The sequence below is a fragment of the Lactuca sativa genome, chromosome 7 (genome assembly GCF_002870075.4).
Source record: "Lactuca sativa cultivar Salinas chromosome 7, Lsat_Salinas_v11, whole genome shotgun sequence".
Lineage (NCBI taxonomy): Eukaryota > Viridiplantae > Streptophyta > Magnoliopsida > Asterales > Asteraceae > Lactuca > Lactuca sativa.
The window spans coordinates 2,422,457-2,494,545 of NC_056629.2; the positions used below are offsets into that span (position 1 = coordinate 2,422,457).

General features: G+C 37.4%; 3 protein-coding genes and 2 pseudogenes across 3 annotated transcripts; 3 read left to right on the forward strand and 2 right to left on the reverse strand.

The window, feature by feature from the left end:
* Nucleotides 1-5,730: 5,730 nt before the first annotated feature.
* On the forward strand, nucleotides 5,731-6,512 carry LOC111894608 (3-isopropylmalate dehydratase small subunit 1-like; annotated as a pseudogene).
* Nucleotides 6,513-8,287: 1,775 nt separating this feature from the next.
* On the reverse strand, nucleotides 8,288-37,937 carry LOC111894568 (histone-lysine N-methyltransferase ATX4-like; annotated as a pseudogene).
* A 3,058-nt stretch (nucleotides 37,938-40,995) lies between these two features.
* Nucleotides 40,996-43,589, forward strand: LOC111894640 (probable F-box protein At3g61730). The gene is made up of 8 exons (XM_023890732.3): nucleotides 40,996-41,217; nucleotides 41,711-41,910; nucleotides 42,022-42,066; nucleotides 42,511-42,675; nucleotides 42,769-42,816; nucleotides 42,918-43,088; nucleotides 43,185-43,292; nucleotides 43,420-43,589. Exons 1-8 carry the CDS (start codon nucleotides 41,132-41,134, stop codon nucleotides 43,500-43,502), a joined length of 906 nt encoding a protein of 301 aa, XP_023746500.1. The 5' UTR covers nucleotides 40,996-41,131; the 3' UTR covers nucleotides 43,503-43,589.
* Nucleotides 43,590-45,857: 2,268 nt separating this feature from the next.
* On the forward strand, nucleotides 45,858-47,728 carry LOC111894559 (putative RING-H2 finger protein ATL21A). Its single transcript, XM_023890630.3, has 2 exons — nucleotides 45,858-46,736; nucleotides 46,974-47,728. The coding sequence occupies exons 1-2, from the start codon at nucleotides 46,022-46,024 to the stop codon at nucleotides 47,441-47,443; spliced, it is 1,185 nt and encodes a 394-aa protein (XP_023746398.1). The 5' UTR covers nucleotides 45,858-46,021; the 3' UTR covers nucleotides 47,444-47,728.
* A 39-nt stretch (nucleotides 47,729-47,767) lies between these two features.
* LOC111894558 (uncharacterized) lies at nucleotides 47,768-49,612 on the reverse strand. The gene is made up of 3 exons (XM_023890629.3): nucleotides 48,857-49,612; nucleotides 48,177-48,699; nucleotides 47,768-48,096 (listed from the first exon to the last, which is right to left on the reverse strand). Exons 1-3 carry the CDS (start codon nucleotides 49,510-49,512, stop codon nucleotides 47,950-47,952), a joined length of 1,326 nt encoding a protein of 441 aa, XP_023746397.1. The 5' UTR covers nucleotides 49,513-49,612; the 3' UTR covers nucleotides 47,768-47,949.
* Nucleotides 49,613-72,089: the final 22,477 nt, after the last annotated feature.

Sequence of the window (72,089 nt, forward strand, 5' to 3'; positions counted from 1 at the left end):
ATTCAATTTTATAGTTTTTTTACTTGGTCTAACTATATGATGAATAGATACAACATAAATCAACTCATTTTTCATAAAAGGATTATAACCGTCACATAGAGTCCATTCAAAATTATCCCACACTTTTAACTTTGAAGTATCTGAGTGGGCCTCATAAAAATATTATTATTTTTTTGTTATTTGCAGACACTTTATAGTTTCTTTGGTTGGGAAAGATAAAACATGCAACAAATATAATTGGGTATATTAAAATGCACTTTATATTTTTTTTAATGGATCATGAATGGGAGAAGTAAACTAATAAATATAACACAGAGTGGGGCGGTATCCTATTATAGTTCCTGATGCAGTTTTAATGAATTAAAATTCATCAACGCATTTCGTCTAATTACAAGCTTGGACGCGTCAACCGTCGTTGCACTCGCATTGTTAGTGTGTCCACTAAGAGTCAGAGACAATGCTTTTTCGCGTTTCTTTTTTACATGGCCAAAATTTTACGCGTCAACCCAAAATTTTATACATTAAAACCATTGATGTATTTTAATTTTCACAAAACAAAACAAGTATACACCAAGTATCAAGTACAAAATACGTCCAGGATCCCAACTGGGTATTACAAAGTATTATACAAAACGAACGATATTTCTCCATGAAAGTCTTTACTTGGATGATTGTTATCATGCTTTTCACAAATACACTCATAACATAAGTATAAACTTAGTGATTAACTTAACTACAACAATAACATGCCACAAAATAATCTTAACCAAACTCAACAACATATAACTTGTAAGTCTTAATATACTCGTTCATTCTATTGAATATTGTCCACCTGTAACTCATTAGGAGGCTCACGATTTGATTAGGATATCACAATACTCCTATATGACCCTAATCATCTCATATATTAAATTCCTTAAATAATGAACTTATACTCTTTATAAGTCTTACCAAGCCATATCTCATTAAAGTACTCTTAACGGCAATTCATAACATAGATACAATTAAACAAATATAGTTTGTATTCCACAATATATCACACGGGTTAAAGTTAAATTACTCACCTTGAATTGTTTGAGAAGAACTTGTTCCGACTCCATAAGATCTCGTCCCGATCCTAGTCATGGCTTCACCGAAACCTAAGTAATAACACATCTCTTGAGTGTTATGACTTATTATGTAATTTCTCTTATATGTTCTATAACATCACATCATTAAAATCATAACACTCAATTATGTAATAACTTCAATAACTCCATATCTAGATAATTTAAGTGTCTTATTGCATTAAGACACAATTTCTCACTACAATACCACTCTCTTTCTCACCTCATGTTTTCATTTTCTTTACTTTGTCCTAATTCACATTCATAATACATCTCATACAACTTTAAATAATGGGATTGAAAATCCAATAACTCCCCTTTTTCTCCCTTGAAAATCCAATCAAACCCTCTTTTCTTTGTGTTTCTCTGCTATGGAACGAGGAAGGTAAAATAATGGGATTGAAAACGACTCCCTTCTGTTTTATCCAGTTTTTACCCCTTTAACGACTTTGCGTCACAGTATATGTTTGTTCGCGTCATATCCTCTTTATCAAGTCACTACTTTCTCACTACATACAACACTTTTGTTGTTTGTCATTAAAAACCGCCACAAAAATTATGTCATCCTACTTCCATTGCCTCGTGTCTTACCTCTTTCGCACTACGATTTTATGAAGGTACATTGCCGCCACTATTCATTTTACATCGACCGCTTTCTCGTTTTGAAATCGTGTCACGACCCTCTCTCTCATCGCATCCCTAATAATGATGCAAGATATAATTATTTTCCCAAACTTCTTACTTTATCCCTCCTTACAATTTCTACTTTTTAACACATTAAGCTCTTTACTCTCGACAATATTTCTTTAGCAATACATGTTAGAATCACACAATTCCAAAACATCATTTTAGTTTTTACACACAATTTTTTACATTTTAAGTTTATATTACACTCTAACTTATATTTTATCCAAAAACAAGCACATATACATGGGTCTGAGACATGTTCCTTCGATCCAAACGTTGTGTTGATTCCCATGCTTCCTTGGACTCACTTGAGTCCACCCTTGACTTCTTTCATCCATTGCAATTGACGAGCATGTAACCCTAAGTGATGCGCTTGAACTACATGCAATTGAGCCCATCAAGCCCTAGTTGCACCATCCTTCATCTCACAACTTGTCCATCATACCAAACCCTCCTCCTTACTCGGGTGATCGAAGTCGGACTCTTGCACCCCACTTGTAGTCAATGTCAAAGTTTATCACCAAGAGGGGCTTAAGCTAGAAATTTCGTGAAGAGGGAATCCAACTTGAAAACAAAATGTAAAAATCATCCTGAGTTAAAATTACTGGATCAAATTACATCATAAATCAATATAATACCCATTGATAAGAAACGCATTACTATAATTCTGTTTTTTAATACCAACAAGATTAATGGACTCACACCTAGTGTAACGCCCAGGTTTCGGGGCTAAACATTTTTAGACGATGTAATAGTCTAGGTCAACTATTGTAACTCTTTTGAAGTAATAAAGATTATATATTTGAATAGTATGTGAATTATGTGCTTATTACTTATTTATAAATGTATAATAAATAAAGGATAAAAATAAGCGTCAAAATTAAAGTGTGAGATAAACCCGATATCTTTACATAAAGTTGTAGTAGTAGAAACAAGGATTCCGGGGATATAAAGAACGCCGAAATCCGAGTTATAACGAAGAAGTTATGACCCGTTGAAGTTTCGCGATGGAGCACAATACCGCGAAGTGTGAATAGTGAATTTACGATAAAGCGAGTTTTAGCCTTAGCGACCTAAACTAAAGTCGTAGAATAAGTTAAACCGAGAGCGTCCATAAAAAGAACGCCCAAATCTGACTTCGTATGATAAAGTTATGATTTTTCGAAGTTTCGGCTTAGCGGTATACAACCTGAAGTTCGAATATCAGATCAAGCGGTTTGTAGCCGACACAACTTAAATGAGAATCGAAGATCTCGTTAATAGTAGTGTAACGATAAAAAGACAGACGAAAACGGACATCAGATGAAGAAGTTATGAATTTTTAACGGACCAATCATGTCCCGGCCTGTTAATAATATAACTTTTAAAATAAAGTCAAAATTTGCCGACTGAGTCTAAACAAAAGTTGTAGAGTACGTTCCCGCCTACGCGTGGCTATAAAGAACATCGAAAATGGAGTTTTGTATGTTAAAGTTACAATTTTTTAAAGTCGAGTGTACAATTTGCGAAATCTGATGCAAGATGCGATGACGTGGCACGATCCTAGCCTTCCCTTGCTCCCCACGGTCTCGTTTCGGATGAAGGACACATCGACCTTCGCTACGCCCCGCGTCCAAGGTTGGGTACGCCCAGCGTACCTCGGCCTTATCCCTTCCGAGCCTCATGCGAGACAGCTGGATGCGAGGTAGCGGTCTTATCGGAGTTAAGCCCAGCGTAACCGAAGGCTATGCCCAACGTAGTTCGAAGTTCCAGCGCTATAAGTAGGAGTGCGAGGCTGCCATCCTTCTTCACTCATTTCTTCATTCTTTCTCTCACTACTTTCTCTCTCTAAGGTTCCTAAACCTCCCTAAACCCTAGGGAACCTCCCTAGCACCCGAAAGAAGCCCCGAGGCTCCCAGAGTCCCGAGAAAAAGGGTCTTTCAGTTTAGAAATGCTGCTCCGAGCAAATCCCAGTTTTCTTTAAAACCCGCTGTAAGTGAGCTACACCTACGCTATTTTAGAATAACTTTTATTTAATTATAGTAACGTTATTAGGAACTTATAATAAGTACTTGGGCTATTATTATGGGTTATATAAGTATTGTTTAACGCTTATATAATAGTAACAATAACTAGACTATTAATTAGTCGCGGTTAACGTTAGACTAAACCCTAGTGATATTGATACTAGGTTTTATCGAGGGATAATTGTTTTGAGATAACGAAGCGTTGTTCGAAGGCAGAATCACCGCCTTTTCAGGTGAGTGCATAGTTACTTTCAGCTTACACATAGATATAAAGTATTTTATATAAAATACGTGTTGTGTGTGTGCATATTATCTGTATACTTGCTACCTATGTTGGATGAGCGAATTTATGCATGTTTTAAACTGTATATGTATTTTATATCTACCAAATGTGTTGGGTAAAACATGGGTAGATGTAATAGTTGCTATGTAACAAAATAAAATAATGATAGGCCTCGTTATAGACGTTATTGATGATCCAGTCATCTAGTGGAGTATAGATGACGATCATAGGCTATTTTAGACAGTCCAGTGGAACGCTAGCAGACTCGCAACTTATAGGTGTTTATTTGAACTGTGTGCTCACCCGGTGTACTCCATCCCCCACATGGTTGCCTTAAGGACATTTATTGATGAGGAATCCCCTTAGCAGTAGTTTCCATCCCGATGATGATCCTTAGGCTAGGTCCCTTATGATAGGTGTTTTAGGGACGTAAAGTGAGGATAACGGGAACGGGTAATCGGGTTATTGTTGGTTGATGAAATTAAATAACTTATTAATTGTGGGTTGAAAACCCTATGTGCTCACCAGGCTCCCAAGCCTGATCCACTCAGTTTCTTGTATTACAGGTAGTGGCGCATGAGCATAGATGTGATGTCTTGGGATGAGAGATTAAGGGATTTTAGGCCTGTAAATACGAAATAATGTAGTAAGGCCTATATTGTACTGTTTATGTTTTTGATCTGTATCGAACATGACATCCCGAGTCTTTTAATGAAATACATTTCTTTGAAAATGCTTTTGATAAATCTTTATCATATTTTGTTTTGGGACAAATTCCGCAACACTTTTATTTAAAATGTTACTTTGATTTTCAAACAAAACATAAACAAATCGGTCTTTTCTGGCCGTGAAAATGGGGATGTCACACCTAGACAAGTATACGAAAAAAGAATCAACTTTAAAATTCTTCCTAGTAAACTATAACAAGAAAGAGGGCAGTCATATATATATATATATATATATATATATATATATATATATATATATATATATCTATATATATATATATATATATATATATGTATATATAGAGAGAGAGAGTTAGGTTCAAATGTTTTTAGCAACTATTGTGTGCCTAAATGCACCAATGAGAATTCAAGAAATAATAAATAATTAACTAAATCATTAAAGAGTATTTTGGACCTTTTGTACTTTTATTTAAGGAAATTATTTAATTGAAATCATTCAATTAAGGAAATAAACTAATCATTCAATTAAGGAATTAAACTAAATATATTTGACCTAGTTATGTTTGTGGCTGAACACTTCATCATCGACATCAACATCATCACCATCAACCTAGTTATGTTGTTGTTGCCTTCCGTTCGTTCTTCCCCTGCTTCGATCGAGTTCCTTTCGTCCCCGATCAAATGAAGACGAGAATCGGAGATGCTTTCTCTCTCCTTGCAATAGATCGACAAAACATCGGATTTCTTAAAATGCATGCGAGCCTTCATGCTTCATTCTTTCCTGTCGACGTTACTTTCATTCGTTCCTTCATTACCCGATCAAACAAAAACACATGACATAAAAAGCCCTAATTTCTATTAGGTCACCAGGGTTTGAGAAATCATATTCGTTCCTTCTATGCTTGTAAATTCGGTCGTCTGATATACCGATGTCTTCTTCCACCACCACACAAGCAGCAATGGCGGCCACAACGTCTCTTGATAACCCCACCACGTTTGCCTCTTCCTTACCCCGTGGTCACCACCACCAAGCGTCTGTTTCTGTCTCCACCTTCAGTTTCTCGAATTCCATAAAACAACGCTCATTCAAATCCTTAATTTCCCAACCTATCCTGGCTTCTACCTCACCGGTAACACGCCATACATCCATCGTCTCTACGGCAACATCTGATTCATCTTCATCAGGTTCCGCCACCTCATTTCACGGTCTGTGCTATGTCGTTGGAGACAACATCGACACCAACAAAATCATCCCCTCTGAGTACCTAACCCTGGTCCCATCAAAACCTGATGAATACAAGAAGCTAGGATCCTACGCTCTCATTGAACTCCCGGCGTCGTACGAGACTCGATTCGTTGAGCCAGGGGAGTACCAGTCGAAATATTCGATCATCATCGGTGGAGATAACTTCGGTTGCAGCTCCTCATGAGAACACGCTCTGGTGGCTCTGGGGGCCGCTGGAGTAGCGGCGGTGGTGGCGGAATCATACGCGAGGATATTTTTAGGAATTCGGTTGCAACGGGAGAGGTTTACCCATTGGAATCAGAGGGTATGATTTGTGAAGAGTGCAAAACTGGAGATACGGTGACGATTGAGCTTGCACAAAGCCTTCTAATTAATCATACAACAGGGAAAGAGTATAAATTGAAGCCGATTGGTGATGTTGGACCTGTGATCGAAGCTAGTGGAATCTTTGCATTTGCTCGAAAAGCTGGGATGATTCCTGCTTAGAAACTTGAGGTATTGATCACATTCATCAGTAACTGAATCTCAATGTCTTAAACTGCAAATTGGTATGTGCTAACCCTCAATTTGGGCATGAATTTTGTTGTTTGGTGGTTTATAAACTAGAAAAAACAATAGCTTGATCAAATTAGTTAGGTATTTGAATGTTCAATGTCAAGTGGTTATTATGAAACTTAGAATCAAAAATCACACAACAAGATGATCAGTTCCTTTAAGCTATTGTTAGGCAATGTATTTTTATCTAGGGTTTTCTGGAACTACTTAGCTATGCAACTCGCATCACTCTTGATCATAATTATAATGCATAATCAGAACATAATCATAATGGGTTTATCTGCTCATCAAAACGTTAAAAAAGCTAATTAAACTGAATAAACATTGATCCTAAAATGTTAGTATCTGTATAACTTTCTCAATTGGTGAATTGTCTTCATGTTATTTGATGTTTGTTAAATATCTTCCTTAGGTGAATTGTCTTCATGTTATTTTAAAATTTCTATAGTGATTAAATCATTAAAAACTACTTTGTTATCTGATATAGTATTCTACTTTTGCATGTATGTTGGTTGTGGAAAAATTGTTAGGCAATGTACATCGATAATGTTTGTGGAAAAATTTTGAGACAACTCTCAACCATAGCCCAAGAAAATTATGTAATGAAACAGAAAGTAACTTTAACGCACATAGTAACTCATTTGTATTTGATATATAGAATATAATTTACAAATATTAATAGTAACTTTAATGCTTTATTGGGTCTGACATATATTTTTTTCTTTCGGTTATGGAATACAATTCTAGGTTGTTTGTGCCTTTTTATTTTTCATCAACACAAATTAATTTACTCTTTGAACCTTGTGGTATGCATTCTAAATCAAATATGTTGCTGGAAATTATGTATTCTACCAGAATAGAATTGATATATTCTGCCAGAATGTATTATATGTATTCTGTCATATTCTATTTATTCTACCAGAATATATTAAGTGATAGTTAATTGCAAGTAACATGTTTTTAACAATTATTAGTTTTTGTTGTATTTGTGATAGGAATGGTTGGAAGAAGGCGTTGAAGACCTTCATATTCTTTTAGAATATGTATAATTATATTAAAATGTATAAGGATTTTAGTCTGTAAGAATATGTATGAATTTGTATTTAAGTTCGGATGTATAAGAATATATTAGGATGTTTGTTATTTTTCAACATCTGATTCAAAAAATTTGTTTTTCTTCAATAATATTCTATTAGAATTAAATTCTGAAAGAGCATCATTCTAACAAAAAATATTCTGACAGAATATAATCGGTAAAAATTGAAATTGAATTAATTAAAAAATTCAGATTTTCTTAAATTAGGAGAATTAATCATCCCTAAAAATCAGAAAATTTCCTTTCATAAATGTAGTTAATTGTCCAAAATACCCTTTTGCTAAAAATTGTGTGATTATATGGTACATGTTACCCCATTGTAATATCATACACTCTCAAATCATGTTCATTGATTAATTTCATCCGTTGGTCCAGATCTGTACATTCTGGCACACAATACTTAGTAAAAACAAAATATCCTAAGCCTATATATATATATATATATATATATATATATATATATATATATATATATATGCATCTGCCTCTGAGAGGATAATCTATGCTCTGCTCTGGAAAAGTGTAAGGTGGTCTTCTAATAATGCATATGCATTCCTCTTGTTTCGTTGTGTATAAACAATGGTATTGTGGTGTAGGGTGTGGGTGGATGTAAAGGAAACTAATTCATAAAATTTCTACAATTGGTAGCCCTACATAAACAAGGGACTTTAAGTTCATCATGCTCATCTTGATCAAATTTGTAGTCATACCTGAATCATTCACAATTAAATATTTAAATTAATGAAGTAATGAACCCTCCTTAAAAGCAAAGATATGCAATACATACGTTAACTCATCACCAACAGATACATTGGTTTTGGCTATAAGAGCTATATGGCTCTGATCTGCACCCATACTCAATATCCTAGCATAGCAATTTGGCATGCACTGCAAGAAAAACAAATGTTATTTTTTTTAATTACCACGATACAAAAAAGAAAAGAAAACGTTGTTCGTTTTCAATTGAAGTCGGAAGCATACATACCGAATGATTGATTAATCGTGTTATATTCCCTTTATTTGTGGCATCAATTACAATGTCATTGCTCACCTTGAAGAGCTATAATGCAAGCCAAAAACAACAAGAAATATAATAGTTTATAGTTGTTTTACTTTATATTAAATAAATAAACAAAAAGATTGCAGAATCGACTCACATAGCAATCCTTGGCTTGAGACCGATAATGTACCTCCCTCAAATCTGCAACACTACGCCTCACCTGCTCACCACGATATTCAAGCACCTGCATTCCCACAAAAAAAAATCAAACTTACTAGTATTATAATTTATAAAAAAAATCAGTATTGCTTACCATTTCTCCTTCTTGAATTTTGCGTCATGCAAAGAGGCCCCATCCATGTATTCCAGATTTACCAAAACAGACATGCTGCTTTTCTGTCCTTTGGATTTTAATAAAAGAGTTAATAGTTAATAATAAGAACAAAACACATCACATCGATTACAATGGTAGAAAGACAAGTAATATTGTCCATACCTACAAACAGTCAAGTCTTTCCTTGAATGTAGAGAAGTTATTCAAATCTTCGACTTACTGCCAAGATAACAACAAAACAAGTTTTGCTTGATCATTCCATGTCCCACCCAATGCAGATAGAAATTAATTAATTAATTATTGTGTTTGAGGTTAAGCCATCTATTTCATCTACTGAATGTTGGATTGGCCTCATTAACCGATGGAATATTGCCTCCTTTACACCATTCTGAAAAAAAAAATAGCTAACAAGTGAGTGAATATTAAACACAAAAATATTATTATATATAACAAGTCTTTATGGATTGGGGCCTACCTTGACCTTGTGCTTGATCTTTTGTAAATGCGACACCTGGCAACAGAGAGTGGTTCTGGTTCATCTTCATCATTCTCTTCTGCGGTTGATGAATAAGAGACAAAGAGTTCCATTATGGTACACAACAGAAACCTTGAACCCCTAAAACTCTTTCTCTTTCTGATGCAACCTCTTTGCACAAAAAACCTCAGAAGATGTCCTGATTACAATGCCAATGTCTGTTGGGGTTCTACATAAACAACATCTCACTAAAATACCAAAAGGACAATCATAAAGAAAAGGAAATCTAGCCTTACCTATGGACAACACAGTATGAAGTCCATTTGGTGTTATATATGCCACCCTTCTCTGATGAGTGCCGCTAAATACAAACAAACAAATGAGATACGTATTTTATAGAATAAGTAAGTAAACAGATTTATTATTATTACTTGAGCTTACCTCTACACAGTAGCCAGCCCTTAAAGCACACATGGCATGAAAATAAGTAGCACACTTGCAACATTGTATACAAGAACCATGGACCAGTTTGCAAATAACACATGCCTATATAAAGTTATTTCACCAAGACAAGAATTAGATGATAATGATGATGATGAGATATTTTGTAGAGTAAAGTTATTCCTAATGCCTAATCCTACTACCTTGAAAAAAGATTCAAGTGGAATCCGAAGGAGACCAGTTGTAGGCTCCATTTTTTCATCACTTGCAAAAGAAACCTCGGGCCGGAACCATGCACAAATCACATGAACCCAAAAACTCTATATCAGTTGGCTTCAAAGCACCACCTGCATAACAACATATTATATTATATTATATTATATTATATAACATTTACAAACACCTCAACCCAACAATTGCAAAAGTACCTTTAATAGGGCAGAGACAACAATCTCTTTCAACTTGAGGCGTTTCAAATGCTCTACAACCCCAAGATGTGAAATCATGGATGTCTCTCACCCCATAGCATTCTTGATGGACATCTATTGCACACTTGTTGCATATAATAAATTTGTTCACATCATAGTCCTCATCCCATCTACAGATAGCACAGCGTTCACTTGTCCACTTTGCATTCACAGCCTCATACTTGTCTGTAATTTCATTTTTACAGATCAACATTATATTATATTATCTATATAATATAACACAATAACAAGGTTACAAAGAAAACTGTACCTTGAAGAAATGAAAACAATTGTTATTCATCTAAAGCTACTATTACAGCTAAATCAACCTTTGATGGGTTTTAGCCATAAGAACATCATATGTGCTCATGCAAACCCTAATGCTTGGATCTAGGTTTCTCTATTGTACATGCAATTCATCCAAGACTTTAAACCCTAGATCTAGCATATAATTAATCATATTAACATAAAATAGGGTTTAAGATATTACCTTGATTGTTATGTAGCAATAACAATCCCAAATCTCCTTGTAATGACTTTAGAAAGCTTAGAGTCACAAATGTCACTCCTCTAATGGTTCACAAACACCAAGAGCAAGAGGATGAAGAACAAGGAGAGAGGAGGCTGCCCAAAATGTGTACAAACCCTAGAAGGAGTCTTCCCCACGTTTTTGGGGCTTAAGGGCACTTTATATACATGTAGGCTATTAGGGTTTTGAACTAGGAAACCCTAAACTGACTGCTTAAGCCCTAAGCAGCCCATGGACCCTTCTCTAATAAGCCTTGGAAGATTTCTAATGGGTTTCCCCATAGAATTCGTCCAACCTTATATTATAAGGTAATCCATAGCCCAATTGCAATTATCTTATAATTACAATTCCAGTCCCTTAAGTTTAATTAATCTCTTTTAGTCACAAAATTAATTATCAATTAATTCTTGACCAATATTAATTAAACAATATGATTTCTCCTTTAATATATTATTCTCATAATATATTAATAAATCATAATTAATCCTTTCTCTCCATAATTCATCCTATCAAGTTGCTTTGGTGAAGGCAACCCAAAAGGACCATGCACCATCGGGTCAAGTACATACCAAAATAGTTATGGACTTAGACACTAATCCAACAGTCTCCCACTTGGATAAGTCTAATAACTATTATGCGCAAGACTTCAGATCCTGACCTGCAATCGTAGCTTTCAAAAGCCGCTGTCAACTCTGATCTTATCAGATACGCGTGTCCTTTAGATAAGGGATCATACATTCCTCCATTCTAAATATCATATAGATATGAGACATGAACTTAATCATTATCTCTATACTATTTCTCTATCTCCGATTTATGACAACTGACAACAGACTACAATTGAACACATCAATTTAGTCCCGGCTTGGCCAAGCGCTTAGGTGCCATCACTAAATCACCGAGAGGCCCAAAGATATCGCTTTTATCCTACTTTGGATAAAAGGAACGGATAAACTTTGATTCAATGCTTGCTTGCACTCACTTACCAAATTACACACAACAATATGTTTTATAACACCAAGTTACTGGTGCGTTTACATATTATCAATATGCAATCGACTCGCAAGATACAACTCACACATCTCGGTTTCAAGAATATAAGATGTTATCGTCTCACCAATCACTCGTGATACAATTCATGAAGTGATCTGTGACATCCCCAAAATCACGGCCAGAAAAGACCGGTTTGTTTATGCTTTGTTTAAAAATCAGAGTTACATTTTAAATGAAAGTGTTGCGGAATTTGTCCCAAAACAAGATATGATAAAGATTTATCAAAAGCATTTCCATAGAAATGTATTTCATTAAAAGACTTGGGATGTCATGTTCGTACAGATCAAAAGCATAAACAGTACAATATAAGCCTTACTACATTATTTCATATCTACAGGCCTATATCCGTAATCCCTCGTCCAAAACATCACATCTATGCTCATGCGCCACTACCTGTAATACATAAAACTGAGTGGGTCAGGCTTGGGAGCCTGGTGAGCACATAGGGTTTTCAACCCACAATAAATAAGTTTATTAATTTCATCAATCAACAATAACCCGATTACTCGTTCCCGTTATCCTCACTTTACGTCCCTAAACACCTATCATAAGGGACCTAGCCTAAGGATCATCATCGGGACGGACACTACTGCTAAGGGGATTCCTCAGCAATAAATGTCCTAAAGGCAACCATGTGGGGGATGGAGTACACCGGTGAACACATCGTTCACAAACACCTACAGGTTGCGAGCCTGCTAGTGTTCCACTGGACTGTCTAGAAGAGTCCGTGGTCGTCATCCATACTCCGCTAGATGACAGAAACAACAACATCAACATCGAGGCCTCTCATCATTTTATCACACATCAGCTATTACATCTACCCATGTTTTACCCCAACATTTTCGTAGATATAAAATACATATACAGTTTAAATCATTGAAAACATGTATAACAATGTTCATCCAGCATAGATAGCAAGTATTCAGATAATATGCACACATAGCACGTAATTTGTATAAAATACTTCATATCTATGTGTAAGCTGAAAGTAACTATGCACTCACCTGATTAGGTGGTGACTCAGCACTCGGACAGCGCTTCGATACTCTCAAAACGATATTCCTTCGATAAAACCTAGTATCAACACCACTAGGGTTTAGTTTAACGATAACCGCGACAAATTAATTAGTCCGAGTATTATTAAGCGTTAATAATACTCGATATAACTCATAATAATAGCCCAAATAATTATTTTAAGGACCTAATAACATTCCTATAATTATTTGAAAGCTATATTAAAAATTGCGTAAGCGTAGCACACTTACAGCGAATTTTATCGAGAACCGGGACTTGATTGGAGCAACGTTTCGAAACCGAAAAACTCCTTTTTCTCGGGACTCCGGGAGCCTCATGGCTTCCCTAGGGTGCTAAGGGGCTTAACTAGGGTTTAGAGGTGTTTTGGGGTTGTAGAGAGAGAAAGAAGTTAGAGAGAGAAGTGAAAAAGGTGTGAAAAATGATGAAGTCTCGGCCTCCTTTTATAGTCCTGCGAGGCCTCGGTACGCTGGGCGTACCTCGGACCTACGCGGGGCGTAGTCATCGGATAAGGGCGCCACCTCGGTCCAGCTGGCTTGCACTCCGGAAGAGATAAGGGCGAGGGTACGCGGGGCGTACTGGCTTCGGACGCGGAGCGTACAGCGAGGGCAGGTGTCATCATCCGAAGCGCGTTCCTTCATCAGCGATGGGCGGCCCAGATGCAGCCACGTCATCAGCCTCGCAACAGACTTCGCATTTTCATACTTCAACTTTAAAAATTCGTAACTTTCGCGTACGACCTCCGTTTTCGACGTTCTTTATATACACGCGAAGGTGGGAACGTACTCTACAACTTTCGTTTGGACTCCGTTGGCTAATTTTGGCTCGATTTTAAATTTTATATTATTAACGGGCCGGGACACGATTGGTCCGTTAAATCCTCATAACTTCTTCATCCGACATCCGTTTTCACCCATCTTTTTCTCGTTACGCTACCCTTAACGAGATCTTTGATTCTTGTTCAGGTCGTGTCGGTTAAAAACCGCTCGATCTAATATTCGAATTTCGGGCTGTACACTGCTATTCCGAAACTTCGAAAAATCATAACTTCTTCATACGAAGTCAGATTTGGGCGTTCTTTTTATCGATGTTCTTATTTTAACATATTCTATGACTTTCGTTTAGATCGCTAAGGCTAAATCTTGCTCTATCGTAAATTCACTATTTACGCTTCCCGGTGCTGTGCCGGTTTTACCGTAAAACTTCGACGGGTCATAACTTCTTCGTTATAACTCGGATTTCGGCATTCTTTATATGTACGGAAACCTTGAGACATATTCTACAACTTTATGTAGAGATATCGGGATTATCTTATACTTTAATTTTGACGCTTATTTTTATTATTTATTAATTATACATTTATAATTAAATTATAAGCACATAAATACACATAATTCACATAATACTCAAATATTTCATCTTTATTACTTCAAAAAGAGTTACAAGAGTTGACCTAGACTATTACATTGACAAAAATGCTTAGCCCTGAAACCCGGGCGTTACAATTCTCTCCCCCTTAGGATGATTCCGTCCCGGAATCATGCATCAGCAAACAGATGTGGATAGCGACTCATCATGTCATCCTCTGTTTCCCAAGTGAGATTCGGCCCATTCGAATGTTTCCATCGGACTAGCACCAAGTCGACCATCTTGCGTCGTAACTTCTTAGTCTTACGGTCGACAATTGCCTCAGGCTCTTCGATCAGCCTTTTATTCTCATCCATCCTTAACTCTGAGATTGGAATTATGTCGGGAACATCTCCCGTGAATTTCCTCAAATAACACACATGGAAAGTGTTATGAATACCATTGAGTTCTTCGGGCAATTCCAGCTTGTAAGCTTGGTTCCCAATCTTCTGAAGAACTTTGAACGGTCCAATAAACCTTGGACTCAACTTTCCTCGTTTCCCAAATCGTATAAGTCCCTTCCATGGTGAGACTTTAAGCAGAACGGAATCCCCAACCTCGAAGGTTATCGGTCGTCTTTTCTTGTCAGCATAGCTCTTCTGACGATCCTGAGCTGCTAACATTCTTTCCCTAATCACCTTCAACTTCTCGGCAGTCTCATGGACTATCTCGGGGCCCATAAACTGCTTCTCTCCGGCTTCAAGCCAACAAGACGGCGTACGACACTTTTGTCCATACAAGGCTTGGTAAGGTGCCATCTTGACGCTCGAGTGAAAACTATTGTTGTAGGAAAATTCTACCAGAGGTAAGTGCTCGTCCCAATTTCCTTGGAATTCGAGGGTACATGCTCTCAGCATATCTTCTAGTGTCTGAATCGTTCTTTCGCTTTGGCCATCAGTTTGTGGATGGTAAGCAGTACTCAAACATAACTTTGTACCCAACTCCTCTTGTAGACTCCTCCAAAACCTTGACGTGAAACGACTATCACGATGTGATACAATCGTAAGAGGAACACCGTGAAGTCTTACAATTTCCTTCACGTAAGCATTTGCGAGCTTATCCATAGACCACTTCTCGTTGGCTGCTATGAAGTGTGCGCTCTTGGTGAAACGATCCACGACTACCCAAATCATGTCGTGACCGTTCTTCGTCCTGGGCAGTTTAGTCACAAAATCCATGGTGATGTCTTCCCATTTACCCATGGGTACAGGTAAAGGTTCTAAACTCCCATACGGTTTCTGATGTTGTGCCTTAACCCTCGCACATGTTACGCACTCGGCCACATACTTCGCAACATCGAGCTTCATCGTCGGCCACCAGTAGTAGGGTTTTAGGTCCCTATACATTTTAGTGCTACCGGGATGAATCGAGTACATGGTCTTGTGTGCCTCTTCCATCAGAAGATCTCTTATTCCTCCCGTCTTAGGTACCCAAATTCGATCTTGGAATACCTTCAGTCCTTGACTGTTTGTACCGAACACTAACGTTCTTCCCAAACGTTCTTCCTTTCGGTCATTTTTCTCTAAAGCTTCTTCTTGAGCTTTCCTGATACTTTCGACAATCGTTGAAACGACTTCATATCTTAACGCTCTTGGCCTTTTCCTTTCCAGATTGACTTTCCGACTGAGAGCATCAGCAACAATATTTGCTTTACCTGGGTGGTAAAGTATCTCACAGTCGTAGTCCTTGAGAAGTTCTAGCCAGCGTCGTTGCCTCATGTTCAAATCCTTCTGATTAAAGAGATACTGGAGACTCTTATGATCAGTGAAGAGCTTGCACTTCGTGCCGTAGAGGTAATGCCTCCATATCTTTAAGGCAAAAACTACCGCTGCCAACTCCAGATCATGAGTGGGGTAGTTCTTTTCGTGCTCTTTCAATTGTCGAGATGCGTATGCTATCACCTTTTCTCTTTGGGTCAGAACACAACCCAACCCGACTCCAGATGCATCACTGTAAACTGCGAAGTCTTCAACTCCATCGGGTAGAGAAAGTATCGGTGCTTCGCATAACTTCTTCTTTAGCTTCTCGAACGCCTCTTCGTGTTTCTCACTCCATGTATATGTGGCTCCTTTATGAGTCAAAGCTGTTAATGGAGCAGCTATCGAAGAAAAGCCTTGGATAAATCGTTGATAATATCCGGCTAATCCTAGAAAGCTTCGAATCTCCGTGGGACTCTTTGGACGTTCCCACTTCATTACAGCCTCGATCTTTGCGGGGTCAACCATTATTCCCTCCTGGTTAACAACATGACCCAAGAATTGGACTTCCCATATCCAAAAGTCGCATTTGGAGAACTTTGCAAAAAGCTTCTCCTTCTTCAACACTTCTAATACTTCCCGTAGATGCTTGCCATGCTCCTCTTGGCTTTTCGAGTAGATGAGAATGTCGTCGATGAACACTATCACAGATTTATCGAGGAATGGTTTACAAACCCTATTCATCAAATCCATGAATGCTGCGGGAGCATTGGTTAGTCCGAATGACATAACCAAGAACTCGTAGTGTCTATATCTTGTTCTGAATGCAGTCTTTTCAATATCCTGCTCCCTCACCTTCAACTGATGATATCCTGACCTAAGATCGATCTTTGAGAAGTAGCTCGAACCTTGCAGCTGATCGAATAGGTCATCAATCCTCGGCAATGGATACTTGTTCTTCACCGTTGCCTTATTCAGCTCTCGGTAGTCTATGCACATCCTCATGCTTCCGTCCTTCTTCTTGACGAATAACACCGGAGCTCCCCAGGGTGATGAACTAGGTCGAATAAAACCGTTGTCCAACAGCTCCTGAAGTTGCGTCATGAGCTCCTTCATCTCCGTCGGTGATAATCGGTAAGGTGCCTTTGCTATCAGTGTTGTTCCTGGTAACAAGTCTATACGAAACTCCACTTGCCTATCAGGTGGTAATCCGGGAAGATCTTCGGGAAAGACTTCCAGATAATCACACACAACCGGTATATTCTGCACCTCTTTCTTCTCCTTCTTGGCATCGATTACGAATGCCAAGTATGATGCACATCCTTTGGACAAACATTTCCTGGCTTTCATCAGGGAGATGATTCCAGAATTCACTCTGTGTTTGTCCCCATACACCATAAATGATTCTTTTCCGGGTGGGTTTACCTTTACTATCTTCTTTCGGCATTGAATCTCAGCATCGTTAGCGCTAAGCCAATCCATACCCAAAACGATATCGAAACCGTTTAACTCTATGGGTAATAGCTCTTCGTGGAATTCGTTTCCGTTTAGGTCAATGACGATGTTCCTAATATGATTACTAACAGGTACGAATTTGCCACTGGCAACTTCTACAATCAGGGTATTATCTAGTTTTTCTACAGGCAATGCTAATTTCCCACCAAATTTATGCGACACAAAGGAGTAGTTGGCTCCGGAATCAAATAGTATATTTGTAGGCAAACCATTTACAAGAAAGGTACCTGAAGCGACGTCTGCTGCCTCCTTTGCAGCCTCGAGCGTCATCTGGAAGGCTCTTGCCTTCGGCTTCGGTGGTATGTTGGGTCTTCCCGTCTCCTTCTTCTTCGGGCAATCCCTTGAAATGTGCCCCTCCTCGTTGCACTCATAACAGACCTTCTTAGTGAACGTGCATTCATTGGCATAGTGCCCAGGCTTTCCGCATTTGTAACAAGTGACCCCTCCGTCACACTTCCCAGAGTGCTTTTTCTTGCACTTGTCACACCACTTCGCTTCTGATCCTCCTCCTCTCGAACCAAACTTCGAGAATCTACCCTTCTTACCGGACCTTGAGGATCCGTCAAATTTCCTTTTCTCGCCAACCTCGACTTTGCTGGTAGCTCTTCCCTTAATCATATCCTCCACAGACTTGGCAGCCCAGATAGCTGCCTCCAAGGTAGGTGCCTGACGCACTGGCACCGCGTACTCCCATGGTAATCCTTTTGCGTACTTATCAATTTTTGTCAGCTCGTCCGGAACAAGACGCAAGGCAAATTCCATCTTTTCTGTGAAGTTGTTCGTGTATTCATCGATTGACATGCTCCCCTTCTTTAGGGTTAGAAACTGGTTCTCTAGCTCGAGCAGGTTTTGAGCTGAGCAATACTTTCGTTTGAATTGTACCAGAAATTCTGCCCATGCCAGTTCCAGGGGTTTGTTGGGGCTTAAAGTCTTCCCCAAAGTATTCCACCAACGTACAGCGCCTCCTCGAAACTGACGCACTGCAAACGTGGTCTGTAGTTTCCCTCTGCAACCGCATGTCATGAAAGCTAACTCCATCTCCGAGATCCAATCCATGACTCCGATTGGATCTTCCTTTCCCGTGAAAGTCGATGGCTTGCAAGTCTGAAAATCCTTGTACTTGCATCCATTTCTCTCGAATCCGTCATCTTGGTTATATTCTTGAACTATTGGTTGGTTGACTTGACCAATAGTTCCACTGTAGTCTCCTTCCTCAGTCTGCCCTTCGTTCAACTCGGGCTGTTCGATTTGAATAGTGCCTTCCTCTCGATTTTGCTGGAGAAAACGTCTAGTTTCCTCCATTTGACGATCCAACATAGCCTGGATCATCGCTTGCACTCCGGCCATCATGACTGGCTCAGGTGCAACTTCTTCTACAACAGGTATTTGTTGAACCACTGGGGGTTGGTTCCTATCTCCATTCGCGTTCACGTTTCCGCTACGAGTCCTTGCCATCTTGATCTATACACCGAATAAGGTGAATTTAGATCTTTATTTAGGATAGACGTTTTAAATCGTCCTTATCACTCCGAAACGTTTACATGCTAGTTCTAATATTGTAGTCGTACGTTTAGAATCCTAAACACATAAGGTTTCCAGATCCGGTCAGCAACAGACCATAGATCCGAACAATTAACAGCATATTATGCACAAAGCATTTAGCACATAAAAGCATTTTAGGCACAATTCCTAAAATAAGCTAGTGCTCACACCTCACAATCATTGCTTAGCATTCTAAGTTTAAGTCTAGAAATCCTACAAATTCCTAGTTCGCTTAAACTAATGCTCTGATACCAACTGTGACATCCCCAAAATCACGGCCAGAAAAGACCGGTTTGTTTATGCTTTGTTTAAAAATCAGAGTTACATTTTAAATGAAAGTGTTGCGGAATTTGTCCCAAAACAAGATATGATAAAGATTTATCAAAAGCATTTCCATAGAAATGTATTTCATTAAAAGACTTGGGATGTCATGTTCGTACAGATCAAAAACATAAACAGTACAATATAAGCCTTACTACATTATTTCATATCTACAGGCCTATATCCGTAATCCCTCGTCCAAAACATCACATCTATGCTCATGCGCCACTACCTGTAATACATAAAACTGAGTGGGTCAGGCTTGGGAGCCTGGTGAGCACATAGGGTTTTCAACCCACAATAAATAAGTTTATTAATTTCATCAATCAACAATAACCCGATTACTCGTTCCCGTTATCCTCACTTTACGTCCCTAAACACCTATCATAAGGGACCTAGCCTAAGGATCATCATCGGGACGAACACTACTGCTAAGGGGATTCCTCAGCAATAAATGTCCTAAAGGCAACCATGTGGGGGATGGAGTACACCGGTGAACACATCGTTCACAAACACCTACAGGTTGCGAGCCTGCTAGTGTTCCACTGGACTGTCTAGAAGAGTCCGTGGTCGTCATCCATACTCCGCTAGATGACAGAAACAACAACATCAACATCGAGGCCTCTCATCATTTTATCACACATCAGCTATTACATCTACCCATGTTTTACCCCAACATTTTCGTAGATATAAAATACATATACAGTTTAAATCATTGAAAACATGTATAACAATGTTCATCCAGCATAGATAGCAAGTATTCAGATAATATGCACACATAGCACGTAATTTGTATAAAATACTTCATATCTATGTGTAAGCTGAAAGTAACTATGCACTCACCTGATTAGGTGGTGACTCAGCACTCGGACAGCGCTTCGATACTCTCAAAACGATATTCCTTCGATAAAACCTAGTATCAATACCACTAGGGTTTAGTTTAACGATAACCGCGACAAATTAATTAGTCCGAGTATTATTAAGCGTTAATAATACTCGATATAACTCATAATAATAGCCCAAATAATTATTTTAAGGACCTAATAACATTCCTATAATTATTTGAAAGCTATATTAAAAATTGCGTAAGCGTAGCACACTTACAGCGAATTTTATCGAGAACCGGGACTTGATTGGAGCAACGTTTCGAAACCGAAAAACTCCTTTTTCTCGGGACTCCGGGAGCCTCGGGGCTTCCCTAGGGTGCTAAGGGGCTTAACTAGGGTTTAGAGGTGTTTTGGGGTTGTAGAGAGAGAAAGAAGTTAGAGAGAGAAGTGAAAAAGGTGTGAAAAATGATGAAGTCTCGGCCTCCTTTTATAGTCCTGCGAGGCCTCGGTACGCTGGGCGTACCTCGGACCTACGCGGGGCGTAGTCATCGGATAAGGGCGCCACCTCGGTCCAGCTGGCTTGCACTCCGGAAGAGATAAGGGCGAGGGTACGCGGGGCGTACTGGCTTCGGACGCGGAGCGTACAGCGAGGGCAGGTGTCATCATCCGAAGCGCGTTCCTTCATCAGCGATGGGCGGCCCAGATGCAGCCACGTCATCAGCCTCGCAACAGACTTCGCATTTTCATACTTCAACTTTAAAAATTCGTAACTTTCGCGTACGACCTCCGTTTTCGACGTTCTTTATATACACGCGAAGGTGGGAACGTACTCTACAACTTTCGTTTGGACTCCGTTGGCTAATTTTGGCTCGATTTTAAATTTTATATTATTAACGGGCCGGGACACGATTGGTCCGTTAAATCCTCATAACTTCTTCATCCGACATCCGTTTTCACCCATCTTTTTCTCGTTACGCTACCCTTAACGAGATCTTTGATTCTTGTTCAGGTCGTGTCGGCTAAAAACCGCTCGATCTAATATTCGAATTTCGGGCTGTACACTGCTATTCCGAAACTTCGAAAAATCATAACTTCTTCATACGAAGTCAGATTTGGGCGTTCTTTTTATCGATGTTCTTATTTTAACATATTCTATGACTTTCGTTTAGATCGCTAAGGCTAAATCTTGCTCTATCGTAAATTCACTATTTACGCTTCCCGGTGCCGTGCCGGTTTTACCGTAAAACTTCGACGGGTCATAACTTCTTCGTTATAACTTGGATTTCGGCATTCTTTATATGTACGGAAACCTTGAGACATATTCTACAACTTTATGTAGAGATATCGGGATTATCTTATACTTTAATTTTGACGCTTATTTTTATTATTTATTAATTATACATTTATAATTAAATTATAAGCACATAAATACACATAATTCACATAATACTCAAATATTTCATCTTTATTACTTCAAAAAGAGTTACAAGAGTTGACCTAGACTATTACATTGACAAAAATGCTTAGCCCTGAAACCCGGGCGTTACATGATCCAAGTGAGCGTGGGTTTGATCCAATGGTCAAATCATATTCATAAGCACTCATGAACGTTGCAGCAAACATTTGCTTATGTCTAATACACTTTAGACAATCCACACACCAATTCACGACAGTTTTCATTCATACCTACTTCCAACATATGAATGACTGTGGTCCGTTCGAATAATTTGACTGTTCTAAACCAATTAAATTGCTCAGGAAGTCAAAACATGCAAAGTCAAACACAATAATAATACTAATCCTATATGGTCCCAAACCCTTGAGTATAAATAAACCCCTTTTATTTATCACCATATCGATTAGTCATTATTTGTTGTTTCGGATAATCAACTTCTTACTTGAATCATTACAACACTTGTCTCATGCTCTTAGCATGCACACGATGTTTACCTATGGTTCTTACTTTGTAAAATAGATCAAATGAACACATTTCCAATCATACTCATTTCATAATTCCCAATTCTTATCACAAGTGAAAGAATATCAAATTCTTGCCACTTATAGAATATGTAGATTTTAACATTTTATACAATGATCCTTTCGTAAAGTCATAGCTAAAAATCATCAAGACTTGGCCAATCTCTATAAGAAACAATTCTATAGATATGATGTCTCTTACTCAAAGTACATTCCTTTGAACATCCTTTTGCATAAAAGTTTCTAACAAAGATTCTCAATATCCAACTCCCAATATGGAAACATTTCCATATTTTTCCATATGACAAATCTTTCTTAATAGAATCTTATCTATTCATAATAATGTCGATATGGTCCATCCAATATCATACTTCCAACTACTCACAAGCGACCAATCCTCAGCGAGCTTTGGATCGTCCTTTGATAGTTGTTTAATTATCTTAGTCAAAAATGATTATTGTCCTTTTTCCCTCTAAATGCGCTAGACATTTGGAAAATTTTAGAATGGTCAAATATTATAGCATTTGCAATCGATCCTTTACCTGAAGCGTATGGGACACGATGCATAATGTTCTTACATAAAGATACAATATTTTATCAATCTTTTGCCATAATATTTTATGTGTCACGTTCTCACAATTCGAACTATGATGAGGGATTCCATAATCATAATCGAAATTTGAGAACGCACTATGTATCCTTGATTAAATTTATTAACATTCCACAACCTAAGCTTTTAGATTTGAAATGAAGCATAATATTCTCTCCCTTAATTATAGAAAAACAACTATTCAACCCTTACAACTTTGCAAAGTATGACTCTTGTTTTCTATAATTAATATTGCTAACTTGCAATACTTGCCTGAATAATCATATAAGCATAACATTTATGCTCCCAATATCACGATGATTATTATAAACATAACACTTATGCTCCCACTAGCTTTGACATGTATTCAGAAATAGCTTAACTTTGAGAAAAACAATGCCTATTGAATTTCTTTAAGTTCATATTTCTAATACACAATGCTTTGATAATCTTTTATCAAGGCTTCTTAAACTTATACACCTTTGCCTTAGATAGCTCATATGTGTGTCTAAACAATTCAGACTAATTGCCAAATCTCACAATTCGAATCATGGAAAGGGATACCATAACCATAATCGAATTCGAGAATACAATTTCACAATCACTATCTTCTTAAAATCTTCCTTTTAGTGAAAGCATTTCCTCACAGTCATTTTCATGAAGGAGAGAATCTTATGACACTTAGATTTTAATGGTGTATGTGTTCCTATCCATGCGAATTTGTCAAAACCAAAGTTTCCGACAAATCCAAACTCATATGGACCGAACTTCTAAATCTTGATTTCTTGCCTTATGGTAACACGAGTGCCCACCATGTCTTCCAAGTAGTTAAGCAGCTCACCCTTTCCTATCAATGTACTTTTCATTGATCAAGGTGCTTGCCTTTTATGCATCCAAATGAGAACTCACAGAACAAACATGCATAATTAACTCAATTGAAATGGCACAGAAACAAGATAGTGTCAACACTCAAGTCAATTGAGACTCCCACTGACTCCTTGACATATAAGATTCTTTTGTCAATAACATTTCTTGACAAACAAATATTCAAGAGTTAGTGTAGCTTTTATCAAAACACTTCATGAAATTGGTCCTAGTTGGTCTTTGTCTTGTCCAAGACATCACAACTTTCCACATTCGATGAATGTTATAAACCTTCTTTAGACTTGTCACTCAATGTCACAATCTTAACACCAAGACTTGTTATTGGAACGAAGTATGATTGACCTTTTGATTTAACAATTTCTTCAATTCTTGATTCCTCTTCTCATACATACAATTGTACTAAGACTCATTTAGAGGATCAATTGAGATATGGTTCTTAATCACTAAGACCTATCATAAAACATAATAATAGGTACTCTCCCTTCTTCTTAGAATAGAGAAACTTTTATCTTTCTGCCTACTTGATTCTTCTTATTCGTTCTGCTATTAATTTAAACTCTTTGAATCAATTCAGAATTACACTTAATCTTATAAGTATAATCATATTTACTAAGCCTTTAGTAAATCATGACGAATATCTTTGTTACTCTTGTGGTGGACTTGATCAACACACAACTTTGTGTACTCGATCTCCTAGTCCTTCACTTGACACTTTGTCAACGAATTAGTCTAATTTCCAAATATGAAATTTCTCATTCATCATGCAACCAAGTTGCATGATTCCAAGTTTCTGTCCAATTGAAACTTGGGTGATGAGAAGCTCTCCCAATTTGGTAAATTCTCGACATTTCCACAAATAACATAATTAAGAATCACATCCACTCGTTGTAGAAATATACGAACATCAATTTTTCATAACGATTTCATTGCAAGGAAATAAATAAATGAGTCAAACCAAAATTTATTTTATTCATAAAAGCAGCGGAAAACATTTGTCCTTACAATGCAAAATCAACTGAAGAACTATGTAGTCAAATATTCCTAACAACTCTATCATAACTCTCTAAGCTTAAAATCTAATCTTCAAGTCCATGCGATCGAGATCCATTTCTTTGTGATTAGACTCGTCTTGCTCTTTCATCAATCTTCCTCTCTTTTCATTGATCCTGCAAAACATTCAAATGCAATCTTATCACATTATGTATTAAGAATCAACGAATAGGAACTTAATGGAGTTAGATAGTGGATTTTACCTGAAGCACAACCATACTCTTTGACTCTCCCATATTCTGGACTCTTCAGGCTCTTAGGGAAGACTTATATCCAACGCCCTTTCACTTGGCAGCAAACGCAGGTCGGTTCTCCTAGAACGTCCTCTGAAGCATGGTTGGTTGACTTTCCTAACAAATATGCTCCATTGCCTTGCCAAATCATTTCTGATTCAGCAACAATGAGCATGTAAGTTAAGTCAATGAGGCTTACGTCATGATCCATCATATGATACTTTCTTTTGAACTAATTATATGTGACATCCCCAAAATCACGGCCAGAAAAGACCGGTTTGTTTATGCTTTGTTTAAAAATCAGAGTAACATTTTAAATAAAAGTGTTGCGGAATTTGTCCCAAAACAATAATATGATAAAGATTTATCAAAAGCATTTCCATAGAAATGTATTTCATTAAAAGACTCGGGATGTCATGTTCGTACAGATCAAAAGCATAAACAGTACAATACAAGCCTTACTACATTATTTCATATCTACAGGCCTATATCCGTAATCCCTCGTCCAAACATCATATATATGCTCAAGCGCCACTACCTGTAATACATAAAACTGAGTGGGTCAGGCTTGGGAGCCTGGTGAGCACATAGGGTTTTCAACCCACAATAAATAGTTTATTAATTTCATCAATCAACAATAACCTGATTACCCGTTCCCGTTATCCTCACTTTACGTCCCTAAACACCTATCATAAGGGACCTAGCCTAAGGATCATCATCGGGACGGACACTACTACTAAGGGGATTCCTCAGCAATAAATGTCCTAATAGGCAACCATGTGGGGGATGGAGTACATCTGGTGAGCACACAGTTCAAATAAACACACAGTTCAAATAAACACCTACAGGTTGCGAGCCTGCTAGTGTTCCACTGGACTGTCTAGAATAGTCCGTGGTCGTCATCTATACTCCGCTAGATGACTGGATCATCAATAACATCTATAACGAGGCCTCTCATTATTTTATTTTGTCACACAGCAACTATTACATCTACCCATGTTTTACCCAACACATTTTGTAGATATAAAATACATATACAATTTAAATCTTTGAAAACATGTATAAAACGTTCATCCAGCATAGATAGCAAGTATTCAGATAATATGCACAAATAGCACGTAATTTATATTAAATACTTCATATCTATGTGTAAGTTGAAAGTAAATATGCACTCACCTGAAAAGGTGGTGATTCCGAACTCAGACAGCACTTCGCTTCTTAAAAAGAATTTTCTTCGACGAAACCTAGTATTATTACCACTAGAGTTTAGTTTATTATTCGTCGAGACTAATTAATAGTCTAGCTATTATTATTATTATTATATAAGCGTCAAAAAAATACTTATATAACCCATAATAATAGCCCAAGTATTTATTATAAGTTCCTAATAACGTTACTATAATTATATTAAAAATAGCGTAGGCGTAGCTCACTTACAGCGGGTTTTATAGAAAACCGGGCTTTGCTTGGAGCAGCGTTCCCGAGCCGAAAAGCTCTTCTTCTCGGAGCCTTCGAGCACTCCGGGGCTTCCGCCTCGTGCTAGGGAGGTTCCCTAGGCTTTTCGGGGGATTTCGGGGCTAGAGAGAGGTTCTAGAGAGAGAGAGAGAGAGTAAAGAGAAGAAAGAATGGGAAAGGTGTGAAGAAAATGAGGGTGGGAGAGGTGGTATTTATAGGGTGAAATGTGGCTGAACTTGGTGCCACATGTCACCATCTGGTGGCAAGCCTTGGGGAGAAAGCAATGGCCAAGATTGTGCCACATTACCCATTTTCGCACAGCACACTTCCGACTTCTAAAATCCGTAACTTTCACATACGACCTCCGTTTTTGACGTTCTTTATATCCACGCGTAGGTAATAATAAGATCTACAACTTTCATTTTGACACCGTCAGCCAATTCTCGATCGATCTTAAATTTAACAGTACAAGGAGATTATACTGTTAAACGTCTGCGTAAAATTAATAACTTCTACATACGGACTCTGTTTTTGTCTGTCTTTTTACCGTTGATTTCCTATTAATGAGATCTTCAACTCTCATTTACGTTGCGTAAGCCAAAAACCGCTCGAACTAAAATTCGAGTTTCAGGCCGTACACTGCTAAGCCGAATCTTAGAAAAATCATAACTTCTTCATACGAAGTCAGATTTGGGCGTTCTTTTTATCGATGTTCTTAGTTTAACATATTCTACGACTTTTGTTTAGATTGATAAGGCTAAAAAGTCTTCTATCGTAAATTCACTATTTACGTCTCCCGGTGTCGTGCCGGTTTTGCCGTAAAACTTCGACGGGCCATAACTTCTTCGTTATAGCTCGGATTTCGACATTCTTTATATGTACGGAAACCTTGAGACGTATTCTACAACTTTATGTAGATATATCAGGATTATCTCACACTTTAATTTTGACGCTCATTTTTATTCTTTATTAATTATACATTTATAATTAAATAATAAACACATAAACACACATAATTCACATAATACTCAAATATTTTATATTTATTACTTCAAAAAGAGTTACAATAGTTGACCTAGACTATTACATTGACAAAAATGCTTAGCCCTGAAAACCCGGGCGTTACAATTCTCTCCCCCTTAGGATGATTCCGTCCCGGAATCATGCATCAGCAAACAGATGTGGATAGCGACTCATCATGTCATCCTCTGTTTCCCAAGTGAGATTCGGCCCATTCGAATGTTTCCATCGGACTAGCACTAAGTCGACCATCTTGCGTCGTAACTTCTTAGTCTTACGGTCGACATATCTTCCAGCGTCTGAATCGTTCTTTCGCTCTGACCATCAGTTTGCGGATGGTAAGCAGTACTCAAACACAACTTTGTACCCAACTCCTCTTGTAGACTCCTCCAAAACCTTGACGTGAAACGACTATCACGATCTGACACAATCGTAAGAGGGACACCGTGAAGTCTTACAATTTCCTTCACGTAAGCGTTTGCGAGCTTATCCATAGACCACTTCTCGTTGGCGGCTATGAAGTGTGCACTCTTGGTGAAACGATCCACGACTACCCAAATCATGTCGTGTCCGTTCTTCGTTCTGGGCAGTTTAGTCACAAAATCCATGGTGATGTCTTCCCATTTACCCATGGGTACAGGTAAAGGTTCTAAACTCCCATACGGTTTCTGATGTTGTGCCTTAACCCTCGCGCATGTTACGCACTCGGCCACATACTTCGCAACATCGAGCTTCATCGTCGGCCACCAGTAGTAGGGTTTTAGGTCCCTATACATTTTAGTGCTACCGGGATGAATCGAGTACATGGTCTTGTGTGCTTCTTCCATTAGAAGATCTCTTATTCCTCCCATCTTAGGTACCCAGATTCGATCTTGGAATACCGTTAGTCCTCGACTGTTTGTACCGAACACTAACGTTTTTCCCAAACGTTCTTCCTTTCGGTCATTCTTTTCTAAGGCTTCTTCTTGAGCTTTCCTGATACTTTCCACAATCGTCGAGACGACTTCAATTCTTAACGCTCTTGGCCTTTTTCTTTCAAGATTGACTTTCCGACTGAGAGCATCAGCAACAATATTTGCTTTACCTGGGTGGTAAAGTATTTCACAGTCGTAGTCCTTGAGAAGCTCTAGCCAGCGTCGTTGCCTCATGTTCAACTCCTTCTGATTAAAGAGATACTGGAGACTCTTATGATCAGTGAAGAGCTTACACTTCGTGCCATAGAGGTAATGCCTCCATATCTTTAAGGCAAATACTACCGCTGCCAACTCCAGATCATGAGTGGGGTAGTTATTTTCGTGCTCTTTCAATTGTCGAGATGCGTATGCTATCACCTTTTCTCTTTGGGTCAGAACACAACCCAACCCGACTCCAGATGCATCACTATAAACCGCGAAATCTTCAACTCCATCGGGTAGAGAAAGTATCGGTGCTTCACATAACTTCTTCTTTAGCTTCTCGAACGCCTCATCGTGTTTCTCACTCCATGTATACGTAGCTCCTTTATGGGTCAAAGCTGTTAATGGAGCAGCTATCGAAGAAAAGCCTTGGATAAATCGTCGGTAATATCCGGCTAATCCTAGAAAGCTTCGAACCTCCGTGGGACTCTTCGGACGTTCCCACTTCATTACAGCCTCGATCTTGGCGGGGTCAACCATTATTCCTTCTTGGTTAACAACATGACCCAAGAATTGGACTTCCCGTATCCAGAAGTCGCATTTGGAGAACTTCGCAAAAAGCTTCTCCTTCTTTAACACCTCCAACACTTCTCGTAGATGCTTGCCATGCTCCTCCTGGCTTTTCGAGTAAATAAGAATGTCGTCGATGAACACTATCACAGATTTATCGAGGAATGGTTTACAGACCCTATTCATCAAATCCATGAATGCTGCGGGAGCATTGGTTAGTCCGAATGACATAACCAAGAACTCGTAGTGTCCATATCTTGTTCTGAATGCAGTCTTCTCAATATCCTGCTCTCTCACCTTCAGCTGATGATATCCTGACCTAAGATCGATCTTTGAGAAGTAGCTCGAACCTTGCAGCTGATCGAATAGGTCATCAATCCTCGGCAATGGATACTTGTTCTTCACCGTTGCCTTATTCAGCTCTCGTTAGTCTATGCACATCCTCATGCTTCCGTCCTTCTTCTTCACGAATAACACCGGAGCTCCCCAGGGTGATGAACTAGGTCGAATGAATCCGCTGTCCAACAACTCCTGAAGTTGTGTCATGAGCTCCTTCATCTCCGTCGGTGCTAATCGGTAAGGTGGCTTTGCTATCGGTGTTGTTCCTGGTAACAAGTCTATACGAAACTCCACTTGTCTATCAGGTGGTAATCCGGGAAGATCTTCGGGAAAGACTTCCGGATAATCGCACACAACCGGTATATTCTGCACCTCTTTCTTTTCTTTCTTAGCATCGATTACGAATGCCAAGTATGATGCACATCCTTTGGACAAACATTTCCTGGCTTTCATCAGGGAGATGATTCCAGAAGTTACTCTGCATTTGTCCCCGTACACCATAAATGATTCCTTTCCGGGTGGGTTTATCCTAACTATCTTCTTTTGGCATAATATCTCGGCATCGTTGGCGCTAAGCCAATCCATACCCAAAACGATGTCGAAACCGTTTAACTCTATGGGTAATAGTTCCTCATGGAATTCGTTTCCGTTTAGGTCAATGACGATGTTCCTAATACGATTACTAACAGGTACGAGTTTGCCACTGGCAACTTCTACAATCAGAGCATTATCTAGTTTTTCTACAGGCAATGCTAATCTTCCACCAAATTTATGCGACACAAAGGAGTAATTGGCTCCGGAATCAAATAGTATATTTGCAGGCAAACCATTTACAAGAAAGGTACCTGAAGCGACGTCTGCTGCCTCCTTCGCAGCCTCGAGCGTCATCTGAAAGGCTCTCGCCTTTGGCTTTGGTGGAATGTTGGGCCTTCCCGCATCTTTCTTCCTTGGGCAATCCTTAGCAATATGCCCTTCTTCACGACACTCGTAGCACACCTTCTTGTTGGTGGTGCACTCATTGGCATAGTGCCCTGTTTTCCCACACTTGTAGCTGGTTACTTCATCGCCACATTTTCCCGAGTGCTTCTTCTTGCACTTCTCGCACCATTTAAATTCGTTTCCTCCCCCGAATTTTTTTGAACCGAACTTGCTCTTCTTTTTGTTGGGTTTAGCAGACCCTTCAAATTTCCTCTTCTCGCCAACCTTGATTTTGCTGGCAGCTCTTCCCTTAATCATGTCCTCCACAGACTTGGCAGCCCAGATAGCTGCCTCCAAAGTAGGTGCCTGACGTACTGGCACCGCGTACTCCTATGGAAGTCCCTTTGCGTACTTATCAATTTTCGTCAGCTCATCCGGAACAAGACGCAAGGCAAACTCCATCTTTTCTGTGAAGTTGTTCGTGTATTCATCGATTGACATGCTTCCCTTCTTCAAGGTTAGAAACTGGTTCTCTAACTCTAGCAGGTTTTGAGCCGAGCAGTATTTTCGTTTGAATTGCACCAGAAATTCTGCCCATGTCAGTTGCAGGGGCTTGTTGGGGCTTAAAGTCTTCCCCAAGGTATTCCACCAACGTACAACGCCTCCTCGAAACTGACGTACTGCAAATGTGGTCTGTAGCTTTCCTCTGCAACCGCACGTCATGAAAGCTAACTCCATCTCCGAGATCCAATCCATGACTCCGATTGGATCTTCCTTTCCCGTGAAAGTCGATGGCTTGCAAGTCTGAAAATCCTTGTACTTGCATCCATTTCTCTCGAATCCGTCATCTTGGTTATTTTCTTGAACTATTGGTTGGTTGACTTGACCAACAGTTCCACTGTAGTCTCCTTCCTCAGTCTGCCCTTCTTTCAACTCGGGCTGTTCGATTTGAATAGTGCCTTCCTCTCGATTTTGCTGGAGCAAACGTCTAGTTTCCTCCATTTGACGATCCAACATAGCCTGGATCATCGCTTGCACTCCGGCCATCGTTATTGGTCCGGCAGCGGCTTCCACAACTGGTATTTGCTCGATCACGGGGGGTTGGTGTCTGTTCCCATTTGCGTTTACGTTTCCGCTACGGGTCCTTGCCATCTTGATCTATACACCGAATAAGGTGAATTTAGATCTTTATTTAGGAGAGACGTTTTAAATCGTCCTTATCACTCCGAAACATTTACATGCTAGTTCTAATAGCGTAGTCGTACGTTTAGAATCCTAAACACATAAAGTTTCCAGATCTGGTCGGCAACAGACCATAGATCCGAACAATTAACAGCATATTATGCACAAAGCATTTAGCACATAAAAGCATTTTACGCACAATTCCTAAAATAGGCTAGTGCTCACACCTCACAATCATCACTTAGCATTCTAAGTTTAAGTCTAGAAATCCTACAAATTCCTAGTTCGCTTAAACTAATGCTCTGATACCAACTGTGACATCCCCAAAATCACGGCCAGAAAAGACCGGTTTGTTTATGCTTTGTTTAAAAATCAGAGTAACATTTTAAATAAAAGTGTTGCAGAATTTGTCCGAAAACAATAATATGATAAAGATTTATCAAAAGCATTTCCATAGAAATGTATTTCATTAAAAGACTCGGGATGTCATGTTCGTACAGATCAAAAGCATAAACAGTACAATACAAGCCTTACTACATTATTTCATATCTACAGGCCTATATCCGTAATCCCTCGTCCAAACATCATATATATGCTCAAGCGCCACTACCTGTAATACATAAAACTGAGTGGGTCAGGCTTGGGAGCCTGGTGAGCACATAGGGTTTTCAACCCACAATAAATAGTTTATTAATTTCATCAATCAACAATAACCCGATTACCCGTTCCCGTTATCCTCACTTTACGTCCCTAAACACCTATCATAAGGGACCTAGCCTAAGGATCATCATCGGGACGGACACTACTACTAAGGGGATTCCTCAGCAATAAATGTCCTAATAGGCAACCATGTGGGGGATGGAGTACATCTGGTGAGCACACAGTTCAAATAAACACACAGTTCAAATAAACACCTACAGGTTGCGAGCCTGCTAGTGTTCCACTGGACTGTCTAGAATAGTCCGTGGTCGTCATCTATACTCCGCTAGATGACTGGATCATCAATAACATCTATAACGAGGCCTCTCATTATTTTATTTTGTCACACAGCAACTATTACATCTACCCATGTTTTACCCAACACATTTTGTAGATATAAAATACATATACAATTTAAATCTTTGAAAACATGTATAAAACGTTCATCCAGCATAGATAGCAAGTATTCAGATAATATGCACAAATAGCACGTAATTTATATTAAATACTTCATATCTATGTGTAAGTTGAAAGTAAATATGCACTCACCTGAAAAGGTGGTGATTCCGAACTCAGACAGCACTTCGCTTCTTAAAAAGAATTTTCTTCGACGAAACCTAGTATTATTACCACTAGAGTTTAGTTTATTATTCGTCGAGACTAATTAATAGTCTAGCTATTATTATTATTATTATTATATAAGCGTCAAAAAAATACTTATATAACCCATAATAATAGCCCAAGTATTTATTATAAGTTCCTAATAACGTTACTATAATTATATTAAAAATAGCGTAGGCGTAGCTCACTTACAGCGGGTTTTATAGAAAACCGGGCTTTGCTTGGAGCAGCGTTCCCGAGCCGAAAAGCTCTTCTTCTCGGAGCCTTCGAGCACTCCGGGGCTTCCGCCTCGTGCTAGGGAGGTTCCCTAGGCTTTTCGGGGGATTTCGAGGCTAGAGAGAGGTTCTAGAGAGAGAGAGAGAGTAAAGAGAAGAAAGAATGGGAAAGGTGTGAAGAAAATGAGGGTGGGAGAGGTGGTATTTATAGGGTGAAATGTGGCTGAACTTGGTGCCACATGTCACCATCTGGTGGCAAGCCTTGGGGAGAAAGCAATGGCCAAGATTGTGCCACATCACCCATTTTCGCACAGCACACTTCCGACTTCTAAAATCCGTAACTTTCACATACGACCTCCGTTTTTGACGTTCTTTATATCCACGCGTAGGTAATAATAAGATCTACAACTTTCATTTTGACACCGTCAGCCAATTCTCGATCGATCTTAAATTTAACAGTACAAGGAGATTATACTGTTAAACTTCTGCGTAAAATTAATAACTTCTACATACGGACTCTGTTTTTGTCTGTCTTTTTACCGTTGATTTCCTATTAATGAGATCTTCAACTCTCATTTACGTTGCGTAAGCCAAAAACCGCTCGAACTAAAATTCGAGTTTCAGGCCGTGCACTGCTAAGCCGAATCTTAGAAAAATCATAACTTCTTCATACGAAGTCAGATTTGGGCGTTCTTTTTATCGATGTTCTTAGTTTAACATATTCTACGACTTTTGTTTAGATTGATAAGGCTAAAAAGTCTTCTATCGTAAATTCACTATTTACGTCTCCTGGTGTCGTGCCGGTTTTGCCATAAAACTTCGGCGGGCCATAACTTCTTCGTTATAGCTCGGATTTCGGCATTCTTTATATGTATGGAAACCTTGAGACGTATTCTACAACTTTATGTAGAGATATCAGGATTATCTCACACTTTAATTTTGACGCTCATTTTTATTCTTTATTAATTATACATTTATAATTAAATAATAAACACATAAACACACATAATTCACATAATACTCAAATATTTTATATTTATTACTTCAAAAAGAGTTACAATAGTTGACCTAGACTATTACATTGACAAAAATGCTTAGCCCTGAAAACCCGGGCGTTACATTGTATGATTCAGGGAGTGACTGCAGAACCCAGTCCACAGCCAACTTATCAGGGAATGACGCACCCAACATTATCAACCTATCGATGTGTGATTTCATTCCCAGAACGTGGGCACACACAGGTTTACCATCTTCATGTTTCATTTCCAATAGGGCTTTAGTGACATTGAACCTTTCAATTCTTCGATCTTGTTGGTTAGGGAGAACAACGGGAGGAGGATGAGGAAGTGAAGCATGATCTTTTGTTCCTCGATCAAATCGTGGAATATCATCTTTATGTGGAATGTTTGTTCCACGGGATATGGGAAGACCATAGTTGTCGTACTTTAACATCTACAAAACGGGAGAAAATAAATTCAAGTTAGTTGATTGATTGAGTCCTTAATAAATCACCCAAATGAGATATTAAGGCTAGGACCCAACACAATATTCTACAACTCGGGAAAGGGATGCCGTAACCCAAATTGCAGAACATTCGAAGGTAAGTGAATGACGATTCACTAATTTTCCACCATGAAAAATGAAAAAACCGATTAAGTTTTAAATGTATTGAAAATTCCTAGATCCTTTGAGATTCATTGAACCTTTCAATGGCATGTTTAAATCTCGATATGCCCCTCTAGATTGTGACTGGGATACCGAGGATCACAAAGCGGGTGTGAATAACCATGCAAACTTACATGGTGCCCCCACATGTTACAGTCACCTATTTGATGTGCCGATTAACTACACACGCTCCACCGAACTATGACAAACATTGAGTCACCCTTTGCTACCTTTGCTTAGAACCATTTAGTGTGTCGGTTAACCACACACACTCCACTAACGTCTTCGCAAGGGCACAAAGTGTAATTTCATGGAATTGCATCAATTCACTTTTGCCTAAAGTAACTAAGATTGGGAATTTGTAAAACATTTAGTTACTTTTGTACTTCATTATACTTTTAATGGAAGGTTTCTGTCCTATCCTACCCGTTCTGCTAACGACCCTCCACTAGTCAAGAGTGCGGTGGGTAAGAGTGGATACCCATTCAATCTCCATTTTATAGGCAATTTCCTTAAACACCCCTTCTAGACCAGCTTCGTGAATGAGGCCTACTAACGGTAAGACTGACTTTTACTCATACATATATATATATATATATATATATATATATATATATATATATATATATATATATATATATATAATGTTAGACTTTTAATGTTATATATAGTATAGGGTGTATTTTACACTTTTAAAATACTAGGTGGTCAATTTTAACAATTATAGTTATAATTCAATTAAATTGTGAACCAAAACTTTATGGATTTATTAAACCTCCTTTAATTATACACCTTAATCAATTAATAAAACCATAAGGGTGTGATTTGAACTTTTTCAAAACAATACTAGGGTTTTAGAATTTAACATTCCTAAATTAAACTTTTAATCAACTTTTAAATTCCAAACTTGAGGGCAAGTTTTGAAACATTTCAAAACATTAGGGATTAGAATTTAAATATTTCAAAATCAAACCTTTTAATCAAAATTTAAATTCCAAAACTTGAGGGAAAGTCTTGAAACTTTTCAAAACACAAGGATCAAATAGCAAATAAATTAAATTAAACAATTAATCTAATTATTATCTAATTTGACCTAAAATCAATTTCTTGCAAGATAAGTTACCCAATTAATACAAATAATCAAGCTTTAATCAAATAAGGAAGTTATCATCTAATCAATTGGTAATTATCTTTTGTTTAATCAAGGATATACTCAAAATATGATTAAAATTCGAATTTTAATGACCCATAACAATTAAGGCAAGTATCTTTGAGTAAAACAACAAGAAATCCCGAAACTGCCTCCTTCTGACGCTCGAACTCGCCGAGTTCCTCTATGGACTCGCCGAGTGGGAGCTAACTCGCCGAGTCCACATTGGAACTCGCCGAGTTCATCAGTCAGAAAGCCAAAATTTTGATTTTGCAACAAGAATGAACATGCAAGGCATCAATACAATAGAAACCAATCAAGGCTCTGATACCACTGATGGGTTTTAGCCATAAGAACATCCTATGTGCTCATGCAAACCCTAATTCTTGGATCTAGGTTTCTCTATTGTACATGCAATTCATCCAAGACTTTAAACCCTAGATCTAGCATACAATTAATCATATTAACATAAAATAGGGTTTAAGATATTACCTTGATTGTTATGTAGCAATAACAATCCCAAATCTCCTTGTAATGACTTTAGAAAGCTTAGAGTCACAAATGTCACTCCTCTAATGGTTCACAAACACCAAGAGCAAGAGGATGAAGAAAAAGGAGAGAGGAGGCTGCCTAAAACGTGTACAAACCCTAGAAGGAGTCTTCCCCACGTTTTTGGGGCTTAAGGCACTTTATATACATGTAGGCTATTAGGGTTTTGAACTAGGAAACCCTAAACTAACTGCTTAAGCCCTAAGCAGCCCATGGACCCTTCTCTAATAAGCCTTGGACGATTTCTAATGGGTTTCCCCATAGAATTCGTCCAACCTTATATTATAAGGTAATCCATAGCCCAATTGCAATTATCTTATAATTACAATTCCAGTCCCTTAAGTTTAATTAATCTCTTTTAGTCACAAAATTAATTATCAATTAATTCTTGACCAATATTAATTAAACAATATGATTTCTCCTTTAATATATTAATAAATCATAATTAATCCTTTCTCTCCATAATTCATCCTATCAAGTTGCTTTGGTGAAGGCAACCCAAAAGGACCATGCACCATCGGGTCAAGTACATACCAAAATAGTTATGGACTTAGACACTAATCCAACAACCTTAACACTATTAACATTATACCCTAAAAGCTGCATTATTTAAATTTAGTAGTTTAGTAGTGTGATATTAAAAGAAAACATTTGATAATAACACAATGCTTTCTTAATGACTTGAAGTTGAAGTTGTACAAACCATCTTCTCCAGTGGTAACATTGAGCCCTTCACTTTAATGTTGAACTTCCACTTCTTTGCTCTAGAACCAGTATGGCATTCCCATTCACCAAGGCTTTGCTTTCTTATTCCACATGAACCACACTTACACTCAACTCTAAAACATAATCAATCAAAACATATCTTACATTAATTCAAGCAATAGGTACTATACACCATCATTTAACTAAAGTGACCATGTATCAGAAACACGTTGCTAAATCCACCACTCACTTACAGATGAAGTTTTGGATAGTAAATCCCTTCCATGACAGTACAAATGTCACTTATTTTCTCATCAAGCATCAAAAAAATCAACCAATCTCCCATAAAAGAGAGAGATCGACTGAACCCTCCCCCCTCACCCTCACAAAGACCATTTTGACCCAAGTTTACTCTCAAATTCTCCATCACTTCCTCTCCAAAATTTAGTGTGCTACATCCCAAAGGAAGTTACATATTCAAGGTGGTCCATAGAATTTGGTAAGTGTTCTTGTAAACTCCAAGTATTCTTACATCTCTTCAAGCTAAAACTCATGTTTACACACCATTTTTGTGTGTAGTCTCTTAGAACATCACCCTTTTTCGAGTGACCTTCAAGCTTCACAAAGCTAGGCTCAACAACTTCTTTCTTCTTCTTCCTATCACACGAAAAAAATACCAAGGTGAGCTTCATACCCCCATCTTTTCATGTTTTTCATACTTTTCGCGAGAGGGGGGGGGGGGGGTGGGTGGGAGAATACAAGCCAAGTCTTGTTTACTCTTTCGATAATTGCATGCATCATGGTTATGGGTTGAAAATGGAACAAATTTTTGAATACAAAGGTTATTAACATGTGTTAAAAACATAAAGTAAATGTTGATGACATCTTTGTGTTATAAAAGTTTTATGGTCATGTTTGTACACTCAAAATTGCGAAAATATGGGTGTTGTGCTCAAACATGTTTAACTCTTGGACATATGCATTTTCAACTCTCACACTTTACACAAATATTTGGATATAATAAATTTCAAGGTTATTATGTGTGTTCTTGTAAAAACCATGACTTATTAGAGTCACAACAAAATAAAATAGTTTGCATTACAAAACTTTCAAACCTATTATGGTGTGTTAAACAAACTACAAAGCGTGATTATTTTGCTAAAAATAATTTTTATTAGTAAAATAGTTGTAACTATGTTGTCACTATTTTGATGGCTTAAAACCTAAGGTATTATGCTATTTTCACAACATATATTACATTTAGACATGTCCATTAAGGATTATTTATAAAAAATGTTATAAATAATTTAACCAAAATGGTATACAAAACAGAATTTATGACAGAAACATTTGCGTGTCATAATCTGCCTATCATAAAGCTTTTAAAGCATGAGAAATAAACTGTATGTCATAAAAGCTATAAAACGCATGTCATAAGACTTTAGTCATAAATTTTCACTAGTAATATCGTTTTCATTATCCAATAATGGGAGTCAAAGTTCTCGTAAATCCGTTAAGGCTCTAATGAGATATTGTCTTCACCGTACCTACCTAGTGTATACCTTAAGTCTTGCGTTATAACCAGAGTCTCCTGGAGGGGTAGCGAGACCGTTGTGTATAGATCTATACAGGATTGACAACCCCACACCTCAGTTGTTCGCTACAGATAGACCGACAAGTCTAGGGGTGACAAAACTCTACCAATTCCGACGCGTGAAGAACGTCGTTCAGGCATAACAGTCATATCATACAAGGTTATAAGAACTCACTTAGGGATTAACAATACTATCTTGGTTTACGAGAATCTTATACTTGATTGGTTTTATAAAATATAAAACTGCATATTTACTCTCTGTACACTATTGTTTTTCCATTCTTGGTCTAGGGTTTAAGACCACAATTTTCATACAAAAGAAAATATTGGATTTTCTGGGAACATACTCTTTACAATTATAAAGAAAAGAAAACAAATGACATACATGCATATATTCACAGTTTTGTAACGAAACTTACAAATCATTTTTATAGAAAATATCGGATTTTCTGGAGTCATACAAACTATTACAAACAAGGATGTTACAAATCTTTTCATACAAATATGCTTATGAACTCACCAACATTCAATGTTGACGATTTTCAAAATGACTTGTATTCTCAGGGAACCAGTAAGCAGGTACCTAAGAACCGGATTTGCTGCATGTTGGAATTTCCTACTTTATGTCACTTTTGTGTAATTACATAAACAAATACAATATGTAAACAATGTAAGTGTGTTATCTCAATGTATGTTGTCTGGTTGTTATGTTTCATTCATATTCAATTGTTGTGATACTATATAATAACGTCATCCGCCCCCAAACGTTTCCACCGTCTTGGTTTGGGGTGTGACAGATACTAACAAGCTTAAGAACATAAACCTAAACAACTATACAACAAAAGAATTAAACATTTCTTTGCCTAAAAAACTAAAAAAGAAAGAATGTTGTATCGACAAGCTACGCTCTTCTCAGGAAAAGTGTAAGCTGATCTTCAAATGCCTCTTATGTATAAAAATGGTAAGGCAATACGTATTATGTGGGCGTAAAACTGATTCATGAATTTTCTATAATTGGAAGCCCTATATAAACAAGGGACCTTAAATTCATCCTGCTCATCTTGATCAAATTTGTATTCATATATGTTTGTTAACAAAATATTCACAATTATGAAAATAAATTAACAAAACTAATGAGCCCTTAATTAAAACAAGAAATTATACATACGTTAAAACATATACATTGTACATATGGTCAAAAACACCAAAGAGGTAGCAAAAGACACTACTGGGATGTCTTCAGGTAAGTTAAAAGATCATACATAATCATAGTGGTGGAGCGAGAAGGTATAAACAAATACTAGGGTAAAATGTACTCACTTTATAGAGCTTTTAGAGTATATAGGAACGAAGAAGATAGGCAGCGCAAGAGAAAGGTATAAGGAGGCCAATCATGAGGTGAAGAAAGTTATGGTTATAGTTAAGGACATGACATACAAGGAGATGCATATAAGATTAGACACAAAAGAAGAGGAACATGAACTCTATAAGCTAGCTAATGTCAGAGAAAGAAAGAAATGTTGACTGGAGGAACATTATGTATATTACGGACGACAAAGACAATATATTAATAGAAAGTAGGATAATTATTTTCATTCTTTATATGATAATAGTCCTTCCATCTCGAGAGATATGATTGTAAGAGACTTTTTTATGGAGGCTCTAAACCGATGAAAAGGGTTCTTGCTTGCTTGAAGATTAATAACGAGAAAGTAAAATAATTAAAAAGGCTTTGAGGATAATGGGAGGAATAAAGTAGATGATATCAAATTCCTATTAGTACATCCGGTGTCTTGTAGATAAAAGGTTAAGTGGTTGACAACTTGTATTGTATTTTATATTAAAAACATAATTAATTTTGTTTAAAATAAATTATTTGTTTTATACATTTGCTAATAATTTTAAATATATTATATTTTAATATATCAATTATTTTAAAATATGAAAAATATTTCAAATTAACCCAACTTATTGGCCCACACGAAAAGCCCTTTAACTGAATCTCTTTTACCATTATCTATCCGCCGACTCGGGTGCCGAGTGGTTGGTTCATTGATGTAATAGTATGGCCCGAACCCATGGATAAGCTTGGCCGGGTCTTAAAGATACATATGAGTTATGAGTTGTGACCCGACTCCATTGCTTTCCAACGGATTCATATACAAACTAACGAACACTACTGTTACGTCGTTACAGGTCACGTGGACATTCCCGCGTTTGTATATACATAAGCGAAGCCCTTTCCAATTCAAAATTTTCACTTGACGCTTCGATTTGAATTTCGACAACAAAATGGGGAAACGATTGCGCGGAGCCAAATCGATTTGCTGCTGTGCGTCTCCTCGTTTCTCTTCGTCATCCATCTCTTCATTTTCATGGTACAATTCCATCATGACTGCATAGCTCTGCGTGTAATTTTGAGCTAATGTACGCCTAATTTTGGTCTATTCGAAGAGTTTTTTTATGTGTACAAAGTTTGTATATGTATAATTGAAGTTCATGTGTTTAGTTGTTGATTTATAGTGGTTCAGGATGTTCATTTCCAGTTAATTTTTAGTCCTAGTTAAGCTAATTCAGTAGATTTGCAAGTTGTAGTTGAAATTTTGGATCGAAGTTTGTTTGATTAATCGATGAGCGTGAATCTATGTCAATGTACTCTGATTTGATTGCTTGTTCGTGAGTTTATGATTTACGTAAGTGTGTTTACATCGTAGGAGTTACATTTGAAACAATTGTTTTAGTATCTGTTGATTTACGAATTTGATGTAAATTTATTACACGTTTATCTCTGTTTGTGTGTGTGTTCCATTGATAAATTGAAGGAACTTCATCTGTGTTATGTTGCTTTTGATCTCAATGCAATGGAAGTAGGCATGAAGAGGACATATGGACAGAAATTGCCAAGTATTTGGACGGGAAGTCTTTGGTGATGTTGGCAGCAACCAGCAAATGGTTCCTCCGTGTTGTAATGGATGAGAGTGTTTGGAAATTTGCTTGTCTGCGTGATCTTCAGGTCCCTGATTGCTCTGAAACAGCATTTAAATGGATCAATCTTTATGCTTCAGCTTTTGGTAAACATAGAGCCTCCTACTATATGCTTTACATTGTCTGTCCTGTAGATTTACTAGTGCATTATGATTGAGAACGTACTGCGTATCTCATATCAATGATTGATAATGCAGGTGGAAGCCATTCTTATGATTTTCGTCAGAAGGAGAAGCATATTGGTAACCTTTGCGTTTAATTAGAACTTTAATTTGCTGCATGAGCTTGGTTAATCTTAAAAAAAAAACTTGGTTAATCAAAGATTTAAATGACACATTCTTTTAATCTGTTCAGCAATGGCAAATGCATTAATGTTTGTCCAGCATGGATTTATGCTATGGTACAAAGTATCTCCCCGTTTGGTCACCATGTTTGGTTTCTGAGAATACATGATTAGAAACTGTAACTTGGAAGCCATAAGAGGATTAGACTTAATATTGCATTAGCTTCTTCCTGTAGGTTGTTACCAGTGTTTTGATAAACTATAGGAAAGTAAAAACCATGGTCTATTAGAAAGTATGTAGAAAGAACAATAGGAAAAAGTAAGGAATTCCCTAAATAGTAAATAGTATATGTGTATATGAAAGAAGGGTGCATATGAATGACACTTTGAACTTGCATATCAGACTGGATGAGAATAGGTGCATTTTGCATCAACTCATCAGATGCATTCCTGATGGAGAATCTCATCTGCCCTTCAAAGCTTCCAAAAGAAGATACCATGCAAAATATGTTGAACTCTTATGGGTCCTGTGTATTGCACAACATTAAAACTGGAATATGGATAGCAGGTAATATCTTGAAAACTATTCAAAGCATGATCCTTATTCACACCAACGCAATTAAGTTCTTTTTTTTTTTTTTTTTTTTTTTTTTTTTTTCAGATTTACAGCTTGTTCGGTGCCCTGTCTGTGACCTGAATACATGTGATGGTGAGAAAACAGTTACATTACATGCTTGAAGTTAGAAAATCAACCAAAGCTCTTAAGTTATATAGATGAGATATGAGATGTATTGTATTTGTTGCATGCAGGAACAATGCAGGTACTGGATGTGAGACACGTGGAGCTGTTCCTGACTGAAGGGTACCAGACGGGAAGCTGGGAGTACAAGTTGATAGGATCTCATGATATCAGAAAACATTCAGACAGTGCTTCTGGTGGCATTTTTGACATCAAGTATCTCAAGAGTCCATCTACAGCTGGTATATATAACAGTGTTTCTTACCAAAACTAATTCAATATACTTACCACAAACAGAGCCTACAAATTAGTCTTTTTTTTTTTTTTATTCTGAGCAGAGCTGTTCAATCTCAAGTCATGGGTGGGTAGTCCCAATGACTGGCAGCCCAAAGCCATGGTAACTTACCATGCAGTTGCTATCAACACCAATTTACAAGAAAATGAAGGTAAAATATGCATCTTTATTTATATCAATATTCAGTCTGATTGCCAATTGCCTATCATATTTTTGCCCCAAAAGGTACATACACCAACAACCTAAATTAAACTAAGCTATTTTGTATTGGGAAGCAGGCCTTCACATCAAATACCATGTAATGACTTCCGGAGACACTGGTGAAATTGTCTCCATCCGTATCTCACAGCAACTGCTGTAAATACCAATTTCAAAGAAACCCACTTCTTATCGTTAGCTCTCATATAAAGGTCAGTATAGGCCATAAGTAATAAACACACCAACAGAAAAAAAAAAAAAAAAAAAAAAAAAAAAAAAAAAAAAAAAACAATGTTTTGAAAAATGTATGATGCTCACTCGTATTTGCCAATAGGATTACCACTTAAGCCTCTTGAGAGGACACCAATTAGTTTCTAGAGGAAGGATTTTTAGTATATGAGGATTTGTAAATTGTTATGCAAATAACTCTAGACATCCATGAGTACTGCACTATACATTTTATATTTCTTATTTGACATTAAAAGAGGAAAGTATAATGAATTAACATAGTATGGTTTGTGATACTATCTGTGATGGTGAAAGTGACGAGGGGAGAAGCTAATATAATGTTTAACACATCTTGAGAAATTTATAATATTCCATATATAATCATAGCTTAGAAGAGGATGCTAGCTTTATATTTTTTAGTAGACAAAATTCAACATAAACCTTATATGGCTAGGCTTTCCTAAATTGGGATTTACACAAAAAAAGAAATGAAATAAATTTGAAAATCTTGACATTTAGGAAAACTCATATTCCTGAGCTTCAAATAATGGGTTATGGGCCTAACTATCACAAAGTTGTCCTGATCTTTCCATGGACCGTTGGAGGTCATGTATATTCTCCTGGAATCAAAAGTTATGTTCTTATTCTTCCATATGCAAACAAACATTTTTTTTCGTCATATAATGCACTTGTGGAATCACATGCATTTGCTCTTTCATGATTCAAACATGATACATTATTAAGTCAAGTATATGTATTTGACATCGATCGATTTTGTTTTTTGTTTGTACTTTTCATGGCTACTAGTGTCAATTTTGACTTAGTTATAAGTAGATGAATTGATTTTGATTTTTTAACTGGCCAAATAGATAAGACTAAAAGTACGGTTGAAATGAGTCAAACGCCCGCTCAAAATATGTTCAACTCACAAAACCTCCTAAATTGTTTTGTTTGAAAAGTTGTAAGTGTTATTGTGTTCGAATTCATAAACCTCCTAAATCGTCAACTTTTTTAAGTAATAATATGGTTTTGTGGTCACATTAATGAATAGATTAGTTCTAATATCTTAAAAAATGGGTAAAAAAATACTGACAAATCAAATATCTTTTGACTGCTAGTAAAATATTCCATGCTGTCTAAACTTATTTTGATCTGTTAGTCAACTGTCAACCTGTAAAAACATGTTACTTTTTACCTCTAGACATGGTAATGTCTATACCATACGTTGGCATGTAGGAGATGATGGTGGAGGCCAGATTCAAAACTAAACAAACACAGTCTCAAACCAAAGTCCTTGTAAATTCCATCCAAACTATTTACAATTGTTTTTTGTTATAATTTACAAAGACAATCACGGATTGAATGATTATTAACTTTATGTTGTAATGGATGATTCAACAAAATCGATCACCTTCTTAAATGAAAAAAGAAGGAAAGATATATTTATATAATTATTTTGGTCAATGGGTTTAAATCTATGTTTTTGGACAAATTGTAGGAATATATATATATATATATATATATATATATATATATATATATATATATATATATATATATATATATATATATATATATATATATATGTTTTATCGATAGTATCATTATGTAGGATTGAACTTATAAAATATGCTTTATTTCTCACAATTATTTTAATTTATTTTGAATGGCATAGTAGTCACACGGATAGCTTGAAATTTCTAGTGCAACTCCATTAAAAGGGAATTCGATGGATAGATAGCGATAAATTTAAACATCTTATTATTTTGAGTTATATGTTACTTATAATTATGACTGCTAACTTTAATTTAATCAAAACGTTATTAGGCTTGTAAAGAGAAACTAGAAAAGGCGATGGAGATTCACTTTTAGCATTAAAGGAATATGAACCTGATAAATCAAAACATGTCATGCAAATCTTAAATTATTGGTTACTATATATAGTTATTTTCACTTTAAGAGCCGGTTTGGCCTTGTAAGGTAAAATATCGAACCCAAGCCATCATGGGTATGGAAGATTTTGATACTTTAGGACTTTAGGCGCTTCAATCTGTTTGATGTTTCTTGAGAATTGTGTGTGAGATGTTCAACTTGGTGAAAATTAATGGAAAAAAAAAATCTTTCAATTTCAACATCAACTTATTACACACACTTGTTTATTAAACTTTAAAGTAGGTCTCCAAACTATGAGATTATTTTATACTCAACATGAGGGACTGTTATTAAGAAGTTTTAAATTGTGGTGTTCTTGTAGCTACTTCCAAAGATAAAGGCCTAAAGGGAGTGGCCATTGACCATTGACTTTTGTTAGTTAATTGTAAACAAATGTAGGTTAGCTGTTTATAGGCTCAAAACGCCACAAACATTTGACATAGAAAAGTCAAATATGCTGACATAGTAGTAGTACAAGGGTAATAGGCTTGTATCTTTTGCAAGAAAAGAAAAAAAACATCAATGGAGGATCTCAATTACATCTTCTCCCATCTCCTATTCCTGATCCTAATCCTACTTCATCTTCTTCATAGTCATCCCTCATCAGCATCATCATCATACAACTGCCCAACTTCCTTGTGTGGTGCAACTCCATACTCTGTTCACTTTCCCTTTCGTATGATCGACCAACAACCAGACATTTGTGGCTATCCGGGATTCGATCTTGAATGTAACAGCCAAAACAGCGTGACATTAAACCTTCCGAATTCAGGAGAGTTTTTGGTACGAAACATCGATTATCGATCTCAAATTGTGCAAGTTTATGATCCATCAGGCTGTTCTGCTGACAGGCTTTTGAGTTTGGACCTGTTGGGTTCACCATTTTCAGTCTCCCCAATCCGAAACTACACTCTTTTGAGCTGCCCGGTTGAACTCACAACCTCTCGTTTCCCGATTGTCACTTGCCTCAGCAATTCTACGTATTCTACTGTAGCCACTTCTTCTGTTAGTTTTGCTATGTTAATGGCTAACCGCAGCTCTTGCCAGATCATTGGTTCTTTATGGAGTCCGGTATCGAGGTATCAAGGTCAAGAAGGGCTCACATCGAACCTAAATATGGATATATTTTTGACATGGGATTCCCCTAATTGTCAAGATTGTGTAACCCAGGGCGGGGCTTGTGGTTACACAAATACCACTATGGAAGAAGTTGCATGCTTCGATATTACCAAAAAGGGTAACCATTTTTTTTTTTACTTAACGGATTAAGCACTTAATCATTTTTACCTACAAAAGCCAAAAAAAAAAACACAGCTTAGTAGATTAAGACGCTGGCTTCTTTTTTGGAATGTAATGTTAAATGATCATTTAGCCTCTTTTATTTAGTCAAACGACATGATTACCCCTTTACTTAAAGCAAAAAAAAACCCTTTTCAAATTATTCCGAAATAATGAATCACATTTGCAATTTCAGGAAGTAAAAAAGCAATGATGGCATTAATAATCGTCTCCATCGGCCTAGCTCTACCAGCCATAGGAATCTCCATTGTCATGATATACTACATCTGCATTGACTACAGAAGTGTAGCCACATGGATTTCAAGAAACAATGCAGCACCAGCTACCGCCATGGTGACGCCAGAAACCACCACCGCCATTAGCAGTTTGGTGGCGGGTCTGGAGCAGTCGACAATAGAGTCGTACACAAAAGTGGTGTTAGGGGAAAGCATGCGTCTTCCAGGATATGGAGATGAAGATGCAACATGCTCGATATGCTTATCTGAATATGATGTTAAAGACATGGTTAGATGTATACCAGAGTGTAGACATTGCTTCCATGCTGACTGTATTGATGAGTGGCTAAGGATGAAAGGGAATTGCCCTGTTTGCAGGAATTCACCTTCTCCGCCTCCCTCACTTACTTATTATAACAACTTAACATAATCAATATCTCAACTGAAAGCAACATCGAATTGTAGGATGGATTAAATTTAGGAAATTAAATATAACCAATATTTTGGTACATGTTTTTTTTTTTTTTATAGCTAATTTGACATCATTATAAATTAAAATCCTTGGATACTTGTTTATTTCTAATCTCTGACTTGTGATAATATCAAAGCCTTAGTCCTGTTAAAGGATACATACATACATAACATATCTTTGCTTCCAACTCAAATTAATGCAGCTTTTCCTGTTACAGATCAAAACTTTGAGGCACAAAACAAGTATTATCATGTACCAATGATATCAACACTAAAACCAAACTCATCAAGTAGGGGAATTTATAGATTTATTTTTTTCTGAGCATATCACGTGTATATTAAATTAAGAAGCTTTTAATACATCATTTCATAAACATAACAAACAGGAGGATCAGGAAACATTCCAATATTAAGAAGCTATAAAAAAAAGTACAAGTAGAAGTAGAAATAGAGCATATTCTGGAATCACTTTTTAGCAAGCAGCTTCTTTGGTAACCTCTCAATCGGTGTGGTTTTCAGAAGGAAAAGTCTGGCTGCACGTTCTTGCAAGGTGCCCCCACACTTTAATCCCCTTTCTTGAAGCTCAGATTTAAGCCTTTCCATACCAACAACCTAAAAGTCAAGAATTTTTTTTGAGGAAAACAAATTGGAATGGAAAAGACAAATGCAATATAAAACAGATTGAAGCATACCTCCATTTCTACTGCTGAGTTGAACTCCTCAAAATTTATTGGCTTCTCCAAGACTCCTAATTTAGAATCAGAAATTTTCTCTTCTACATCATTTTGCACATTTGAAGCACTTGGAAGTTCACACTCTTTTTCTTCCAAGTCACCAAACTCAGCTTTGGTGGATTTCTCAGATTCAACTCCCAATACTGTTGTTTCATTTACAATGCTCTCTTCATGTATCATTGATGCATCGACCCCTTCATGATGAGGAGGTTCATCATTTGAATCTTTAATGGATCTCACTTGTCCTTCTGCAACACTCTCCTTTTCTTCCTCTGATGCACTCTCGGATGAACAACCAACTGATGATTCTCCTTCAAGTTTCCCACCAGTAACAGATGCTAAACTCCCATCTGCTTCCTTATTGGAATCTGATTGGTTCTCATTGTTGGTAACCACCGATTTCTCATTCTCATCGTCACTATCTTCCTCATCCATCTCATCACTGTCACTGTCACTGTCATCCACTTTTCGCTTTCCCATCCTACAAAATGCATGTTATGGAGTGCTTAAAATGGTGTGATTGGTGATACTAATAATAACAAGAAGAAGAAGAAGAAGAAGCCAAATACTTGCGCTATAAGACTATCAACAAATTGCAAATGATATAATAATAACAAGAAGAAGCAATCAACTCTTACCAGATCTTAAGTTTCTTAGATTTCGAACCACTACCATCCTCCACGTCTATCCCCGCAACCGTTCTCTTCGATTTTCGAAATCCACCAGCAAGTGATTCCCTAACCGACTTATCAACATCCTCCATACATTTGGCTGAATCCTTTCGATACTTCTCCACATACTTCTCCGCCCCATCGCCACCGCCGGCCTTTTTCACCGTCTTAACTTTCTTTTTAATGAATTCCTCCGCCACCTTCTCAAGCTTCCGCTCTTTCTCTTCAGCCAACCATTCCTCCATCTTCTTCTCCGCGTTCACGTGCCTTAGCCTCCGACCACTCATATCCCGACACGCATCGAAGTTATTCATCTTCTTCTGACCAGCTTTCGTCGCCGCTCCACGAAGTAACGACCCAAACCCACCCTTACCTCCACGGAGACGAAGCAGGAGGTGCACCGTTGATGGTGAAGAATTCCCGTGGTACAATACGCCATCGTCGAAAAGTGTTTTGCCGTTGGATAAGAGGAGTTGATAATGTACCGGGATCGATGTAAGATTTTGGATTTGTACTTTGATTGATGAAACTGGGATTCTTGGGGTTTCGAAATTTAGGGTTCTTGATTTACCATCTAAGAGTTTTGCAATTACCTGATAGATTTTGGATTGACATTGCTCCATCAGAATCAATCACTCCAATTCCAACCGGAAAACGATCTGGTAGATGTGAATTCCAACTGAAAACGCTTTGATCGAATATGAGTGAAAGGGCCTGTAAATGATAACTATTGCGATATCTATATTGAGCCCTAATTTGGTTTAACCGGGTCTTTACCGTTGACCCGGATAAATTCTTGTTGTTATTTTCCTTTTTGGCCCCTTCTTACTAAAGTGTAACCAATTTTGATCTACCAAATTAAATAATTTCCATTAAAAAAAATAACAAAAGTAGTCATTTTCTTAACTATTTAACAAAAATTAAAGATTCATTCATTTGTTTTCGTAAAAGTAATTGTTAGTTTTTAAATTAGTTAAAAAGTAAAAGCTAAAAACTCTAAAAAAAAAAAAAATTTGAAGTAGTTTTTGGATTTAAAATTTTATGTTTAATATTAAAGCTAAAAGTTTTTGCCAACAAAGTTTTTTTCCAACTTTTCACTTTAAAGCTTAAAACCAAATTTGTGTTTGGCGTTGGCTTTGTGTTTGGCGTTGGCTGAAACATTAATTGTTATGTGAAAGTTAGTTATTAGTTTATAAGTTAGGTGATAAAAAGATGATATTTGATAGAAACTAATTGATAAGCTACTTGAAGTATATAAAACGATATTTAGAAGAATATTTTTTTATAATTATTTAAAGATATATTTAGTAATTTAAAAATAAATCCTAAAAAACTCGTATAAATATCTTTTTAAAAAATTAGCTTATAAGTTATTTTTTGGTTTATCAAACATGAGAAAAAAAAAATTAGCTTATCAGCTAGTTGTGACACCAAACACAACGTAAAACTCTTAAAACCTCTGAGGCACTTAGGCTATGCAACATAATTACCCACAGTAGCAGAAAATCAAATCTTATACCAAAACAAATTTAACACTAAATCAAACGCATTCTCTTAGTGATTCTTCAAAGATTAAACTGCACAAATGGTCCCTGTAATTTGCTTAAAATTGTCATTTTGGTCCAAAAATGTTTCGACTAGCACCATAGGTCCAAACTTTTCATTTTGTTGCGAGTTTGGTCCAATTTGCTATGAACTTTTTCATAATGACGAATTTGCCCTTACTTTTTCCTTTTTCAATTTTTTTTATTATTTAAAGATTTTTTCTGATTAAAAGAAAAATAAAAAAGAAAATTTTCCTTTTTTATTTTATTTTTATAATTTTTTATAACGGAAAAAAGAAAATAAAATGCAAACTCTCTCTCTCTCTCTCTCTCTCTCGTTTCACACAAAAAGTTGCTCATCTCCTTCACCACCAGCCACCACCACCGACGATGGAGGCTTCCGACGAAGCGGGTTTCGATATTTGAGGCTAGGGCTTCTGGTGCCATAGATCTGAGAAAGGGGCGAAGGGCGAAGGACGAACTGAGAAGATAGATGATCTGAGTCGGGTTTGCCAGAAATCGAGAAATCAGTTGCAAAATCTGAGAAATCATTTTTCCGGCGAACAAGAAACCCTCCTAAGGACGACGTAGATCTGTCGGAAACCGGACTCAATCTCTTCTTCTTTCTATGAGCTTTTCATCAGAACCATCATCACCTTTGTCTTTGATCTTCTCATCTGACGACGCCTTCGATCTGTTCGTCATCGGCGATGACGATGACGCCTGTGGCTCGATAAAACTCTAGTTTCAGGCGTCGGAACCATCAAACCGCTCGACTCTCTTCTTCTCCGACGAGGTGTCTACATAGCAAAAGCCCTAGCGCCGCCACCCTTCTAGTTTTACGAAACCCTAAGTTTTCAGATTTGTTTTCACCCTCTTTCTCTCTCTTTTTCTTGTCGAACAACCAGCAAATCTAGATCTCCGTCGTGGCGGCGAGATGTTTAGATCTTCATCATTGGTGGTGATTTGGATGGTCCGACAAGCGGTTCATATCAGTAGAAGGGAGAGAAAGAGAGAGAGAAAGAGAGAAAGAGAGAGAGAGATGGCCATCGTAGCAGAAGAAAGAAAGAAGAATGATGGTCTCTGGAGGTTCAGATCTCAGTTTTTTTTCTCCGGCGAATTCGGCGCCGGATTGTTCTAGGGTTCCAACGTCGACGATGGTTTTAGTGGTCGGACGACGGTGCTCCGGCAGCCACCGGAATCTGGTGGTGTTTCCTTTTTCTGAATGGGAGAGAGAAAAATATGGGTTGGGGGTGATAATACAAATATTTTTTTTTCCTTTTTTAGTTTTTGAAATTTAAAAAATAAATAAATAATGAAAATACAAAAGGGCAAAATCGTCATTTTATAAAAATTTAAAACAGATTGTACCAAACTCGCAACAAGATGAAAACTTTGGACCTGTGGTGCTAGTCCAACCCCTTTTGGACCAAAGTGACAATTTTCGACATACCTTTCGAAACTAACTATCTCTCAACACGCGCCACAACCTTTTATATAGGAATGGTGAACTAGGGACGCTACTAAACGCTAATAAACAGTTTAAATTCTAAGCCTATGCTCCTAGTAGCCTAATAAATAAAAAATATGATCCAATATAAGCCAACATTATAATATCCATGCAAACACTAGCTCAATGATGATGCTCCAAGTTAAATGATTTGTCTTACTAAAGGAAATGGTTTATGCATGCGACATAATCTGACTCCGCAAGAGAGATGAACCTTGATATGCATGGATCGCCTAAGTTAGAGGCAAGGTTGCAGAAATCGCTCGACGGTAGCTCGACGGTGGACCGGGGTCAAGGGATTAATCGGCTAGGCGGGGATTAATCGGGGACCATTAGTTATTAAAAAATTAATAAATAAAACATTAATCCTAAGAATATAACATTATATCTATTAAAAAGTTACGAAAAATTAATAAATATAACATTATAACATGATACTATGATTACAAAAACCCTTTTGATCCCTAATACATTAGATCTAAATAACCAACAATTGCATTTGGATCCAAGTCTGCATAAAATGGGGAGAAAAAAATGTTATGAACAATGAGTTCCAATAGCATCGGGAAGAGATGTGGACCTGCAACCTGTTGTCTAATGCATTTGGAGCTTTGTGAATCTTGAGGGAATTCAATAGCAAAAGGCTGTGGATATGTGGGAATTCCATGATCGATGATTCCATCCTAATTATTGCTATATAACACACAAGAGGCGGCGACTGTTGTAGAAGCTTTAGAAGGCAAAGACTGGTTTGTCTTCGAGGATGACGACTAACGGACTGCGATGACGTGAATGGAAGAAAAAGACGGTGTCGGGGGAGGGACAGATGGCATCAAAGAAGAAGATGACATCGTTTTAGAAGCTTCAGTTCATGCTTTCTTTCGTTCCTTCAGACTACAGGGAGAATTTCAAAAAAGAAAAGAAATAAATGTGATGGAGTGAGAAGCACCCTAGCAACAATTCTAACAATTTGAAACTTTTGCCCTTAAAGTTTTTTTTACCGTTTAGGGTGCCTAGGCCCGCCTAGAACCGATAATCTCCGTCTTTGACCGATTTTGACCACGTCCGATAATAGGGTCCGATTAGCTATAAACGTCGACGGTGGAGGACCGCCAAGCGCCTAGGCGCCGATTAATCGGCCGCCTAGGCCGATATTTGCAACGCTGGTTAGAGGAAACCTAAATGTGATAATGAAGGCAAACATTTGTCACAACAAGAAACGAGACCTATGATGACGACAAATATCATCAGTATGGGTTCAAAAGTTGTCCCTATAAGTGCCTAAGACAATAAGTCGCCGCATCGCCATCACCCTTGTCACCATAACTTTGTCGTAATAGATCTCTTTTTTCATTGACATAGGTACACTTTTAGCCACGACAAATTGTCGATGTAGGTTCGTGGCTATATGTTTCTAAGAAAATTAAAAAAAAATAAAAAATAAAAAATAAAACTATACAACAACAAGTCATCCCTGTAGGTGGCCCTATATCAATGACTTTTTGTTCCGCTGTTGAAAGATCTATATGCCTAAGAGTCATTATAGATTGATATGTGCTAATGACACATGATCTTATGGGGTCAAACCTTATAGCAAATTATCACTAATTGATTATTTATTAAAGTAATTTGATTATTAATGAATATTATCAACACTTATACTTAATTAGAAAATTATTAGTTTATGAAAATAATATTTTAACAACTAATTGAGAATTATTGTTTATAAAAAAAAAAAAAAAAAAGAGAACAAAGAAAAACTAGTTATATTCATATGGTATAAATATATATATGTTATATACAATTTATTTTGACACTTTGTATAATCATCTAGTTGGCATGTAACTAGCTAGTTAGTAAGGTAGAGTGTAACACACTCATGCTCCATACCTCCTTTATGGAGCTGTGGATTCTCTTTCCATGTGAGGAGAATGTGTGTTGCTTTTGTTCTTACATGTCATGCTTGTAAGAAAGAGACCATACCTTACTTTATTACTAGCTTTCACTTTAGTACATATGGGTATGTATATAAAGAGAGCATAAGCTAGTTTATTGGGTTTATCTTTGCATCTTTTTCTTCTCTTATTTGGTTGCCAAAACCGAAAGAATTCTAGTGCTCCTACCCTCTCCTCTTTTGCAATGTGTAGTGTAGAGTTTGAGTGCTTATTAGATAATTGGTTTGTTTTGGAACAATGTATGTGTTGAATTTAGTCTGTCTAAATACACGTCTCAGTTAATTTATTAGATAATTGGTTATTTACATAATCGTTTTTAATAACGATCACATTCATATTTTGAAATGATTAAATTTTGTTTTTGAGAACTAGATCTCTTAATAGAATTATAAAGTAAATATCAATGTTTTCTAAATAATAAGTTCTATATGAAAAAACTTTTGACTCAAAGATGTTTCAAATCAAACTTATCTATGACATTGTTATCTTTATTATACAAATAAATACACATATTTTAAGTTCAAGGTATCGATTTTTGAAGGCAAATAATGTAGTTTATTTGACATATGTGAATATTATTTATATATAAAAAAATTAATAATTATTAAGGAACTATACATAGTGATATATGACTTCCCTTCTAATGAATGTTTATATTTAATGCAAGATACTTAATCAACTTTATTAACAATTATAGTTGTTATAATTATACGAGAAATTAAATATCCTCCTACTTTTGTTCCTACAAATCCTCCTACCTAATTAAATGATGACATGTGTTATTTTAGTATATTAAAATATCATTAAATTAACATTAAATGTGACACATGTTATCATTTCATTGGGTATGAAGATTTGTAGGAACAAAAAGTATGATGATTTTTAATTTCTCTTATTATATTGTATATGGTAAATGATAAATATGAAATCGTTTGAAGTTTTTAAAAATGAAGTTGAGAAACAAATCGGTAATACCATATGGTTTACTTTCTAATCGGTAAAAATCATTTTCCTTTATCTTTTTGGGATTATGACTTAATCACTATCACTTGTATTTTGAATACTAACTCCAAATAAGAAGTGGATAAAACACTTTATAAAATTTAGTATGGAAATGCTCCATCCTTATCTTAATTAATGTTTTGAGGATTTAAAGCTTATGCTAGACTAAAACTTCTAAACCTAAAATCTATTGAATACATATTTGTAGAATATTCTAAAAGGTTGTTTAGATTATATATACAAACCCACCAAGAATAAGTTTTCTTATTCCTTTGAAAGTTAAGTTATCAGAAAACAAGATTCTAATGACAAAGCAAGTGGGACGCACATGGAACTTTAACTTGCTCAAGAACCATAGCCCGACGTCGTAACAGTTGGCACTAGTGTCAACAATGAATTGTTAAACATGAATAATAGTTATTCGTAAACACAAATTGTCCGCATATATATGGTAGAAATCATCTATAACATGAGAAATATGGATCTCTCATTGATGAGGTCCTCTTGATGGTTTCTGGTAAATCCATCAACTACCAAAATGTTATATCAGACTTTGAACCTGATTAATAACTTAAAGTCATGAGCATTGAGATGTTATCCATATCTAATAATCAAGCATGGGATTGATTAATTTTCCTCCCTATAACAAGGCTAGAATGAGTAAGTAATTCTTTTAGAAAGAATACAAACATGGAGATCTATACACATTTAGCAAGACTAGTTGTAAAAGGCTTTAATCATACTCATGTTAATGACTACGATTATATATTTTCCTAAGTAGTTATTATTAGATCTACAAGGATATTATTTACCATAACTACATGTTATGATTATGAGATATGACAAATGGATTTCAAGAAAAATCATTTTTCTTAATAGACACCTACTTAGAGATGTTTATATAGCTTAGCATGAAGGTTTTCTTAAATTTAAGTTATCCTAACCAAATGTGTAAGCTTTCAGATCCATTTATAGATATAAATTAAACATATCAAGGTTGGAATTATCATTTTAATATAAAAACACACAATATGTTTTACATCAAAATAAAGATAACATCTATGTTTACTAAGAACTAGTGAGTGAAGGGTTTTTGTTGCATAAAATAGATAGTTTTTCACAAAAACCGGCAACGGAAGTTTTAAAATTTCTTATAAATTTCGAGTGTGACAACAAAACAAACCATCAAGGATCCTTTTAAAGAGGTTAGAATGATGTTACAACAACCATAGGGTGTTTATAAATAACAACCTTTGATGCCTTTGGACCTTCTTGGATTTGGGGTGTTAAAGTAGATGGCAAGAACAAGAAGCTTGATCGTTTCTACAAGTAATCCACCAACAAGAATATGGTACCAAAATTGCCAGATTTCTTCTTGTACAAATTTGCTCTTTAAGCCTTAAGTTCTCAATCAATTAAGCACTAAAGGAAGACACAAAGTGAACACCAAAAGCAAGTAATGTCTTCAAAAGAGGAGAGAGCTCCAAGCTCTTAAGTGCTTACGGTTTTTGAGAGAAAAGGGAGGAAGTTCAAGACCAAAAAACTTAAAATTTTCCATGTATTAGACCCTATTTATATATCCCATGCAAGCATGGCCTCTTGAATATAATATTCTAAAATATGGGCTACAAAGGAGAGGCATGGGGAACAAGATGACGGGGGTTGACAAGCAACCTCCATCCCTCTACATACTTTTGGTCATATGGCCTAAAGACGACAAAAAAATATCCACTAGTCTTTTTAACCATGGTAGAGTAAGCCTTTGATTTAATAATGGTTAACCAAAGTGTCCAAAACTTTATACATGACTTATTATATGATACCTTATCATATAAAGACTATTTATATACTTCTTAGAATATTGTTTTCATAGAACAATTATTTTTCTCTAATTAAATATAGGAATTGAATTTATTTATTAATAACAAATTACTTAATAAATATTCAATAAGTAGCAACTTGATTAAGATGTGACCCTATATGATCATATGTCATTAGAAATGTCATTCAATAATGATTCTTGAGCATATAGGTCCAACAATCTCCCACTTGCACACGATTCATTATAGACTAACATAGAGAATAGCTGGCGTCTGGCAACGGGCTACTGTCCCTAACAACATATGAAGGGGTGCCATCAATCAACTTCCAATTCCAGGAGCTCACTAGCTATAATTGAGGTATAAGGTAAGTGTATCAATATTCTCTTTGTTACGAACATCATGTTAGATATGAGACATGGAACGTGATCATCCTAATTTGCCATCCAACTTATAAGTAAGGCGCCTTAGATGTCTAACTCTCAACACATAAGAGGAACGAATCCCATCTTGACTACATACATACTCTCATATAGTTTATGCTCTTGCCAATGAAGGCTTTTCTAACTGCATAGTTGCGAACAACGTTTAACCATGCCAAAGTATAACAATCTTCGTACTTGAGTTCTTCAATATGCATCTCAGGTCAAAAGCCATAAAGATATTTACCTATGATCAAGATTCACTTATGATATCGATCCATGAAGTGACTCTTGATGCGGGTCATTTCTAATAGTTGTTCTCAAACAAGTACATATGAAATTGGATGCAACACTTTGCTATTTCACCTCTTGAAATCAACCAAGTCGATTCATATTAGTCTTAATTCACAGTTACTCCTGCAACAGTGACTAACTATGGACAATTTTGAATAATTACATTATTCAAGGATTAAATAACATGCTAATATAGAACACAATAATATTCAACACAAAATAGATATCTCATATATCAAAGGAGATTACATATCATTGCTACATAGTTATGAATATCCAGATATTAGTAAAGTACATATTTAAATGCAATCACTAGCTAATCGTAGACTGATTCCTTTTGCATGACTCTCAAACTTGCTTTGAGGTAGAGCCTTTATGAATGGATCTGCTAGATTATCATTTGTATGAATCTTCTCAATGCATACATTTCCCAATTCTAATTTCTGACGAATGAAATTGAATTTCCGTTAAATGTGTCTAGTCTTGTTGGAAACCATCGGGTCTCTTGTTATAGCGATGGCACCAGTGTTGTCACAAAGTATCTCAGTGGCATTTTTTATGCTTAGAACAACATCTAGATCACCGATGAATTTCTTCGTCCAATCAACTTCTTGAGCTGCTTCACATGCAGCTATGTAGTTTGATTTTGTTGTAGAAAGTGCAACCACTTCTTGCTTTGAACTTTTCCAGGAAATGGCTCATCCATTAAGTGTGAACACACATCCCGACTGTGATCGTAAGTTATCTCGATTAGTGTTGAAACCAGCTTCAGTGTAACATCTTACAGTAAGCTCTTCTTTAATTCCTCCATATACCATAAACATATCTTTAGTACTTGTTAAGTACTTAAGTATGTTCCTAACATCCACCCAATGTTTTTTGCCAGGATTAGCTTGATACCTACTAGTTATACTAATAGCATAAGCTACATCCGGCCTTGTACATGTCATAACATATATAATTGAACCAACTATTAAAGCATACGGTATGTGTCTCATTCTTTTGATCTCATCTTCAGTACTAGGGTTGTCAGCCTTAGAAATAATGGTACCAAGCAGTATGGGTACAATTCCTCATTTCGAGTTATCCATTGAAAAACATTTTAAGATTTTGTCAATGTATTTACTCTGACTCAAACCAATGAGTCTTTGGGATCTATCTCCATATATCCTAATACCGAGTATGTATGCAACATCCCCTGGATCTTTCATTTGAAAGAACTTACTAAGGTAGGCCTTAGTCTCCTTCAATGTTGGGATATCTCTCCTGGTTAGTAATATGTCATCAACATATAGAATTAGAAAAACAATATGCCTCCCACTTGCTTTGATGTATACACATGGTTCATTGGGACTTTCTGAGAAACCAAACTTTTCGATGTTTTCGTCAAAACGATGATACCAGGCCCTAAATGCTTGTTTCAATCCATAAATGGACTTCTTCAGTTTACACACCTTCTTTAGGTTATTCGGTTTGACACAACCTTCAGGTTGTTCCATATAAACATCTTCCTCAAGATATTTGTTAAGGAAAGCGGTTTTGACATCCATTTTCCATATTTCATAGTCATAGTATGCAGCTATTAATCTTAGCAATTGGCAAGAAAGTATCTTCATAGTCAACACCTTGAATTTGAGTATATCTTTTCGTGACAAGTCGTTCTTTGAAAGTTTGTGCATTTCCGTCCATGTCGATCTTCTTCTTGAAGATCCACTTGTTTCCAACAACCCTGCTGTTAGGAGGTAAGTCAACCAAGTCCCATACTTGATTGTCATTCATTGATTGAATTTCAGTTCTCGTGGCTTCAAGCCATTTGTCAGACTCTGGGTCTATAGTAGCAACCTTGTTATTTATGGGCTCACATTGATCCATCAAGAAGACTTCCTCTTCAGGAATGACAAATCCAAATCTGTCAGGTTCCTGACGAGTTATACTGGAGCGTCGTACAGTTGGGGTGATTTCCAGCATCTGAACGATAATTTCAGGTTCAACAATGTTTTGTTGATTATCATTCTCAACTAAAGTTTGTGTCTCTCGAATTTCTTCAAGGGAAATGGGGCTCCTACTTACTTTATGCGAGATAAATTCAGTTTCAAGAAACATTGCTTTATGTGCTATGAACACCTGATTTTCTTATTTCTGGAAAAAGAAATAACCCATGGTTTTGGGTATCCCACAAAGATACACTTTTGAGATCTAGGGTCAAGCTTGTCAAAAGTTTCTCTTTTAACATATGCTTCACATCCCCATATCTTTAAGTAATACATTGATGGAACCTTTCCATGCCATAACTCGTAGGGAGTTTTACTAACCTTTTTAGTTGGGACCATGTTTACAATTCGAGCTGCGGTTACAAGGGCAAAACCTCGAAATGAATGAGGATGGGAAGTATAAATCATCATCGATCGCACCATATCAAGTAGAGTATGATTTCTCATTTCCGAGACACCATTATGCTGAGGTGTTCCCGATGGAGTGAGTTGTGACACTATGCCACAATTCTTCAGATGTTCATCAAATTCATAGCTTAGATATTCACCACCACTATCTGATCGTATGGTTTTAATCTTTTTACCAAGTTGATTATGTACTTCATTTTGTAAAACCTTGAAGACATTGAATGCTTCATATTTGTGTTTCATGAGATACACATATCCAAATCTATTGTAATCATCAGTAAATGTAATGAAATATCTTTCATTGCTTCTGGTCATTATTCTAAAAGGTCCACATACATCAGTATGTATGAGTCCTAATAGATTTGAAGCTCTTTCACCAACACCGGTAAAAGGAGCTTTGGTCATTTTGCCACATAGACATGATTCACATACATCAAAAGACTCTGATCATGTTGACTCTAAGATCCCATCCTTTTGGAGCTTAGCAATGCGAGTTTTACTTATGTGCCCAAGTCGACAATGCCATAAATAAGTTTTATTTGAGTCTAAGTTTGTTTTCTTATTTAAGTTGAGCACTGAATTATCCCTTTTATATGAACCATTTAAATCGATTTCATATATTCCATTATTGGGACTAGTCTCAAAATAGAACACATTATCTTTAAACACATAAATGTTTTCAGAATCAAAGTCAAACTTATAACGAAAACCTTGTTCATACAAGCGAGAAGTAGAGATGATATTCCTAGTTATACTAGGTACATAACAACAATTGTTCAAAATAAGATTAAGTCCATTTGGAAGCAAAAGATGATATTGCCATACGGCTTTGACAACTACTCGAGTGTCATTGCCAACATTGTTGGATATAGTGTCTAAGTCCATAACTTTATTTGGTATGTACTTGACCCGACCCGACGTGGTCCATTTGGGTTGCATGGCATTGCAATACTTGGATAGACTAGATGAGAGAATAAGGCACTTATGATTATTAATATATTATAAGTTCTAATATATTAATAATAGTATTATTTAATTAGTATTGATCAAGTATTAATCTAGTATTAATTTGGTGATCAAAGGGGGACTAATTAAATATATAGGGTTGATTATGACAATCATCAATTCTTTTATGGTGGATTAATGATCCATGGTTTATGGGTTTGGTTTTAACCATATGGAGCTCCATGGATAGTCCATGGGAGTTACAAACCCATGGGTCATGAGAAATGAAGAGTCATGACAATTAAGAGTATTCATGTGAAAACCCTAATTGTGACAACACTATAAAAGGAACCCTTTGGCTAGCAAATCGGCTACCTAGAGTGTTTCTAGAGAAGGCATAACCGATTTTCAAGTGTAAGAAGTATTCTCTCAAGTTATTCCAAGTTTTGTGGTGTTGTGTGAAACATTTGAGGCACAACATTTGGGGTGCTAGGCTCACAAAGTCTTGAAGGAATCCAAGCAACAACAAGGTATGTATTCCTACTAGTTTTTATGTTTTATGTAATCCCCATGCCATGCTAGTTAGGAAATAACCTTGAAAAAGAAATTTGCATGTATATAGAGAAAACATAGATTCAAGGTTATTAGGGTTGCATGTACACTTAGGAAGTGTTAGAATGCTCAAAACCCATCAGTGGTATCAGATCCTAAGATTGTTTTCTGTACACTTAATGCAAAACTGCTTAAAAATCGAAAATTTTGCACTCTGACGACTGGACTCGCCGAGTTCATGGGGAGGACTCGCCGAGTCCATGAACAAATTCATCCTACTCGACGAGTTGGAGCGTGCTGGGCAGTTTTTTCGAGTTTTGTTGCTAGAAGTGGATTAAAATCATTATCCCAATCTATTTTGGACTTGTAAAATCTGTTTTTCAAAATGATAATGATTATGTTAACCCATTTTACATGACTTTTATCAATTTTCAAGTATTGTATATGTTTATATGATTTCTTGAAGTTGCTTGACATGAATTTGTGTTCTTATGAGTTTTAGAAGATCATAGGAATTATGTGTAACCTCCATGTGTGTTTAATTCATGATCTTAATGACAACGATGGTGTCCATAACTTGTCATCAAGTTATGGATAACCAAAAGTCACTTCTTTAAATTGTGATTAAAGAACTAAAGAGGTTTCATAAAATGAAGAGTCTTCATTTTTATGAACAATTAAAACTCATAAGTTACAAATTGAAGAGACTTGGAATAGTTTCAGATCTTGCCCTCAAGTTTTGGATTTTGAAAAGGCTTACACTTTAATACTTTAATTCCAAATTAAACCTTAGATTTTTAAAAAATTTAAAAATCAACACTTATACTATTATTATAATTTTATTATATAGATATGTATAAGAATATGTCATTCTTACCGTTAGTAGGCCTCATTCACGAAGCTGGTCTATAAGGGGGGGGGGGGGGGTATAAGGTTGTTGCCTATAAAATGGTGACTTAATGGGTGTCCACTCTTACCCACCGCTTCCTTGATTGGTGGAGGGTCGTTAGCCGAACGAGTAGGATACAACTTTAAATTCTCATTAAAAGTATAATGAATTATAAAGTAACTATACATTATCAATTCCCAATCTTAGTTACTTTAGGAAAATGTGAAATAGGTGCTAGCCCATAAAATTACACTTTGTACCTTGCCAAGTCGTTAGTGGAGCGTGTGTGGTTAACCGACACACTAACAAGGACTAGTAAGTGTGGCAAAGGGTAACTTGACTTTATTATAGATCAGTGGAGCGTGTGTGGTTAACCGACACATCGATTAGGTAATATGGTTAAGGGTACCAAGTCAATTTGTATGGTTATTCACACCTTGTTTGTGATCCTCGGCATCCCAGTCACAAACTTGAGAGGGCACAATCGAGATTCAAACATGCCATTGAAAAGTTCAATGTATCTCAAAAGATCTAGGAATTTCAAAACCAATAAAACCTAATAATAAAATATTTCGTTCTTATGGTGGAAATTGGTAAATCGTCATTTACCTACCTTCAAATATTTTATAGTGTGGATTACGGCATCCTTCTTCCAACTATAAATAGTTTGTTGGATCCTAGCCTTAATATTTCATTTGGGTGACTTATTAAGGACTCTTAATCTAATGAAACTTGTCTTCCTTTTATTTCAAATGTCTTCCAATAACGCTGCTAGCTCAAACCCTACAGGCTCCTTTTCCATAATGAACTTGTGTGGTAAGGTCATCTTTGATGGATCCAACTTCAATGAGTGGATCAAAAACATCATAATGATTACCCGCTATGAGGACAACGAGTATGTTCTCGACAAGGAGGTTAAGGTTGTTAATGAAGCCACTGCTACTCCAGAAGAGTTTGCGGAGTTCATTGCACATGAGAAGGATGCTACTAAGGTATCCTGCATCATGATGGCCACAATGACTCCGGAGCTCCAAAAGTCTTATGAAGATTTCTACCCCTATGAGATGCACCAGGATCTGATGGAAAGGTACCATCAAATCGCGCATCAAGAGAGGTATGAAATCATTTCCTCCATGATAACCGCAAGGATGAAGGATGGTGAACCCATCACCGGTCACTTGCAGAAGATGCAAAGTTTCGTTGACCGGTTGCTAAAGCTCAATGTTGACTTCCATGAGGAAATGGCGATTGACATCATTGTCCATTCCTTACCTCCAAGTTATGATCAGTTTCGTATGACTTATCATATGAACAAGGAGGAAGTCACGCTTAGCAAACTTCAAGGAGTCTTAAGGACAACTGAAAATGGCCTTAAGGGTAAAGCGGTTGCTGCTTCTACTCCTTCAGTAGCCCCTGTTCTTGCAATTGGGCAAGGGAAGGGTAAGAAGAGGAAAAGCCCTTCGAAGGGTACCAAGGGTAAGACTCTTGATGGTTCCTCTTCAAGTGGGACAAAGAAAGGTCCCATTACTCTTTCTTCAAACCCAAAGGAAGCACAGTGCTTCTATTGCCAGGATAAGGGACACTTCAAGCGAAGCTGCCCCAAATATCTGCAAGATGTAAAGGATGGGAAGGTTAAACCCACCCATGCAGGTATTTACACAATATTATCTAACAACTCATCTAATGCTAATTCTTGGGTGCTTGATACAGGTTGTGGTATTCACATTTGTACTGATTTGCAGGCACTAAGAAGAAGTGAGCAAGTGGAGCACGGGAAGATAAACTTGGTCATGGGCAACAGGAAAGCATCACCTGTTACCAAGATAGGAGTTTATTCTTTATTGCTTAATAATGGGTTAATGTTATATTTGAATAAGTGTTGTTACTCGCCCGAAATGGCGAGAAATATTATTTCTTTTCATGGCTTGTACAAACAAGGTTTTTCATTTTCATTTGATAATAAAAATGGTGCTATTAATGTTTATTACATTGATGTATTTTACTTTAAAGCATTACCTTGTGATGGTGTATATGAAGCTATGAATGTTGTAGAAAATCTAGGAAATAATGTGTTGTATATTGATTCTTCAAATAGCTTGGATAAAGCATCCTTGTGGCATTGTCGTCTTGGACATGTTAACAAGAAGCGCATAGGCCAGCTCCAAAAGGCTGGAGTCTTGGAATCATTTGACCTCAAGTCAGATGATAGTTGCGAGTCTTGTTTACTTGGAAAAATGACAAAGTCACCCTTCACAGGTACTTGTTATAGGGTTGAAGGTTTGTTGGACCTTGTACACATGGATGTGTGTAGGCCTTTCAGAGTGGCTACAAGGGATGCTAATCGCTATTATGTGACTTTTACTGATGATTACAGTAGATATGGATATATTTACTTAATCAAGCATAAGTCATAAACCTTTGAAAAGTTCAAAGAGTTTAAGCAAGAAGTTGAGAATCAATTGGGCAGGAACACCAAGATGCTCTAATCCGATCGGGGAGGAGAGTATCTTAGCATTGAGTTCCTTGACTATCTTAAGGAATGTGGGATTGTCTCACAATTGACACCTCCTAGGACACTAGGGTTGAATGGTGTGGCTGAGAGGCGCAATCGAACCTTGTTGGATATGGTTCGTTCCATGATGAGTTGAGCTTCGTTACCAATCTCTTTCTGGAGGTATGCTTTAGAGACTTCCGCCCATATCCTTAATCTAGTCCCTACTAAAAAGGTTGCCAAAACACCTCACGAGACGTGGACTGGGAAAGTGCCCAATTTGGACCACATCAAGATTTGGGGTTGTGAAGCTTTTGTGAGGCGTGAGACTCATGACAAGCTTGAACCCCGAAGCGAGAGGTGTATTTTCATCGGCTACCCACAGAGATCCTTTGGTTACCTCTTCTACAGACCCAGTGATAATGTGGTCTTTGTAGCAAGAATAGGAGACTTTCGTGGGAGAGATTTTATAAGCCAAGGGGACAATGGGAGGCAAATTGACCTTGAAGAGCTTTAAGAATCAAGTGGTGAAGGAACCTCAAATGCTGTCAGCTAACCTGAGGAGGAAACTCTTGTTGAGCCGATAGATGAGTCTGTACCTCCAAGACGTACCACTAGGGTGAGGAACATGCCTGAATTTTATTATGGTTATCACATCACCACTGAAGGTGATACATTTATCAGTGATAGTACATTGATAGATTTGGATGAACCTAATAATTATAAGGAAGCCATGGCAGGCCCTGAGTCTGAGAAATGGAAGGAGGCTATGGACAACGAGATTCAGTCCATGTATGATAATCAAGTTTGGAACTTGGTTGACAATGTACCAGGTCGTAAGACAGTTGGGTGCAAATGGATCTTCAAGAAGAAGACTGACATGGATGGGAAAGTACACACTTATAAAGCGCGACTGGTTGCGAAGGGCTTTACTCAAACTCCGGGAGTTGACTATGATGAGACCTTCTCACCAGTAGCTAAGATTAAATCTATTAGAGTGTTGTTAGCCATAGCTGCATTTCATGGTTATGAAATATGGCAAATGGATGTCAAAACCGCTTTCCTTAATGGGAAGTTGGCTGAGGATGTTTACATGGCTCAGCCATAGGGTTTTGTCGATCCAAAATACCCTAGTAGAGTGTGTAAGCTTCAGAAATCCATTTATTGATTGAAACAAGCATCTCGCAGATGGAATCTTTGCTTTGATGAGAAAGTCAAAGAGTTTGTCTTTTCTCGGAGTGAGGATGAGTCTTGTGTGTATGTCAGGGCTAGTGGGAGCATAGTTAGCTTCTTGGTGTTGTATGTGGATGACATACTTTGTAACACCCGGATTCCCAGGTATGATATTTTTTTTTCCTTTATTTTTGGGTTTTGTGGGGGAACTCGGCGAGTTGGCGTCTAGACTCGCCGAGTATGGTCGCGGATTTGTACGCGAGTTCACAGCTGGACTCGACGAGTTCATGAGTGGACTCGGCGAGTCCACGCTGTTTAATGAAACCCTAATTTCCAGGGTTTGAGACCTATTTAAAGGGCCTTATGGCCGTCATTTGCGGCCACCAACTCCCAGAGAGAAACCCTAAAGAGATCTAGAGCGTTTGTGAGGAAGGAGAGGTCAATCTTGAGCTTTGGTGGCTGTTTTTGCAAGAAGGAAGTGTTCAAGGCAAGAGGAGACTGAAGGAGGTGCGATTTTGGTGGTTTTGAGCTCATAGAGATTGCATTGAGGTATTATTCTCAAACCTTCTTTAGTTTTGGTGTTGATTCTTAATGTTAGGGTTTTCTAACCCTTTTAGAGGTTGATTAAGTGGTGTATTTGGTCCCTTCTCGAGTTTGTGTTCTGGATTTGGACCCAAAGAGGTCCAGAGACCTTAACCCTTGGAGCTTTATGATTCATTTGGGGAGTCTTGAGCTTGGAATGTCATTTTTGGGGCTAAATCACCATCTTGGTGTTGGATTAGTGTCTAAGTCCATAACTATTTTGGTATGTACTTGACCCGATGGTGCATGGTCATTTTGGGTTGCCTTCACCAAAGCAACTTGATAGGATGAATAATGGAGAGAAAGGATTAAATATGATTTATTAATATATTATGAGAATAATATATTAAAGGAGAAATCATATTGTTTAATTAATATTAGTCAAGAATTAATAAGAATTAAGTTTGTGGCTAAAAGAGATTAATTAAACTTAAGGGACTAGAACTGTCAATTGTATGATAGTTGAATATTGAGCTAATGGACTCCATAATAAAGGAGTGGACGAATTCTATGGGGAAACCCATTAGAAATCGTCCAAGGCCTTTAAGGAAGGAGCCCATGGGTTGCTTAGGGCTTAAGCATCTAAATTAGGGTTTCCTTGTTAGATCACCCTAATAGCCTCTCTATTTAAAGGACTATTAAGGCTCAAAAACGTGGTGAAGTAATTGATTAGGGTTTACACACATTTTGGGCAGCCTCCTTCGCTTCTCCTCTTCATCCTCTTGCTCTTGGTGTTTGTGAACCATTAGATGAGTGACATTTGTGACTTTAAGCTTTCTAAAGTCATTACAAGAAGGAATTGTGATTGTTATTGCTACATAACAATCAAGGTATGATCTAAACCCTTATTTATATGTTATATTGATTATCATATGCTAGATCTAGGGTTTATAGTCTTGGATAAATTGCATGTACAATAGAGAAACCTAGATCCAAGCATTAGGGTTTGTATGAGCACATAGGATATTCTTATGGCTAAAACCCATCACTTGGACCATTTCTATGTTATATGTGTGTCAAGTTTTGAGTTTGTGCCTGGCATGAACTCGCCGAGTCCGAAGAACAGACTCGGCGAGTATTATGAAGGTTGCCCGTTAATCACTCAGTGAGTGGACTTGTCGAGTTGGGGGAATGACTCGGTGAGCCAGGGAGAGTCAGGGGGACTGAGTTCAAGTTGGAACCCGCCGAGTTGTTCTTGAGACTCGGCGAGTTGAGTCGGGGTGGCCCCGCGATTCATGCCAGGTGGAACTCGTCAAGTCAGGGAAGTAATCGACGTGCCAAGAGAGGGTCTAAGAGAGTCAGTGGTCACGTGAAGACTCACCGAGTCGCCCTAGTGCACTCGCCGAGTCGGGTCAAAGTTTGACTGTTGACCTTGTTGACTTTTAGGGTTGAGTACAATTGTATTTATGAGAGTATTACTTTATGTGATTAGGCGGAGGCTAGATCACACTTCTTCCGAGTCAGATATTTACCGAGACATCGAGGTGAGTCTTCTCACTATACGTTACCTAGAGTGGTACTATACGACGACCAGAGGGTCTTATGTGTTATGTATGAGATTATGTGCTATGTGATATTTGTATGTTGTATGATGATATAGACCGGACCAGAGGGTCCAACGAGCTATGACCGGACCTAAGGGTCCAACGAGCTACGGGACTGGAGGGTCCCGCTGGGACACATTGACAGGAGGGTTGTATTATAGCCTCGAGTGGCGTATGTGCTGTATGTGGTATTTTGGGGAAATCACTAAGAATTTATGCTTACAGTTGTTGTGTTATGTGTTTCAGGTACTAGTGATGAGCGCGGGAAGGCGCCGGCATGATTCGTACACACACGCATTGGAGTTTTGTAGAGATTCTGGGGAGATGTTTTGTGATAATAACATTTGATACAATGTGTTTGACATTATTTATGAATGAATGAATGTTTTAAAAATGAAAAATTATTTTGAAAATTCACGTTGTTACATACTTCTCATAGGAAACGACGTCCCAACTTTCCAGGAGGTTAAGTCCTGGCTTGGGAAGTGTTTTGCTATGAAGGACCTTGGGGAAGCTGCCTATATCCTAGGGATAAGGATATTGAGAGATAGGAGTAAGAGACTAATTGGACTTAGTTAGAGTACTTATATGGATAAGGTACTGAAGAGGTTCAGTATGCAAGATTCCAAGAAAGGAGAATTACCAATCCAGAGTAATGCCAAGCTGAGTAAGACTCAGAGTCCGAGTACAGAGGCTGAGATAGCTGAAATGAGTCATATACCATATGCTTCCGCTGTGGGCTCGATCATGTATGCTATGAATTGTACTCGCCCTGATGTGGCCTTTGCTTTGAGCATGGTCAGTAGATATCAAGGGAACCCTGGCAAGGCACACTGGACATCGGTAAAGAACATTCTCAAGTATCTGCGGAGGACTAAGGACTGGGTCGTTACCCTCGGAGGCAGTGATGACTTGAGAGTGGAAGGATATAGTGATGATAGCTTTCAGACTGATAAGGATAATTTCGCTCTCAGTCAGGCTGGGTCTTTATCCTAAATGGAGGAGCAATTACTTGGAAAAGTTCCAAGCAGGAGATAGTAGTTGATTCAACTTGTGAATCAGAGTACATAGCAGCAAGCGAGGCAACAAAAGAGGCGATATGGATAAAGAACTTCATCGGAGACCTTGGAGTTGTACCAGCTATAAAGGAGCCAATGGAAATTTTATGTGACAGTGAAAGTGCAATTGCTTTGGCTAAAGAACCAAGAGATCATGGGAGATCTAGGCACATTGACAAAAAATACCATTTCATCAGACATAGAATAGAAGAAGGACTCCTCGTGGCAAAGAGGGTATCATCAGATGAGAACCCGGCAGATCCCCTCACGAAGGGACTAAGCAGGGTTAAGCATTTACAGCATGCGAGGCGCATTGGGCTGAAGGATGATATTAGTTTCAATAATTAGATTCCCGAAACTTGTAAAATGTAATTGACATTTGATGATAAATAAAAGTTGTTATTTATTTATGAGTAAGGTGTTACTATCTTGTGTTGATTGTTTACTATGTTTCAATTTTGCATGTTTTTACTTCCAGAATAATTATGCTATTATTCAAACCATCCACAGTCAGTCAAACTTTGGAAGTAAGTATTGATTTAAGACTGTCATGAATTTGGCTTGTATGATTTGTCTAAAGTGCTTTGGACAATGCAATGGTTGCTACAACATTCATGAGTACTCATAAGGGCTGAGTATTGGATCCAACCCACACTCACTTGCATCACTTCATGGAATTTATCTCGAGTGATCGTGAGACGGTAATATCATATGAATCTTCCCCGGAGTCCTCGAAGAAACAACAGATAGTGGCAGTCCACACTGCCACTACCCCTGCTGCTGTTTCTGTTATCGGTTCCTTAGCCCAAGCACCTATCACCGGATATGCTGGTATCCTTCCGTGGTGCAATAGGTGCAGTTACCACCATCGTATCCCTGGCCCTTGTCGTGCAAAGTATTGTAAAAATTGTGGCCGGGAAGGTCACCTCGCGCGAAGCTGCAGAGCACCAACCCAATCAACTAGTCAAGCTTCCGGAGCGGGTATCGGTCAGGCCTGCTACAGTTGTGGGGAAGTCGGTCATTACAAGCGAAACTGCCCCAAGGCAGCAACATCTGGCAACACCGGGAGAGTCCTAGCTATAGGACAAAATGAGGCAGCCGCCGAGCCCACCGTTGCCACAGGTATATTCCTCCTCGATGAATCTTATGCATGTGATCCTTTTTCGATTCTAGTGCTGAAAGAAATTTGCTAACTATCCATTCAAACACCTTTCTAAACTTAATCCTTCGTTAGTAACCAAAATGTGTACCGTCAAGATGGTTAACCAGTGAGAAAGAGAACGCTAACGTCATACCCATAGGTTGTATCCTTAATCTAGACCATTATTCTTTTCCATTCGATCTAATGGCAAACTTTTCATGAAAAGCTTTGATGCTATCATTGGCATGGAATGACTGAGTCTCATTCATGTTGTTATTCTTGGTTTCGAAAAGGTCGCCCGTCTAAATCTTTTCTCTGACCCAATTCTCATGATCTTCGACAACAAACCTAAATCCAACCTTCGCATCACTTCATGCATCAAAGCTTAAAAAGTTTCCCTGAAGGGATTGCCATGCATTCCTCGTCCGTGTGATCATCAGGAAACGGGAAGTCTGCAACTCTTTTCCTGATGTCCTTCCCGAAGATTTCCCGAGAATTCCTTCCGAACGTCTAGTCGAGTATCGCATCGACCTAATCCTTGGAACTACCCCGTAGACCCTTCCAAAAATCAAGATGATAGAGAATTAGTCGGCACCGAAGATACCCATAGAAACCCGTCAATTTTTGGGTCCTGCCGGCTATTATCGCAGACCCACCCAGAAATTTCTTTCAGAATCATCAGATCCTTAGCTACTCTGCCACATGAAGATGTACCCTCTTGTTGGAGCTTGTGTCCTATTGAGGGTCTTATTCCAGAAGGCATGACATACTTTGGATAGCACGGAAAACTTCACCCGAGGTACATCGGACCTTTCAAAATCCTCGCCAGAATCGGAACCATGGACTACAAACTTTGACTATCTCAAGGGCTTATTAGTATCCATCCTGTCTTCCACGTCTTGAATCTTTAGAAGTGCCTGCCCAACGAAACCCTAGTAATTCCTCCTGACAATATCAAGAACCAACGAAAACCTGAACTTCCTTGAAGAACAAATCGAGAGATCAAATGTACGAAACAAAGCCGCATCCCGATAGTGAAGGTTCATTGGAATGTCAAGCGGGGACCCGAATTCACTTGGGAGCGTGAAAGATCCAATGCGGCAGAATTATCCACACCTCTTTTCAAATCGTGAACTGTATCTTAATCTTTGAATTTCGGGACGAAATTCCCTCTAACGGGGGGATAATGTGACAACCCGAAGTTATTCTGTCACCGTAACCCATTCCGTCCGTAAAACCCGTCTTTAGCAATTCGTTCCGATTTTGTTTTGGGGCTAAGTTATTGAAATTTATATGTTTATTATAATCTCATGAGTGTCCAAACTCCTTAGAAACTCATGTAAACGGCCCAAATTATTTATTTGAAAATTTTTAGAATCGGTTCCGCCGGGTTACGACAACTTAATCGGGTGCGACCAAAAGCCCCGTTTAACGTCGGTATCGGGTAGAATTCCACCGTGTCCCAAACCCGAACTATATATAAAGTTGATTAAGCCTCATTTGAAGCTTTTTCACTCTCTCTAACCTCTCTCCTCAAATCCAATCTAAGGGTCCAAAATCATCAAATTAAGGCTCCAAATCATCAAGGTAACTACCCTAACTCATAGATTAGCATCCTTAGCCTTTAATTTCGTGTTCAAATCGTGATTTAGGACCATAAAAATGTGTTTATGGCCCTGGAACATTCTTGGGCCGTGAACACATATAAGTGGGGTTTTTTAGCCTTAAAACCCTTCCAAACCACCTTTGGAGCTTAGATATGGCTTATAGACTTAATGGAATGGACTTAGAACACCTTAAACTCATTATTAGAGGAGTAAACATGAGTTTACTGCCCAAGAACATGCTTGGGCCATAAACACCCATTCATGGGTAGTAA

Coding starts and splice junctions, on each gene's coding strand:
- LOC111894640 (XM_023890732.3), top strand. CDS start 41,132: ATGGGGAAACGATTGCGCGGAGCCAAATCGATTTGCTGCTGTGCGTCT. Junction 41,218..41,710: donor TCCATCTCTTCATTTTCATG/GTACAATTCCAT, acceptor CAATGGAAGTAG/GCATGAAGAGGACATATGGA. Junction 42,817..42,917: donor TGACCTGAATACATGTGATG/GTGAGAAAACAG, acceptor TGTTGCATGCAG/GAACAATGCAGGTACTGGAT.
- LOC111894559 (XM_023890630.3), top strand. CDS start 46,022: ATGGAGGATCTCAATTACATCTTCTCCCATCTCCTATTCCTGATCCTA. Junction 46,737..46,973: donor CTTCGATATTACCAAAAAGG/GTAACCATTTTT, acceptor TTGCAATTTCAG/GAAGTAAAAAAGCAATGATG.
- LOC111894558 (XM_023890629.3), bottom strand. CDS start 49,512: ATGGAGCAATGTCAATCCAAAATCTATCAGGTAATTGCAAAACTCTTA. Junction 48,700..48,856: donor TCTAAGAAACTTAAGATCTG/GTAAGAGTTGAT, acceptor TGCATTTTGTAG/GATGGGAAAGCGAAAAGTGG. Junction 48,097..48,176: donor ACTCAGCAGTAGAAATGGAG/GTATGCTTCAAT, acceptor CTTGACTTTTAG/GTTGTTGGTATGGAAAGGCT.